This window comes from Papaver somniferum, chromosome 3 (assembly GCF_003573695.1).
Source record: "Papaver somniferum cultivar HN1 chromosome 3, ASM357369v1, whole genome shotgun sequence".
Lineage (NCBI taxonomy): Eukaryota > Viridiplantae > Streptophyta > Magnoliopsida > Ranunculales > Papaveraceae > Papaver > Papaver somniferum.
The window spans coordinates 44,964,123-45,036,211 of NC_039360.1; the positions used below are offsets into that span (position 1 = coordinate 44,964,123).

At 35.6% G+C, this 72,089-nt stretch overlaps 2 protein-coding genes across 3 annotated transcripts; both read left to right on the top strand.

Moving 5' to 3' along the window:
* The first annotated feature begins 25,991 nt into the window (after positions 1-25,991).
* On the top strand, positions 25,992-29,830 carry LOC113356034 (SUN domain-containing protein 1-like). Of its 2 annotated transcripts, none has more exons than XM_026599034.1 (2): positions 25,992-27,456; positions 27,817-29,830. In XM_026599034.1, the coding sequence occupies exon 1, from the start codon at positions 26,067-26,069 to the stop codon at positions 27,411-27,413; it is 1,347 nt and encodes a 448-aa protein (XP_026454819.1). In that variant the 5' UTR covers positions 25,992-26,066; the 3' UTR covers positions 27,414-27,456; positions 27,817-29,830. The 2 variants fall into 2 exon arrangements, with proteins under 2 accessions (XP_026454819.1, XP_026454818.1); XM_026599033.1 differs by lacking the exon at positions 27,817-29,830 and adding an exon at positions 27,651-27,706.
* A 278-nt stretch (positions 29,831-30,108) lies between these two features.
* LOC113356035 (ribulose bisphosphate carboxylase small chain 1, chloroplastic-like) lies at positions 30,109-30,876 on the top strand. The gene has a single exon (XM_026599035.1). It carries the CDS (start codon positions 30,147-30,149, stop codon positions 30,693-30,695), a length of 549 nt encoding a protein of 182 aa, XP_026454820.1. The 5' UTR covers positions 30,109-30,146; the 3' UTR covers positions 30,696-30,876.
* The last annotated feature ends 41,213 nt before the right edge of the window (positions 30,877-72,089 follow it).

Here is a 72,089-nt window from a genome sequence, read left to right on the forward strand (position 1 = left end):
CTTTATATGCATATATCTGAAGCCAGACTCTAAAAGGTAGTAAGCATATGATTCACTGTGAATTTAAGGGTTTTATCATAATGTTACTTGCTTTCTTAGCTCAATTGGTAGAGAACATGGTTTACAACCATGTAGATGTGAGTTCGATTCCCTCAGATGGCACAAAAATCATGTGATTAGACTTTTATATAGGCACGGTAATGAAGAATTTACGAGTTGTTTGGATCCTTTTATGCTATTATTGATATCTTATATCTTCATATTAAGAATTTTTAGGATAATATTTCTCATTTAGTTCTTGAATTCGAGTTTGGAAAGTTCTTAATGCAACTTGGATGTTTTTTTTTTTTTTTACATTTTTTGTACGTTTTGTATTATTGAGTCTTAAGCTCAGTAAAACGTCTTATTTTTATTCTACAAGCTTATGATTTGATTGCATTAAAATAAAACATGTATCGCGAAGTGAGTGAATAGAATGGAATCACACTCCAATTGCCAAATTCTGTTAGATATGGATTCTCATTGTTGGTTAATATTATGAGTTTTCATGCTTCCAAGAATTGATAATAATTTTAATAATAAAACCTCGCCATATATATGTTTACTTAGACCAACTTAGCTTGCTATCTAATGATGAATTGATAATAATTTTATATATCTACACATATCGATACCATGAATTATTTGCAGAAAACGTTTTGAGCTTGTTATCTAATGATGCTATATTATCTTGCAGATTTTGACACATTGGTGATGTATACTTGGAAAAGGCTGAGTTCAACTGGGAGCATTTGTATGCTAAGTTTTTTCTTCAATATTCTATCAGAAGGGTTGAACCAGGGATTTCTTTTCAGCTATTGCAGCTACGAGATGAGTTTTTATAGTTGCATCTCGTTAGTGGTGTAAGATATTTACCTCAATTTAGGTTTACGATTCCATCTTATTTAACACATCACCTTTTTCCCATTTGAATTATCCTTGGAATATTATTTCCTATGAGGCAGTTTGGGCTAGCTTCTATGGACTTCAACAATTTCCTGAATAATTACAAATTTCTAGGACGAGTTGCTAGCTGGCATGAGTTATCGTCGATGAAGCACGTTGTGCAAGGTATGCCTTCCTTCTGTTTGATGGATAACATGTTTGCGTGTGTTGATTTTGTATAGATCGATGAGTATTATTTTGTTTCGTCAAAGTAATCTTTGATGGTGATTTTCATTATGAGATTTCTTTTTTACCTCATGATGAGTGATTTTTTTTTTTGACTCACAAATTCAAGCAACAAAAATTAATACTTAATTTGTGTTTTGAATACTTTAGGATTCAGTGTTTTCGAGATTTTTTTTTTGGAAAGCTATGGCTTTCAATCTGTTTATTAGGATACTCATTGGCTTATTCAAGTTTAGGATTGTTAGGACCTGTTTATTAGAAATTTCTATTAAATGATTGTGATCATAATATATGTTCCTCGCTATTTCATCAGTTTTCAGTTTGTCATATATTCTTAAATTCTATTAATAATAATATAATAATACGCTGATTTGTATAGTAGGAATATGGATATAAAATAGTCATTAATGAATGATAAATGTGACTTTTTCTAGCTTAATGTTTCTCATATATGGATTGAGAGAGAAAGATCAAATTTGTCTTGCCTTTGATGTTTTTGTTTTTACAATACTAGAGTTTAACTCGTGCCGTTATCGCAAGGGTGTTATATAAAACTCTGGATAATTATGTTAGATTGTTTATCGAGAATAGTGTATTTCTAGTAAAATCCTCCTGAATTTTGAAAAGAATCCCGAAAAACGGAGCATTCTGACGCCTGAATCAATAATACTTAACCGAAACCAACTTTAAGCCATTTATGTTATGTCGAAAAAGTAACTCAACTCACCTATGAACTCCCATATTAGACCACAAAAATTTCACAGCATATAGTTGAAAGGTGGTACAAGTTGGTTGTGAAATCCACTTATAAAACCCTAATGACTTATAGACCCCTAATTAGAACGTCTAAACATGGTTCTAGAAGATAGTCCATTAAAATAGGAATTCAAAATGTAAGTGAATGCAATTCAAAATTCTAACATTTTATCATTATGCATACCATAACAGAAGATATCATGATTAATTAATGATTGATTAGTATTACATTCATATTACTATTTGTAAAATGCAATTCAAAAGTCTAAAATCTAATATGATAAAAGGATCAGTATGCGCACCTAGCCCAAGTAACATCTCTTTGACACAAATTGTTTAATTATAGAGTTTCTCATGTGGGAAAAATATTGGTTTTGGAAACTGAAATTCACAATTAGGGTTATTTTGTTTTTGGTACTCAGGTTTCGTCCAACTTTTGAGTTTGGTCTAACATTTGTCCAGCTTTGTGTTTGGTACTTGGAATTAACGTTGACTTATGTTGACTCAGTTATCTTTTGACTTCTGTTTAATAATTATTAAAAAATTAAATAAAATCTAATTATTAATCTAAGTTACTGTTATGCCCTTTCACTTTTACCAAACCAGTTATCTGAAACCCTAATTCATTTGCTACTTCATCTTATTACGCCTCCGCAAAAATCACGACGTCTGCATAATGCCGTGAACCATTTTCATATCCTGATTTCGTGTATCACCAGCTTCTTCTCTGAAATTCAAATTCTAGATGCAACCCATCTCCTCAAATCCTGTGCCTCTATCTTCTTCGGTTCCAGTCCTGTTAAAATCACCACTCACATAAAACCAAATTCTTGAGTATCTTCAAATTCTCTTATGTACTCAAATAATTTTCCATTACCAACAACATAAAGATATTATCTCGGCCCCAATCAGTTCCTGCATTAACATACCCTTGTCAACATCAATGGCAGCACACACACAACGAAATTCCTTTTACATTTTGAATCTCGGATACAATACTGTACATTCATCTTCTTCAAATATGATATGTGAACCATAATTTAAACAATGGAAAGGGAAAAAGACACCACAAGTACAAATTCTCGATTCACTTCCGTGCTGATTTTTGACAACAAAATTCCTAATTCTGTCGATTCCTGCCCTAATTCAGAAAAACCCTAATCTCCCATCATCTTCTTCTTATGAACCGATGATCTTCACAATACGAAATTTTAAACCTTCAAAAGTAACGATTTGGTTCAATTTCAAGATATTTACCCAATTATAAATCGTTCAATTACAAATCCAAATTTCAATCTCAAGTCAAATTCAAACAAGAGATAGAACCCACAAAATTGTTACTCCACAAATGAAATTAAAAACCCCAAAACCCAAAATCAAACCAATCATACGCTCCCGATGATGATGCATTTGATGCTCCTGATGATGAAATTATTGTTTTTAGATCCTTATCAACAACCAACAGTATGTTCAAGCATCTTAAGAGACAGTGCAAAACCATCCCATGTTTCTTTGATTTTGGGAGATCTATTTCGCGTCTAGAATCTCAAAATAAACATCAGCTTTTTTTCTTTTCTTTTTTTCTTCTGATTCTACATTCTTCTGTTAATCACAATGGCGTGGTGGAAGTGAAGAGGGTGAGCGGTACAGTGGTGTGGTGGAAGTGAAGAGGGTGAGCGTTACTAGAATAAGAATTGGTTATGATATTAAGGTGGTTTCTTTAGAAGGGTTAAATGAGTAAAAGACTCAATTATTAATAATAAAAGAGAAATAGAAAACAGAAAACTAAAAAATAATTAGGTCAAATAAAGTCAATCACAGTCAACATCAATTCCAAGTACCAACCGCAAAGTTGGACAAATGTTAGACCAAACTCAAAAGCTGGACAAAACCTAAGTACCAAAAACAAAATAACCCTGACAATTATATGTTCAAAAAATATTTTGGAAAGTTTTATGTGGAAGTAACTTCCTTACTATGGCCATCGGTTTTTACATTGCAAACAAATCTTTGTGATGGTACCACTGAATATAAAAATATTGGAGAACATAGTTGCTTCATCCCGATACTTTGCAAAGTACAAAATTGATTAAAAAAAATCAAAAGTATTTTACAATGGTTTTATGCTAAATCAAAATATCAGTACCTGCATATATTTCCTCCTTTTTAGTTGTTGTTACTGAATTACCGAATCAACGTGGTGCTCCCAGTTCTTATATCTCATAGACTTTTTTCCTTTATTCTTAAAAGTCGATTCCTAAACTGGCATATCCCTTTCACATTTCAGATATTTTTTCTCTCATCCAACATAAAATATATAGCATTACTGATTATGAAGTCATTCTACACCATGAAATCTTATTTAGAGGAGAGAAGTTCATGTTGTTATCTTTGCTTACTCATGGTTCCTGGATTAGAGTTATGCCCCTTTTTAAATTCATCTCTCCAACAATTAGTATGCTCGTACAATATAATAAGCTTCCAAAATGATTAAGATTATCTACTTCGATTTAATGTAGGAGAAATATATGTAAGAGATGTTGTGTTTCTTAATAATCATACAAAAACATCGAGTGACTGAAATATATATCTGAAAGGACTGTGTTGTATTTGTGTTAGAGATCAAGAAAGCTTTTAACGGTATTGATGGTAATTAATTGTGTCATACGCCAACTTTTTCTTTACTTTTCATTCTTGTTTTTTGTATTTTCCTATGTAGACATAATTCAAAAGTCATTTCAAAATTGTGGAAAGGCCTGTGTGACACATATTGATTTCCTAAACAAAAGGTAACAATAACCGGATGGGTCGACCCTGAAAAAATCATTAACTTATTAAGAAGACCAAGAAAATTGTTACCATCTAAAGCCACACTAAATCCATCCAAGTCTCCCGAATCCCCTGTAGAACCAATAAAATTGCTACAAGTGGAAGAGTCAATTTAGTTGTCCTTCTTGAAAACAATGTTGGAGCAGTGAATACTGAAATATAGCACATAAATATGCAAAAAGAGAATTCAATATTAAAAACAAATGCAGTGCTTAAAATGCTCAAGCAAGTAAATTGAAAAGTGAAAGAAAAAAAACACAGTGAAGTTTATCTACAATTATATTTTTTTCTCAACTAAGCAATAAAAGCAACTACGAAAAAGAAATATGCAACATCGTGGAACACCAACCTACTTTAATGTTAAGTCCAATTAAGCGATGTCGGATACCCTAGCTAGATATTTATATGTGTGTGTGCGTGATCATTTCATAAATACCAACCAATTGCCAAATTATAGTGTGTAACCAGAATAATCTTTTAAGTCTCCCTCTACGTCTATATCAAGATGAAACCAAAATGATATTTCCACTAAAGTTTAAGCATGATAGAAAGAAAAAATTGGTACTTAAGAAATTCTCACTTTTTTAGACCAGAAAATTCTTGAAAAGGCGAGGGTACCCAAATACACCAAAATCTGTTAAATATCAACTTATATGTCCAATACCAAGTGTGATCGTCTATGTGCAAAGTCGAGACAATACAAAAACTATGGTATACACTTTGTTTGATCGTCTATGGATACAATATCGAGGAAATACAACAACAAAGTATTCACTTGATAATAGATACGATATAAAACCGAAACACTATAGGATCAATATCAAGTGATTAGGATTTGAAAACACAGTGGGTAATAAAATACACCACCAACTTTTTCTTAGGAAATCTGTATGGACAAACTTAATTACAATTCCGAGAGTTCTACTTAATGAATCTTAATCAAGGAATAATATTTAGAGTTATATCTCTTTCTCTCATAATCAGAAAGTTTACTGAGACTAGTCTGTGAACCTGATTTACATGTGAGAGTACTTGGGTGATTCCAAAGATCAATTTCCAAGTAATCAATCAAGTCGTATCCAGTAAACAAGGATGTATGTATCCACTTGATTGAATTTACGTACAACCTATGATATTTCAATTATAAAGATAAAAAATATAATGCGGAAAAGAAATAACACAGACACCAGAAGTTTTGTTAATGAGGAAACCATAAATGCATAAAAACCATAGGACCTAGTCCAGATTGAACACCAAACTTTAATAAGCCGCTACAAACACTAGCCTACTACCAATTAACTTCAGACTGGAATGTTGTTCAGAACGAATTAAACCCTCACAACAATTCAGTTACAGTCACGCTCCTTACGCCTCTTAAATCCCAGCACAATTGATTCCCTTAGCTGACGTCCTTTATAGCCTAAGAGTTGCTTCAACTCAATTGAAGACTTTATACCTATTTGCCTCCCACAGATAAGCCTATATATGTGATTTCCTTTTTGATCGTAGATCAAGGTGAGACTGGTAGATAACAATAGACAAAGTCTATCTAACCTCAAAATCCGAACTTATGTTATCTAAATGCATCCTAAATTATTATTCACCTCACAAGTATTAAACTTGACGAAGAGAACTTTGACGATTTTTATCTATCTTGTTCAAGTGAGAAACTCAAAAATCGAACAAGATCATGATACTCGAGCTATCAGATAAACAATAGATGGCTTAACGAATCCCTATGAAGTCTTTGTAGTCGCTAAACCCTAGAAGGGTTTCTGGAGAGGATGACTCTAGTTTACAACTAGGACACACAAAAAATTAGTGTCGAGATTCAAAGATCCTAGTGGCTTGAGGTTCCCCTTTTATAGATATTCAAAGTGTACGTTGCTTTAAGTTTAAGCTAAGATATCTTTGGAACCAAGCATTCAATATCCACCGTTAGATGAATCTTTGAATCTGATTAACATAACAAGATATACACTCTGGTTAGGATGAACCATAACCGAACAGTGTACAAAGACCACGCTCACGAATGGTTAGTCGAAACTAGCCAACTGAACTATAAGCTTGAGTATTTTCATATAACACTTAAGACTTAACCCTAAGTCGCAATCATGTGATTAAATATGTCTATAATGTTTTTAGAGATCATTAAATGCTAATTATCTCCGAGAAATAATTTTATGTACATATGAATTTAATCTACATGGTAAGTAGGCGTGTTCGTGAACAAATATGTCATGGTACGTGTACCGATATGTATACCTTAAGACATAACCGAGTTCTGAAGTTCACAAAAAAAATCGGTATGCGTACTGGTACGGATACCATTAAAACATAACCGACTTCCGGAGTTCACATAACTTTTATGGTATGCTTACCGGTATGGATACCAAACTAGTTCTTGGACCAACAGTTCTTTTCTAGTATGCATACGGGTATGCGTACTGATCCGGGTTCATGAGTTCACATAATTTTTAAGGTGTGCATACTGGTATGCGTACTAAAAAGCTGTTGTCGACATATAGCTACTATGATACGTGTACAGAGTACATGTATTACGGCTTCAGACCTTAACAGTTTTCCAGTTTATAAGACTGGTATGTATACAGTCTTATATCCGAATTTATAGTAGGTCTATATTTCTCTCTAAATCAATTCGAAACATTCCCAAATAACATCAATGACACATATCATTGTTCCATGTTATTTTCAAATGATAATCTTGAATAACTAATTAGATTACGAACAATAAATTTTCCTTAACCGAAATTCATCAAGTATGAACAAATGTTCATTAAGCTTAGTCATATATTTGAAGACTAATTACAAGATAAACTTGACTCGAAATTCTTGATATGCTTACGATAGTCTAATTAGTTACGCGACAATGTCTCACAGATAGAAAGATGAATATAACTTGAGATACAGGTGGTTTAGTCTTCACTTACCTTTTGTTGAAGAAGCTCTCCAAAAGCTTCAGTTGATCTTCGCCTTCAAAAGGTAGAACACAATGATGACTCCGTGATGTCTGTTTCTCAACCACATCTCCTATCCTAATTTGAGACTTAACTAATTGTATACTATAAATCAAGATATAATTTTGACAACTAAATTTGACAAGAAGCTTGAGATAGAAACACTTGTGAGTTCGACCGAGCAATGCTCTAACAATCTTCCCCTTTTATCAATTTTAGTGACAAAACTATCAATACATATGGATAAAAAGTTAAAGCTTCAACAAAATCATTGAATCTATCATGCCTTGATTTCCTTTGTTTCTTCAACTCCTTGAACTATTCGTTATGCAATGATTCTGAACATGTTCAACTCAACATCGTTGTTGTTGAAGATCCATATCCATAATGATAACAACTTTTGAAAACAATATTCTCAATCGTCATTATACAAAAACATAATATTATTATCTTCTTCAAAGCTCAATTGTATCATAACTTTGAAGTAATACTACGGTGATACGTTTCTCCCCCTTAATCAATACTTATATCTTTTTCATAATATGTGAAACCTATAGATTATTGATTCAATCCCCCTTACATAATGATCCGTAAACCATATGTATTTAGTGCGAAACTACTAATTAATTCTCCCCATTTTTGTCAATAAAAATTGGCAAAGGTACGAAAATCATGGGATCGTAATGAATTCAACCAAAAGATATTTCAAGATTTAAGGGAGTTAGAGATAATATATAATAACATAGTTAATATGTAACTCCTCATATCAACTTTATTTAGATGTTAACGAGGAAACCGCAAATTCATAAAAACAACGAGACCTAGTCCAGTTTTGGATACCTTCAAAATTCATCCTCTATACAAAGACTACGTACTACCAACTTCGTATAGTTGAGACCAAGTAAACTACCCCTAATTACTTAGTTTCCTCAGTATCCCTACGCATACAACCAATATGACCAACACACGTGAATCCTAAGATAGAGTCCACTATCTTAAGTTGCTTCAGCCGCTGTGAAGACTTCAAGCACGTAACTCCTTTGGATCGTCTTCCAAACAATAAATGACTAGTCGGTTTGGTAACCACTCTTTTATCTCAAGAAGTAAATCAGAGATTATAGTTGAGTTAAACAAAGGCTCTTATATTTAATTCAATTGTTTGGGTAAGATCAATCGAGATGTAGTTACTGAAATACTCGGATATAGATTCACAAACTATCAGATCTGGATACCGGAGAATACTACTAAAATATATATTGTCGATCTAATATGACTAGCAATAAGATTTTTATTAAAGATAAAACAAAACCTATTCGGATCCCAACCGATCAAGTTTGTGCACAAAGTAAATCACAAAGATACAAAACCAATAAGAAATCTTTTGGCCTTCAAATCTTCAATATCTTCAAAGCACCTAAATAATAAAACTTGATTCCAACTATGATCGATCACGCACAAAATGAAGTCTGTTAATAATAGAAGATCACAAGTCAACGTCGGATCCAAAGACAGATCTGAACTATTGTTAATCCCTTCATTTATTTTGAGTTACCTTATGTCAGAAGAGAAGCCTCTCAAGAATAATCAAACCAGGTGCAATCAAGGTTTAACAACCGTTAGTCAATCAAATCATTAATCAAAAACTAAAATAACAATGCTGATTATAGTTTCCCACCAATAGTACTAGTAGACGCTTCTTGATCCCAAAGAAGTCTTTAAACTAGCAGACATAATATATTTTTCCTAACTAGGTTACTTTCCTCTCCAAGATAGTATTACGAGTAATACCATTAATTAGTCGGCTACAACAGTGACTACAAAATGAAGTGTCTGCTCCGGATAAGTTTGTAAGAAGAAGAAACTTCAGTATTTATATAGCAAGGTAGTTTGGACACCAAAGAATTTCCATGACCAAAAATATTCTCAAGATATGCAATAAACACCTAAATTCAATTTGTCTATATCCAACCAATATCCAACTGTAATACCGAAATCCCTCTTGGAAAACTCAATATTAGCTATCACTTAACTAATATATATTTTCATAGATATGTTTTGCTTGCTGGAAAAAAACAAAACATATATATTCGGAAAGCTTAAAAAAGATTCTCAAATATTTCGATTTGGGATCTCACCTTGAGTATCAAGAATTATCTTTGAACATAAAATATAAGATTTGCGCACATGTTCAAATTATTCACTATGTCGACATATTGAACTTTCCTATTTTGCAAATTCAAGTTCCAAAACCACACAAACCCTAAAGTGTATGTGACTATAGAAATCGATTCTACCATGACTCACCATGTAGGTAGGGATCGGTTCTACCTTGAATCCCGATATGGGTAAGAATTGGTATTACCATGGTTCTTAAAATAAGTAGGATCGTTTCTACCATGGTTCCCAACATAGGTAGGGATGGATCCTGCCTTAGATATTCAATGAAAACCGGACCATCAATCCTATTGATTTCGTTCAACCAAGAAACAAGTTCTCATGTAATTAAACATAGTTTTATAGGATGAAATCAATCCTAAGTTCATTACACAATCTAGTAACAAGTTACAAAGATTATATCTATGTCGCAATTACGAAGTTCAAAAGAAAAGTGTTATACTTTGTGATTCAATATTCCAAGATTGTAAAAACAACTTGTATATTCTTCCTTGACACTTTGAACATAATGAGATGACCAAGTCTCTAATACTAGAGTTTCATGTATGTACTTCGCATCTTATGTTTACAATCTAAACGACTTGAAAGTAACGATATAAAAATGGAGACAAGTCAAGTCTTGTATTAATAACCTCAAGTGGAAGGATGATGTCTTCGTTGATGTCGATACATCTTAGGATTTTTTAGGTCTTCAGAGTAATAATTGTATGTCTCAACATTTCTTGATTTCCTAGTCTAACCTAACAAAGTTGACTCTAGTAATCTAATCAAGCGACTTTTGAGTTTTGATACTAAAATATGACAACCAACCTTGACATAACAACGCTTGGCGGGTTTAAATCAAAATATGAACCGGATTTTGGTAGCCAAAGGTCCGACCATGACCGGCCATGGTGACGTGCCCGTGTTGCAATGTTATCCGTGAACCATTCCTGATAATTTTGATATTTTCTGATGGTCCATCGAGCATTAGTTTGTCTTTCCAGAAGATTTGAGTTTGACTGAAACTCTTAGCTTTGCTTGAAATACCATTATTTGGAAATATTAAAAAAATACAATTAAAATATTTTATGTGACAGAAAGTCATAATGGTAGCAGGACCGCTTGTTTTCCTAACCATATCGTCGATGGAGCAAGATTTGGGAAGATATGGAAATAAGGAGTTTTGATCAAAAGAGGAAGTCCTTAAAAGAGAAAACCCAAATAATAATAAAATAATAAGAAAAGGGGGATGAGAGACGGGCTAAAACCGGCAGCTGGCCGTATGGGCCCACCCGCGTGTTTCCTCTCCATGTTTTCCTTATTTTGGGTAGAAGTGCATCCCACTGAATTTCGTGTATGTTGGAACCATATGTCGCATTGAGCTTGGCCGACCAATTTTTTGTGTAGCTACATGATTTCGGTCGACTATTTAAGATTTTCTTGTAGTGACATGATCATTCAGAGACCATAGTAACAAGAGTAGTTATGTCTAAATTATAAATACGAATTTCATATATTCTTCTGAAGCTAGGTCAGAGATACACAAAACGATGACTTTTATGATTTAGCTTTCATCAAAAATCTACCATCAAAAAAGTTGTTTAGAGATCTTCCAACTCATTACAAGTTAATTTCCAAGTCTCACATTTGGTCTTTTTAAAACATAGCCAATTGTGTACCCTCTACTAGATCAAGTGGCTCACTTTTTATCCAACTAATATAAAATAGTTTTCCACTTCTCAAATGGAGTCGGCCATAACCTAAGCAACCACATGGCCACTGCTTATTTTCGAAGTGCCAAGTTTATGTCACGTCCATTGTTTCTCACACACTTGTAGTGGGCCAAAGTTTAGGCGATTGCGGTGTTAGTCAACGCCTATCACATGATAGCCTTGCCCGACACTATCTATGACTGCTAAATTTACCCAGTTGTATCCAAAATCAACTTTAGCCAATAATTTTGACCAGTTGGCTATTTGATGTTTTCTTGTAGTGAACGTAGATAAAAATTGAAACAAGTCAAGTCTTGTGTTACTAACCTCGAAAAAAAGGATGATGTGTTTGTTGATGCTGATACGTCTTCAGATTCCTCGGAGTAACACGAGTTTTTCTCAACATTTCTAGACTTCCTAGTCTAACATAACAAAGTTGAGTCTAGTGATCTAATCAAGCGACTTTAAGTTTTGGAACTGAAATATGACAACCAAACTTGAGATACCAACGCTTACTAGTTCAACCGAGCAATGTTGTAACATATAGATAATCAGGTGGTGTTGGGGCATGTTATAAGTATTATCATATAAAATTTTAATTTCCATATAATTGGTAGGGGTAAGACTTGGTCGGGTAAGGAATCTTAGCCATGCAAGACGAACCACGATGTATTTTGGATTCCTCGAGTTCCACGTTTTAACTCGTGGAAGTCTAACCGTGTATCAATAATAAAAATGATTAGTAATAAAAATTATATTAGACTAATATATCAACAAACTTTCATGTTTAAAACGTAATTAATATATTTTTTTGAAGCACAAATAGATATATTATATATGTATATTTTTTTTATTAAATATAAGAATTATAGTTAGCATCACTCTAAATAAATACGAATACCATACATAAAAGATAATTTATATAATTATGTTATAGTTCTTCGAGTTGGGCGGGTTAGTAAAATTCGTGCCCTTACCCGCCCTAATTAGCTTGGGCTGGTAAAATATTAGGACATGTCCGTCCAACCTTTTATATTACATTTTCCATGTCTGCCTAATGTTAGGGTTGGGAGGGTTGGCCCGACCAAGTCCCACCCCTAATAATTATCTATTTGTATGATTTATTGCTATAAAACAATGTATTTCTAATTTGATATGATATGGTGATCATAAATTTTCAATTTTATTCAACATCACTTCCTATTTTATTTTGGGAACTAGGGTATTGTTCTTGCTCTTAATTTTGCCAACTTATTATTACAAGAGCAATGCGATAATTGGTTATTTGTAATCAATACGACAACTCTTTTCCTAATCGTCTATACGTAAATATATACTTCTATTACCTTTGGCAATTTTTTTCATTTCATTATTCATGAAAGCTTTATTTGCACTTTTTTTAAATGATCCATTAGGTATCTGCACTTTTTTTAAACGATCCATTAGGTGTATCGTATATATATATAATGAAACGCCAACTCTATGTTGTATAAAATTAGATATGTCGTTAGACTAGCTCGTATCGTGGTCGTTGTTTGAAACCACCATAAGTTAAACAGATTCAACTCAATGCATTGTGCTTCAAAAGAAATACAACATGTTGTGAGCCTTGCTCACTTCACGTATTTTATTGGCAAATTTATTGCTCGCACGCTGCTCAAATATTTTGATCTAATGGTATCGCAACTAAATATTTTCATTAAAACGGTTGGTTGTACAGTTGAGATCATTGAAATTGATAGTTCCTAATTATTATTTTGGTTGTACAGTTGAGATCATTGAAATTGATGGTTCTTGATTATTATTTTGGTTGTACAATTGAGATCATTGAAATTGATAGTTCCTGATTATTATTTGGGAGGATTATTTAAATACCCACCAATTTTATTTCTTTTTAAAAATACACCTAAGGGGTATATTTTAAGTAGATAATGAAAATGAACTAGTATGTTCTTAACGCGTGAAAACATCCACCCAACTTCCTTCAGAGGTTGAATTGACAAAATAATTTTAGATGTGCCAAAAACTAGACCCCTTTAAAGGAAGGGTATTTATTCAATTTCCACTTATTAGTCTTATCCCCTGAACTTTAATTCTTGGTTTCGACGCCGAGCATATATGACTTTGTTCCACAGTGGATAAGATAAGGTATCGCTTTGTTTCTCTTTTATTAAAGCATATACATATATATATATATATATATATATTTGGAAATCCGATAGATAAAACAACAGACTAGCCAGTGGTAGAAGGGAACCATATAGCTTTAAGGTTTACAAACAAAGTGTTTTCTGGCATAAAAAATTCCCAATCCTCCACAACAGTTTGAGAATTAAGAATATTTCATGTCACCGTCACTAGATATGGCATTATAGGATGCCTTAGGAGATTACAATTTATAGTATAAAAGTGGTTTAAAAAATATGATGCTGAATTTAAAAGTGCAGTTCCTTGTCTTTGGTCTAGATTTTTGAGTTTCTTTTTGATTTGTTGGTGCACTTCCCTGTCTTCTACTTCCATATTGATCTTCTTGATTCCGTGTACCCTTGACAGTGAAAGAGCACCAATGAAGCCAATTGTTACTTCTTATTTGTAGCTGGAGTTGGAGCATCTGATTCATGTTGTACCTGTTATGGTTCCATATTCATTCATTAGACACAATGAGATTCCTATCATGTTGTTTTATTCCATTCTACAAGTGTAGCATCGGATAGTCCATCTTGGTTTTGTTACTGCATTTTATTTATCTGAGTGGGAGTTGGATTTCTCACAATCATATTCCTTGTCTGGTTTGTAGGCGAGATTCCTATATGGTGAGTTATCTTGGCTATGACTGTGGTCGGGTTCGGGGTTTTTCCATTAAAGGTTTTATCACAACGAGCCTTCAAAATAAACCAACAGACGGTTGCACCCAATTCCGTGGATTTCACATATTCTAGCCCACTTCCATTTTCAGTTTCAAACCAGGACCTAAACCAAACTTCTATTGTCGAATTTACCCCATTCACTCTTAAGTTCTCACATCATATCCTAAACCAAACAACGCTACTAAAACTGCATCTACATAGAATATTTTCTACAGATTCATCCTCCACTGTTCACAGAGCAGACATGGGAGATTGAGTAAATTCTCTCACTAAGAGTTTTAGCAACTGAAAGAATACTGTGGATAGATTTCCATAAAAACAGTTGAATCCTTGGAACCAGATTAAGTTTCCAAAGCCTCTGCCAAATCGGCTTTCTCATATTCTCAGTTTCCTCAATTTCATGATCATGGGTAAGGAAGTTATACACCTTTTTAACGGATAGGATACCATTGGCATTAGTGAGCCAGGATAGCAAATTCTTGGTGATGCCATTCTGTGGGATATCAATACACATTATGTTTTGGACCACAGAAGGTTGAAAAACTTGCTGAAGGTAATCTAAATTTCAGGTTTTGGTTGTTTGATCTATTAATTGATGGACGTGAGTGAGAGTGTTTTAGATGATGGGTTTTCTATCCTTTTTTTCTTATGTGGTTTGGGAAGTCCTTGGGGATCCAGTTCTGGTGCCAAATTTGGATCTCTCTTCAATCATCCTGAAAATGCGGGGGTCTAACAACCACACCCAACAATTCGTTTGGCAATCTGAGAGGACTTACTCCAATATACTTTCTAGAGAATCAACTAGACAGTCAGACTCAATCTAGAGTAAAGTATATCAAAGAGTTTAATATCTCTAACTCTTAATTCAATCCGCAATCAGCAAATAGAAATCTGCGAGCCCGATTGAATAACAGGAGTAACTTGAACGGTACCAAAGATCAATGTTCAATTGTCAATCAATGTAAATCAACAACCCAAGGTTGGATATTCTAATTGATTGATCTTAACGCACAACCTGTGATATTTCAATTATACAACAAAATATAATGTGGAAAAGAAATAAAACAAACACCAGAATTTTGTTAACGAGGAAACCGCAAATGCAGAAAAAACCCGAGACCTAGTCCAGATTGAACAACACACCGTATTAATCCGCTACAGACACTATCCTACTACCAATTAACTTCAGACTGGACTGTAGTTGAATCCTAATCAATCTCACACTGATTCAAGGTACAGTTGCGCTCCTTACGTCTCTGATCCCAGCAGGATACTACACACTTCATTCCCTTAATTGATCTCACCCACAACCAAGAGTTGCTACTGAAAAAGCGGGAGTAAAACAACCACACCCAATATTTCGATTAGCAATCTGTATGGACTAAATCCAATATACTTTCTAGAGAATCAACAAGACAGTCAGACTCAATCTAGAGAACAGTATATCGAGGAGTTAATATCTATCTCACTTGATTGATCTTTACTCGAGCAAATAGAAATCTGTGAGTCTTTATCAAATACAAGGATAATAACTTGGATGGTACCAAAGACCAATATCCAAGTGTCAATCAATTTAAATCAACAACCAAAGGTTGGATATTCTAGTTGATTGATCTTAATGCACAACCTGTGATATTTCAATTATATAACAAAATATAATGCGGAATAGAAAATAACACAGACACCAGAAATCTTGTTAACAAGGAAACCGCAAATGCAGAAAAACCCCGGGACCTATTCCAGATTGAACACCATACTGTATTAAGCCGCTACAGACACTAGCCTACTACAAACTAACTTCGGTCTGGACTGTAGTTGAACCCTAATCAATATCACACTGATTCAAGGTACAGTTGCGCTCCTTACGTCTCTGATACCAGCAGGATACTACGCACTTGATTCCCTTAGCTGATCTCACCCATAACCAAGAGTTGCTACGACCCAAAGTCGAAGACTTTAATAAACAAATCTGTATCACACAGAAAAGTCTACGATAATAGATAAATCTGTCTCCCACAGATAAACCTATGAGTTTTGTTCCGTCTTTTGATAAATCAAGGTAAACAGGAACTAATTGATAATCCGGACTTATATTCCCGAAGAACAACCTAGTATTATCAATCACCTTACAACAATCTTAATCGTATGGTAGCGAAACAAGATGTTGCGGAATCAAAAACGATGAGACGAAGATATTTGTGATTTCTTTTTATCTTGCCCTATCAGAGATATAATCTCAAGTCAATTATTCAATTGAACTCGTACGATATAAAATGGCAAGATCAGATCGCCCAACTACAAGAGAAGTAGTTTCGTCTGGCTTCACAATCCCAATGAAGTCTTTCAGTCGTTAACCTACAGGGTCTCGGGAAGAAACCTAAGGTTAAAGGAGAATCGACTCTAGAAAACTAACTAGTATCACACGGGAGATGTGGGGATTAGTTTTTCCAATGTCTAGATGTCTCCTTGATATAGTTTTCGAATCAGGGTTCGCAATCCAAGTTACCTTGGTAACAAAGCATTCAATATTCACCGTTAGATGAAAAATCTGATTTCTCCAAGCTAATATCTTTCAACCGTTAGATCGAAACTTAGATTGTCATACACAAATGAAATGTGTTTCATTTAGGTTTGAGTAACGTACCTAAACGTGTACACTTGGTTGGTTTACAAATAGTTAACCGAGGTTGGCCATATGAGTACTTTCATATCAACCATATTCATCTTTCTCATAACTAGTTCAAATGACTCATAAGAACTAGTTAATAGAGTTGTTCAATTGCTTAGGTCTTTATTCATAGACACAATTGAAACAAAATCGTTTGATTCACTTGAATCAATTCATGAACAATATAGCCATGGTTTGCAAGATTGCATTCCTTATTGATTTATTGTTTTAAGTTCATGATCTTACGATTTGAGAAATAACTAGCTTGGGTATGCGTACCTTAGCTACCGGACTTGAGTTTGGAAACTCAACATAAATTTTCGGTTCGAAAAATTCTGTGAGTACGCGTACGGGCACGCGTACCTAAGGTGACTGGTTTTCCAGTTTGTAAACTAAAAACTCCAGCAGAAGTTTTCGGTCGAAAACTTCCGCCAGTACGCGTACGGGTACGCATACCCAACCCGTCTCTTTTACCAATGTCGCATGCACAAGTGAACACAATTATTTTCTGGCACATGGATTTATACACTAATATGCGAACGCACTATATATGCTTATATCCATAGATGGTTACATAATCTCAACTCTACATTTCAATCATTGAAACATTCTTCTATAATGTTATAACAATCGTTATTTACGACTATCGTCATCAAAGCTATTTTCAATATTGAAACGTCATCATGACTTTCGTCACAGATAAAGATGAAAAGTGGTTAAAGTGAAAGCTCACCAACACGTATTTCGAGAAAAAGATAGGCGAGTAAACTCGGCTCTAAATAGCAAATGTGTATGTATGAAAACTATCATACTAATACGACTTTGTCTCAAGAGTAGGAGATAGAGAGATATACTTTTGAGTGATAGATAAGTTCAAGTCTCCACATACCTTTTAGTCGGATGAATTTCCACTAGTTCCTCAAGTAGTTCTTCGTCTTTGTAAGATGATCGCCATGGAGTCTGGAGCTCAACTACACTAATCTGTCCTAAACCGAGACTTAGCTATAAGTAGTCTAGAAATCAAGACATATAGTTTTGACACCTAAACTTGACAAACATGCTTGAGATAGCAACGCATTCGAGTTCGACCGAGCAGTGCTCTAACAGCTACGACCCAAAGTCGAAGACTTGATAGACAAATCTGTCTCACACAGAAAAGTCTATAGGATTGAATAAATCTGTCTCCGACGGAAATACCCGAGAGTTTTTTGTTCCGTCTTTTGATAAATCAAGGTGAACATGAACTAACTGATAACCCGGACTTATATTCACGAAGAACAACCTAGTATTATCAATCACCTCACAATAAATGTAATCGACTAGCGAAACAAGTTATTGTGGAATCACAAACGATGATACGAAGTTGTTTGTAATTACTTTTCTATCTTGCCTATCGGAGATATAAAATCTCGAGCCAATTATTTCAATTACACTCAACACGATAGAAACGGTAAGATCAGATCACGCAACTATAAAGATAATAGTTGGGTCTGGCTTCACAATCCCAATGAAGTCTTCAAGTCGTTAACCTACAGGGTCTCGAGAAGAAACCTAAGGTTAAAGGAGAGTCGACTCTAGTTATGCAACTAGTAACACATATGAGGTGTGGGGTTTAGGTTTCCCAGTTGCTAGAGTTCTCCTTTATATAGTTTTCAAATCATGGTTTGCAATCCAAGTTACCTTGGTAACAAAACATTCAATATTCACCGTTAGATGAAAAACCCGATTCAACCAATCTAATATCTTTCAACCGTTAGATTGAACTTAGCTTGTTACACACAAATGAAATGTACCCTCATTTAGGTTTATGTAACCGTACCTAAACGTGTACATCATGTTGGTTCACAAACAGTTAACCAAGGTTAGCCATATAATTACTCTCATATCAACCTTATTCATCTCAACCATAACTAGTTCAAATGACTCAAATGAAACTAGTTAAAGAGTTGTTCAATTGCTATAGAAACATAATTGAAACCAAATCGGTTTGATTCACTTGAATCAATCATGAACATTATAGCCACGGTTTGCAAAGATTGCATTCCTTATAATTTAAATGTTTAAGTCCATGAACTGACCGATTTGACAAAGTAACCAGCTTAAGTATGGTTACGGGTATGCGTACTTAACCCATCTCCTTTACCAAACTCAGGAGAAATTTTCGGTTTGAAAACTTCCGCCAGTATGCGTACGGGTACGCATACTTAACCTGTCTCCTTCACCAATTTCGTATACACACATATGCATACACTTGGCTCCCGGTTTATGGATTTATACACGAATGTGCGAACACACTATATATGCTTATATGCAAACATGGTTACATTCTCAACTCTTTATTTCAATCATTGAAACATTCTTCTATAATGACAATAGCCGTTTTCACACACTATTAGCATCAACGCAATTTTCAAGATATTGAAATAATCATTATCGAAACATTCCAAACCTACATCAAATGATTGTATCACACAAACCATAATGTTACTCAATAATTTTCTCATGATATTAGATGAACTTGGTCGAAGCGAAAGCTTACCAACACATATTTCGAGAAATATGTAAGCGAGATATACTCAGCTCGAAGTCTCAAATGTGTATAGAGAAAACTATATCGTAACACGACTTATGTCTCAATATAGGAGATAGTAGAAATAGACTTTCCAAGTGATAGATGAGTTCAAGTCTCCACATACCTTTTGTCGAAGAAGTTACACAAGCTCCCCTTAGTAGTTCTTCGTCTTCAAATGATGAAGTCTGTGAAATCTAAGCTCAACTACACTATCTATGTCCTAGTCTGAGACATCTATAAATAGGCTAGAAATCAAGACTTATAGTTTTGATCACTAACATTGACAAACATGCTTGAGATAGAAACGCATGCGAGTTCTACCGAGTAGTGATCTAACACATCCACCACTCATCTAGCATTTTCTTTCAGAATTTGCAAACCTTTCCCCAATCATTTCCAGAGCCAAGAGTTGTTGTGTGGTATTTTAGATTTTATAAGTGGAGATCTATCTCTGTAGTACTTTGTCTCTAAGGTTTTAGCCCACATAACATCCTTATTTTTCAATAATCTTCATCCAGCTTTTATGATCACAGCCAAGTTGAGTTGGGTGTATCTCTTAAAATCCAATCCCCTATTGAATCGGGTTCTACATATTGATTTTCATTTGAATAGACAAAGACCTCTGTTGCTATCTTTTTATTCCCTCACCAGAATGCTCTATTGAGGACATCCATTTTCTTAGTGATATTTTTAGGAATGACAAAACAAGTCATTTGGTATGTGCCCAGAGAGTCGACCACATGCTTAATTAGGACAAACTTTCCTGCAACATTGAGTAAGATACTCGTACACCCAGTTAGTATGCCTTTGAGTTTCCAAAGTAAGGAGGTCAAAACATTTTATTTTGGATTTGTGAGTAAATAGGGGTAGCCCCAAATACTTGTCTTCTAGTTTTATTCTCCTCACTCCCATGATTTCAACTATTTCTCTAGTTTCACCGTTACTGACACTTTTTCCAAAAAAAATATTCCAGACATAGCATAATTTATCAGCTGACCAGAACCCTTACTGAAGGATTCAAGAATCTGTAAAATATTTTTTCTTTCTTTTTTTATAGCTCTTGCGAAATTCAGGCAGTCGTCAGCGAAAAGGCGGTGAGTTATGGAGGGACCTGTAGGGATAACTTTTATCCCATGAATTAATCATTTTTCCTCGGCATCACGAATGACCCTCGACAGACCTTCCATACAAAGAATGAACAAGTATGGAGATATGGGGTCTCCCTGTCTCAACACTCGAGATGGCTGAAAGAAAGGAGTGTGTGTGTGGGGGGGGGGGGGGGTGGCATTTAAGAAGACATCAACATAAGTAGTTCTAATGCACTGGGCAATTAACTTACACCAACCCTCCGAGAAGCCAAGTCTTTTTAGAGATTGGAGAAGAAACTCCCATTCAATCGTGTCAAACGCCTTAGACATATCGATTTTAGTTCCCACATATATCCTATTTTCCTTTTCTTTTTTAGTCTCATTGTGTGGATCATATCGATTTTAGTTCCCACATATATCCTATTTTCCTTTTCTTTTTTAGTCTCATTGTGTGGATTATCTCATGGGATATGATAAAATTATCTGAAATTTATCTACCAGGGATAAAAGATGATTGGAACGGGGAAATGATCTTATCAAGCAACGGATTTATACGATTGGCAATCAGTTTCGAGATTATCTTGTAAATGGTGTTACACAGAGAGATTGGTCTGAAGGCCACGACAGAGGACGGGAATTTGACTTTTGGAATTAGAGTTATGAAAATTGCATTGAGCTCTTTAAGGAGACACTTAAATTCGAAGAACTCTATGATGGTGGCAACCAGGTCCTTTTTGAGAAGTTCATAGTTTTTTTGAAAAAATGTCTGGGAAGCCGTCCGGACCGGGAGATTTAGAGGGGGAATTCCTAAAAGGACAAATTTTAATCTCTTCTTCAGTTTGAGGAATGAGAAGCTGGTGATTCTCCTCTTGAGAGATACCATTTGGAGTCAAATCAAGAACATTGTGTGGGATTTCATTTCCGCTCGCTTTTTTCATTTCTGAGAAGTGATTAAAAAGTGAATTAGAGATATCTTTTCTACTTTCGCACCAGTCACCATCTTTATTTTTCAGTGCCTCAATCCTAAGTTTCTTGTAATTATGTTTTGTCGAGGTATGAAAGAAATCAGTATTTTTTATCTCCTAGTTTGATGAAGTTTTCAGTGGATTTTAACTTCCAGATACCCTCCTTAAAGTTACACAATTTTTCCAACTCAGAGTGGAGACTTATTATAGTTGAGGAGTTCTCTAGGAGATTCCTAACATTTTTAGCATGAAGAATATCTTGCGATGTTTTCTTGATGTGAAACTGGATATTACCAAAGTAATCCCTATTCCACATCTTTATCAATCTTTAGACATTTTTTAATTTTCAAGTAAAATAAAAAGCGGAGGACCCTTGGATTTCATGAGTCCAAGCTTCCTCAATCACATCAAAGCAAGAGGGATATTCAAAAAAGGAACCGAAGAATTTGAAAGGCTTTGCTCCATCTTTCCAGCAGGGATTGGTCTTGAGGAGGATATGGTTATGATCAGAAGCAATAAGTGGCAGATGATATAGATTTGCAAAGGATAAGAGTCAAACCAAGCAGCATTTACTAATGCCCTATCTAATCTTGCTTTTATAAAAATGATTTCCATTTCGCTTGTTTGACCAAATGAACGGGTATCCCACAAACCTTATCTCTATCAGTTTAGCAGAGTTCAACAAATTAGTGAAAAAGAAACTTTCATTTTTTTTTCTTCAAATCCTCTAAAACTACCCACGGTGTATCCACATCCCAGGCTAATTCTTGGAAGTATTTCCACGACACTTGTTTATGCTTTCTATTAGGATTCCCATAGATAAAGGATAACAACCATTGCTGAGAATTGGCTGCATCTAAAATTATGGCATCAATTTGGTTTTAATTGTTATGGGCTACCTCAATGTTGATATTGGCATTCCAAGCGAGAACCATCCCCCCTGCAGTGCCGATGACACCTGTTGGCTCTAAAATGAGTGAATTGAAGGTTTTTTTATGACTTTAGACACAACTCAAGCGTCTTGTTTAGTTTCAGAGAGGAAAAGAATGTCTGGTTTATACTCCCTGATAGTATCGATGAGATGAGTTTGAGTGAAAAGTTTCCCTAGCTAGCCCTTGAACATTCCAACAAAATATTGAGAGACATTATAACTCTAGCTTTTGCACTATTTGTAATATTGAGCAAAGAACTAGTAATTTTAGGTCTATTTCTTTCTTGGTTTATGCATGGAGAACAACTGCTTCTATTTCCATTAGTTACTGTCTTCACATTGAGATTCCAATACCACTTATGCCTTCTAATTATATTTTCACTCCATATGGATGCAACAAAATTCTCCTTCTTCATACTACTTATTCTTTTTCTAGTTCTTTCATTCTTGTTTAATTTGTACCATTTAATATTTAATTTGTACCATTTTCATAATCATCTTAATTTATTATCATGTTCAGTTTCTAACAAACATGTGATGCAAATGATGATAACATAAGGAATTTGAGATGTTTTATAAAGTTTTACTGGGTTGAGAGTTACCTGGTCCTCCCCTGCTGAGATATTTTCTCCATCTCCAGTAGTGGTCAATTCCAGTTGCTCAAAAGAAGCAGCAGCTTGATCTCGTGTCGATTCACCATTAATTTGCCATTTCCTGGGCATCAATCATGGGTAGCAAAATTCTCACAACTGATGGATGAGGGACTGAGAGGGGTGAGATATCACTCTGATGGGGTGGCCATGGCACAATACTAAAGGGGGCAGAAATGGAGATAGGTGGAACGAGGATGAATTTTTGAGTGGATGCTTCACCATGGAAACTTGAGATAAAACTATTGTTGCCGATTTTAGATGTGTGAAGGTGAAATTAGGGGCAGATTGTTGAGTTTCATCAGATTTAGCGAAATTGGAAACATGGAAATACAAATGTGGAGGTGCTAAAATATCTCTTCCTTCCATTTCATCTTGGATAAACTTGATTTGAATGGAGGGTTGAGAGTTGTGATTGAGCATCAAAGAGTCTAATCGATTCATTCTAGTTTTTGATATCTTTGATTTTCCTCTTGGTTTTTCTCTTTGGTTTCTTTTTTCCGTTTAATTTTCTCTATCTCCTCTTCTTGAATGATTAATTTCTGATTTGATGATGGCCTTTGGTGGATTTTTGAGTGAGGAGGGGTTACCGAATATTGGCATAAGATATTTTCTCAATGAATAAGACCCAGTAATTTATCCTTATTCAATTTGAGTTTAAACCCTTTTGTCTTAGGAAAATAATCTTTGCTGGATTTTCCCAGTTTCAGTTCCTCTTCTTTCTTCAATGATTTTTCTGGTCCCTTTTTCGACGATTTTGCTTCAACAAATTCTTCTTTAGCCGACATCATCACTTTCTCCTTTTAGTCTTTTCTGAATGCAGTTTTTCTTGTATTTCTCTAAAGGCCAGGAAGTTTGAAAACGTAGAGCTGAAAGGTACCCCTAAATTTGTTGAGGGCCCAAACCAATTTTCATTAGCTTGCCCCGCAAAATTTTTCCCACTGTTCATTAAGGTGTATGCTTGAGTTCACATCCGACTTGAATCAACAAGTGGTCCATGTATGTAGTTAAAAGACCCAACAGAGTCAGAGGCTTCAGGAAATTGTTGGTCCCATCTTTGGATTTTGTTAGTTACCTCATATGATGTCTCCATCCATATCCTTTTTGACGAGTTTGCGTTTGACATCAGCACGTCACTATCAGATGAACTGAAAAATGTTGTTGGAAGATCTGCATCCGATACTGACACGTTGAAACCTGGTGGTATTTTAGGAGTATAAAGATTTTTGATTGGGATAGGCGATGAGGGATCTCCCATAGGTATGCTGATCTGAAAAATTTCTTGAGTAGCATTTGGAGTTGGATATGAGGTTGTTGCAGCTATCGATATGTGATTTAGTTGTTCATTGACAAGTTCATACCATCTTCTTCTGCTTGACCTTTTTCATGGATGATTGGAGAGTAGAATTCAGGTGTTGTGACTCTGCATCTTGTTTTTAGGTGGTTGATGATCCTGCATACTTCGCAGAAAGACTTCGGGAGAGGTTCATTGTACAACATCACATCCAGATAGTCTGCTTCTAAGTAGAGACGGAAAGAAGCATCAAGCTCTTTCAAAAAAAACACCACTTAATTTTAATGCCAGATAGATAGTGACTAATGGCATTAGTTGGGGTAGCTGAATCAGGTTTCGAGAGGCTACAATATTTCATGAAGGCAAAAGGGACAAGGGGAGTTAAAAACGGGGGATAAAAGAATCTCTTCTTGGTAAGAGAAGAGAGAGTTGAAAATTTACAAGACAAGACCAAGGGGACAAAGTTCAGGAGAGGGGAGCAGAGGTCTTTTACTACACCGAAAACAGATAGAGAAAGAGGTAAAGAAAAGGACGAGGGCATCTGTGAGAGGAGGGGTGACCCAATTGATGCCTGAAAATAAACCAAGATAGAAATTTAGATTTAACAAGAAAATCAGCGAGCGAAAGATGTTTACCTGCCGGATAGAGAAGGTGACCACTACAGATACCGGAGTAAAAATGGAAGAACCAGAAAGAAGGTTTAGTTCATGATTTGATTAGGTGTCGATGAAGGTGTTTTAAAAGGGGTTGTTTGTTCTAGATTGAGAAATTTTTTTTTTAAATTTTTATAACTACGTCACAGTGACGGTTGCGGAGTCTCTTTCCCGTATACTCACGAGTTTTTATATTAAAATCCATCAAACATATAAAGAATTTTTAAAACACATATGAGTCGTGGGTAATAATATGCCTTCCAGTCACTTGGTGGCACCAGAGGTTTGAATTTTATCAGCTCGGCTCAAGGGCGGAGATTAAATACATTGAATCATTGCTTCCTCGATGCGAGTTTATCAATATCATCCTAATAAAATTTGTCCACCATATAAAAAAATTAAACTTGCTGAAAAAAGACTAATTCTTATCCTCTTATCCTACTATAAAAGATGATGAATGATCACCGCGACAGGCAAAAATATAAAAAAAAAATAAGAAAAGAAGAAGAAGATAGCATCTCTACTCTAGACTAGAGCTGTCAGCGAATGGTTTGGCACGAGTCCCTTGGCACGTCCCATCGAGTCAGTCACGAGTTATAAGCGTGCCAACAAACGTGCCGCTGTCTGGTAAAAGTAGATGAATTATTTTGCGATAAATAGATTTCAAAGACGAAGAAAACAAATCTTTTCAAAATCAAAACATTATCATAAATGCTTTATTTCCGCGCCCAAACCCCAAAAAATAAAAATCTAGGGTTTCAAGATTTTTCAAAACAATGAGAAGAACTGTTTCAACTGTTACGGAGAAGAAATCTTCCAACTTCGAAAGTGTTCAAGAAGGTGGTGGTGATGGTGGTGGTGTTGGAGTTTCTGAAAAGATCAGACACGACGGAGGTCGAGATCTAAGCCATACGATTAAAGGAGAAACTTCAGTTGATAGAGAAACAAATGTGAAGAAAACTACTCAGGTGATTTCTCCTCTTCCTCGGCGTAAAAAGATTGTTTCCAAATCATCTGACAAACCCTTATGGAAGCGAATCGTCAGTATTTTCATCAAGAATCTTGTACTTATTCTTGTAATTTTAGGGCTTTTCAAGATGGTTAGAAATTTAGCTGTGAAATCTGGTGTTGGTAGTGTTGTTTCTTCGGAGATTGAAGGTCGAATTGCAGAGGTGGAGTCGTTTTTGAAAACGACTACCAAGATGATGCAAGTTCAGGTTGAAATCATGGATAGGAAGATTGGGAGTGAAGTTGGGGGGTTGAGGAGAGAAATTGTGAAGAAGATTGATGAGAAAAGTTTTGAGTATGAGGCTGAGTTGAAGAAATTGAGAGGTAAGACTGATGCATTGGGAAAAACTTTTGGTGAATTGAAGGGTAGTGGGATTTTATCTAAGGAAGATCTTGATAAATTTTTGGATGAGTTTAAGAAGGGGACTAGTAATGGTGGTGTTGGAAGTGAAAATGAATGGAGTTTGGATGATATTAGGGGTTTCGCCAAGGAGATTGTTGACAGGGAGATTGAGAAACATGCATCAGATGGACTTGGAATGGTTGATTATGCATTAGCTTCTGGGGGAGGTTTGGTACTTGATCATTCTGAATGGTTTCAGGTTACTAAGGGTCGGAGCTGGCTTCCTTTCAAGAAACACTATGGAGTTCATCCAGATGCACAAAGAGTATTGGAACCAAGTTTTGGGGAGCCTGGTAAATGCTTTCCTCTCCAAGGATCTCAAGGGTATGTGGTAATTATGCTCAGGACAGCTATAATTCCAGAGGCTGTGACTGTTGAACATGTTTCTAAGAGTGTAGCATATGATAGATCGAGTGCTCCAAAGGACTTTCGGGTTTCTGGCTGGTATCAAAAGATTGAGACTATTACTGGTGCTGGTACTGGTGTATCTAGGTTGGGTGAGAAGAAGATGTTTAGGTTGGCTGAGTTTGTGTATGATCTTGACAGAAGTAATGCTCAAACCTTCAATGTGGAGTCAGGAGAAAAGCGGATTGTTAATATGGTTAGATTTGACTTTGCTTCTAACCATGGAGCCCCTCACACATGCATATATCGCCTGAGGGTTCACGGCCATGAACCTGACTCGATAGCTATTTCTGAATCTGAGTTATAACGCATGACTCTTCACTCATCCCCCACACTTGTGTATGACTTTGGTGGGTTCAGTTTTTTCTTTTATCCATCTGTTTCTTCTACTTTTGATCTGTTAGTAGTATGAAAATCATTGCAGCATCGTGCCCACATCTTTAGAACGTTGTTTTCCTTTTTTAACTGCTGTTCTTGTAAATCATTTACAACCTTTTGGTACTACCACAATTTGCATAATATTCATCTCTCGTGTTAAAAACAGTTAATATGGTGTGGAACTTTATTTCTTCCCGTAATGGCACATCAGTTTCTCCTTCGGTTAGTTGATCTGTCTATGACTCATTCTGCATATATATGAGTAATAACAATTGTTGAGTAATCTCTCCCTTTCTGGAGAAAGAAAGAAATAACAATGGCTTTTGCAGCAGCGTCAGGGATAGCAGTACTATTGTTGAGATCGGCAGGGATGACATACAACTTTGTAATTGTTTGAAAAAAATCTTACAATCTGAAGCCATTAGCCGTAAGAAAGCTCACTTCACTGTTTCCAAAAGGGCTGAAGGAAAAATACGAAATTCAAGTAATCTCTCTCCTCTTTAAGTTTTTGTTTTGCATCTAGGTTATTTGCTGGTATCTAGAATTGATTCATTCTTAGGGTCTTCAATGATGTCTGTTGAATTGGACGCGGTTTAATTTCTTTCCAATTTTCTACTGTTCGTTGCTGAATTAAACGGACTTTTCTTAGGAAAGATGATAATATGCATACTGTCCGATGATTGACAACTGACATAGTTGCACGTAGATCCGTGGAATTTAAAGTGATGCCACGTTGTATGGTAGATACTTCGGAAACGTTTAGTGTGAAATAGATGGAGAGATGTAGTAATGATGTCTGTATAAGTCATACGAGATGAATCCTTGATTGTACTGTGGATATTCGGCATTGCTTGGTGAGTATTAGCATCTGGTGATTTTGTAGGTGCTTTAAATCAGATAATAGTGTACATCAGAAAGACGGGTATTATGTTTACGTTTATTTGCATATATTATTAATTGGTTAGTGAGGTTTGGCGTCACACCTTGGTCGTTGTTTTGTCAGTGATTTACGATATACGAGTAATTCATAGATGGGTTGGTAAGTTAGTGTCGACACCTTGGCATGATCCCCTAAGTGGTCTCGGTGTCACATCTGAAGAGCATACAACCTTGATTTTGCTGCTTATTCTAATATGTCAGTATACTATTTGAGTGTTGATATTTGGTTTCTACTGAATTTGCAAGTTGTGCCATCAACTACGTTAGTAGGGAACACAGACGCGTGGCAATTGATTATCTGTAGGTAAAGCTCTTATGATATGCCTCTTTGGACTATTGTGAATTTCAAGTGACCAAGCAGCTAAAACATAGAGGTGGTTAAGGTTTTATGATGGTGTTAAGAGGAATAATAGGTCATCTGGTTGGAGAGTTAAACTATGGTTTGTTTTCTAGGGATCATAAAATGTTACTTCTGATAACTCCTTCAGGAATGAAAGCCGAAGGTGAAGACATACTGATTTTTGTGCTTATAAAAAGGAGTCCATCTGTTGGAGTCAGCTTCAGTCATATATGTTGGTCGCAGTGAGCTAATGAAATGATCTCATTTCACTGTTTGCTTCCTTCCAGTGAATTGTGTTATCTCTTAGACTTAGTATCCTACCTGCCATGTCATGGTGCATGTGCTGTTCTGACTGCACAATTAGATATATGATGCATACTTACTTACAACGACACTTCTGCTATGTGCATTTGTTATGAATTTGGTACTAGACTAGTACTAGTCCTCCATTTGGTTTTACTTTTGCAGAGATTTTTTTTTTGATTGGTTTTATCGGCAGAAAAAAGCCTTTTTCATTGTTTCTACAGTCACTTTTATTGGACCTGGTAACTTGTGTGGAGTGTGAACTCTAATGATGCCTAAGTGTTTGGCCCATTTCACGCTCTGTGATTGTTTTCTGAAATTTCACTTGCGATTTAAATGCGTTTACCGTGAGTGGGTTCTGTATTTTTCAAGTATTAGACTGTTTCTAAAGTATTGCAGTGTTGTATTTGTTCATTAATAAGTTAAATGAAGGCTGTGAAAGTAGCTTTTGTTCGTGAGAAGTCTGGTTATTAAGATCGAAATTACCAAGTTCTTATGGCTTTGGATATTGTATTAAACAAGTCAGTTAGATTTATTGCACTGCACGGTGATAATATTGCTGGCATGGTATTTTTGCGGTACTAGTACTTAGAATTGGATTAGAGGAGCTGGTAACTTGAGTAATGCTGAGTGTCTGAGAAGAAATCTCCCTTCTACTCTAATTCCAAACCTCTATTCCAAACCCTGACTCCATCTCTAGGTAACCTACCCTAGAATCCCAGACCACATTTAGATTATGATGCCATTTCAAATCCACAAAACAACCCAGCTATTTTCCTCCACAAGTTCGCGTGGAATTCAAAGATTATTTGAAAATAAATTTTCTTTGGACTGCCACATCGAATGAAATTTTATTGAGCGTTAGTGGTGAAAATACTAGTAAGTGGGTAAGTGTCACTTGTGAAGAAAAGTGTGGCATAACGAGTTTTCTTATCTTATCTCAACCCAAGGGGAAAATGTAGTTTGATTGAGTCCATTCATTACAGTTATAGTGGGATAAGGTTTTAGAGAGGAATGCCCTATTTAATCTTCAGAAGTACACGCACAGAAGCAAGAAAGAAGTAGAGTGAAAAGAAAAAAATGGCTTCTTCAATGATTTCTTCTGCTGCAGTCGCCTCCGTAAGGAGCTCCGCTCCCACTCAAGCTACCATGGTTGCACCATTCAGCGGTTTGAAATCCGTTTCTGCATTCCCCGTCACCCACAAATCAGCCGACATCACCTCCATCTCCAGCAACGGAGGAAGAGTTAACTGCATGCAGGTATGGCCACCAACTGGTTTGAAGAAGTTTGAGACCCTCTCATACCTTCCTCCATTGACCGTCGAGCAATTATCAAAGGAAGTCGACTACCTTCTCCGTAATGGTTGGGTTCCCTGTTTGGAATTCGACGCCAGAGGATTCGTGTACAGAGAACACGGTAACACCCCTGGATACTATGATGGCCGTTACTGGACAATGTGGAAGCTACCCATGTTCGGTTGTACCGACGCTTCCCAGGTTGTCAAGGAGCTAGAGGAGGCCAAGGCTGCATACCCAGACTCTTTCATCAGAATCATCGGGTTCGATAACGTGCGTCAAGTACAATGTGTTAGTTTCATCGCATACAAGCCCGAGAGTACCAGCTACTGAAAACCTTTGATGGATTAGTTCATTTCTGTGTTTTTTGTTTTGTTTTGTTTTGTTTTTCCTTAATTCAGTTTTGAATCATATGATTCGTATCTTTAATTGGATTTGAGTGTATGACAACGCTATCGTCTAATCATGTGTATGATAATAATCTGTTTGTTATAATGAAACTTATCCTAAATAATGTCTTCTTTTTTTGATCTACCGGAACTGCCGCAGGGCGCCTGAACAAGAGAAACATCTATCCTGGTCGAATTGTTTTTACCAACAAGATAAGAATTTTTTAATCAAAGTAAGAATTCACATAAGAAACTCCTCACCTCATATTTTAATTAAGTCCGCGAGTTATAACCCCAAAGATGTCACTATCCATCCACCAAAAACTCATCAAAACAAAAGTAACACAAAAAACCCAAACAATTTGATGAAACATCATAGAATTTTGATAAACCAATTTTGAAATTTGGGATTTTTGTATCAATTTTGTTTAAGATGGAGTTTTAATGGATCCCAACATTTGAATGGGGGTTTTTATACCACAAATTTGGTCACCTTGGATTTTTATGACTAGTTCTGTAAAAACAAAGGCGAGTGTCAAAAAGCAGACGAAACATAAGTGTCGAGTGATAATAATATTGGCTAATTAAACAAAATTCGTTTGCAAAATACAAAATACAAAAATATGTACCGGTAGCTTAGGCGAATTCACTTATAGCATCCACCAGGTTACTGTGAAAAAGTTCCAGATGGGTTTTATTTATCCACGGAATGGATTTATATGTATGGACATACAAGAGCATGGCAGGAGTCATATCAGTTGAATCACTTAAGGCGGTTGATAGTGATACTGATTCATTTACAGAAGTTGTTCGGATCGATAGAAGCAGTGATTCATGAAAACCACGTCCTAGTCTATGCCAAACACACTTGTTTGTTTACTTTTGGAATTGTGTTCAAGGATAGCTGTTAGCTCCTACTGGTACAACTTAGTTGTGATATAATTTGGATCATATGTCTCCCAAACTCAGGCATCTTGTTGCTGCTGATGCATGGAATGAATCTGAAAATACTTTATACCCCAGCTTTTGAACTCCAAAAAACTTCCTTCATGACATGTGGCTCCCCGCTGGTCCATGACAGTCAATCTAGGATCCATTATGGCCCCCAAAGAGTTCAATGCTTCCAGATCTAGAATTTTGATGTGGACACATCGGGCAAAAAGTGGGGTATGTAGCACGGTCAAAGTGAATCTTCTTAACATCATCTTCTAGTTTTGGAATGCTGTGATCATGTGTGTACGCGTTGTTAGAACTGTGATTGTATCGATTGAACAAAGTTAGAAAGAGAGTCAGGACTATGACTCAACAGAATACATGTGACTAAGTAAATGCAACTGAAAACAATAAATGAGAAATCCGTACAGCTAGCACATGCTGGCAAGATTCTCAGATAACTAAATCTGGACCACTAAATCATCTAGTATCCCCCCTCCAGCTGATATCCGTACATGCCACATCAGTTTGGCTTTCAATACACTGAACTGTGATTTGGAGAGGCCCTTAGTGAATAAGTCAGGAATTTGATGAGAGGTATGAACATAGGAAACCCGTAGAAAACCAAACCTGATCAGATCTCTAATCATGTGATAATCCACTTCAATGTGTTTACTACGAGCATGAAAGATTGGATTAGCAGTAAGACTTCCAGCACCTTGATTATCACAAAATAATTTGTAGGGCAGAGATAGGTTGACTGACAATTCTTCAAACAAATAAGAGAGCCATAAAATTTTTGCAGCTGCATTTGCTAAGCCACGATACTCATCCTCTGTGGAAGAACGAGAAATAGTTTGTTGTTTCTTGGAGGACCATGATACAAGATTTCCTCCAATAAAAACACAATACCCAGAAGTAGATTTACGAGTATCTGGACACCCATCCCAATAACTGTCACTGTAAGCTTGTAACTCAGAACAATTACCAGAGCTACGAGTAAGTCCCTAACCAAGAGAACCTTTGACATATCTTAAAATTCTCTTAGCTAGCTGAAGATGAATATTTGTAGGGCAGTGCAAAAACTGACTGACATAGTTAACTACAAAAGTAATGTCAGGTCTGGTAAGATTTTGATATTGAAGACCACACACTAAACTCCTATAAGATGCAATATCAGATAAAGATGTGTCATCACAGACTGAAGCTCTTTGACCTTGAGTAACTGGAGTTTTGCATGGTTTACATTCCAACATATCATGCTTCTTCAAGAGATCCATAAAATATTTGTTTTGAATTAATAATAACTTCTTAGCTGTAGAATCATAAGTAGCCTCAATACCCAAGAAATAATACAAAAGTCCTAAGTCCTTCATAGCAAACTCAGACTTAAGAGAAGTAATAAAGGAGTTAAGTAGATCATCTGAAGAACCCACTAAAATAATGTCATCAACATAAACTAGAAAGATCATCCTAGCAACCCCTTTTTGGTAGATAAACATGGAGGTATCACAAACAGAATTAGAGAAACCATAAGTAAGAAGATATTGACTAAACCTCTCATACCAGGCTCTAGGTGCTTGCTTGAGACCATAAAGATATTTTTAAAGCAAACAAAACATGATTAGGATGTTGAGGATCAACAAAACCAGGTGGTTGTTCCATATAGACAGTTTCAGACAAATTCCCATGTAGAAAAGCATTACTCACATCTAATTGTCTAATGGACCAGTTTTGAGATAAAGTAAAACTTAATACATATCTAATAGTAGTAGCTTTGACAACTGGACTAAAAGTTTCTTCAAAGTCTATGCCATCAACTTGATGATACCCCTTAGCTACCAATCTAGCTTTATGTCTCTCAACAGTACCATATGCATTGAGTTTGGTCTTGAATACCCATTTACACCCAAGAACATTCATAGAAGGATCATAAGGAACATGAAAAAAGGTATTATTATTATGTAAATCCTCATACTCATTATGCATTTCTTTAACCCAAACAAGTTTCTTGATTGCTTCTTTAAAAGTTTTGGGATTAGAAGAAGAAGCCTCTTTACTGAGAAGAGCAAAAGGAACTGGATGCTTAAGAGCAGAATTGGCTACAAAGTCTTTAGAAGAGGTTTAGGTAGATGAATACTTGACTTGGACCTTGTTTTCATTCCTGAAGTAAGAGAAGAAGTAGAGTCCTTTGAAGAAGTATCCTTTGGTAAATCAGGACATAACTCAGTTAATGAAGAAAGTGGTAATATAGCAGCTGTATCAAGAGAATTCTCAGTAGAAGCAGTGCCAGAAGTAATAGAATATGATGAAGAGGTTGTAGAAGGAGAAGTAATAATTCTAGAAGCAAAAGGAAAGTTGTTTTTATCAAAGACCACATGAGTAGTAACATAAATCCTTTGGGTTTGTAAATCCATACATCTGTAACTCTATGATGGATACTATAACCTAAAAACACACAAGCTGTGGATTTTGGGCTAAGTTTATCCTTTCTATAGGGCACTAGATTTGGATAACAAAGACACCCATACACTATTAGAATAGAGTAATCAGGTTGAGAATGATAAAGTGTCTCATAAGGATATTTGTAACCGAAAACTTTAGTGGTTAATCTATTAATGAGGAACACAGCAGTTAATAAGGAATCAAACCAATTTTTTTTTTGACATAGAAGCATTGAAGGATAAAGTATTTCCAACCTCTGTAATGTGCCTATGTTTCCTTTCTGCAGTACCATTTTGTTGATGAAGATAAGGGAAAGATATTCTCAAATCAATGACACATGAATCAATAAACTCTCTGAAGGTGCCTTTAGTCAACTCAAGTGCTCCGTTACACTGAAAGTGTTTGATTTTGACATCAAATAAATTCTCAACAAGAGACTTAAACACTTTGAAACATTGAGTGCAATCAGATTTATTTTTCATAGGATAAATCCACTGAATTTGGTACAATCATCTACAAAAAGTATATAATACCTAAATCCAAGATGAGATTGTACAGGTGCTGGTCCCCAGATATCACAGTGAACAAGTTCAAAAGAAGTGGTAGACACAGGACAGTGGACTGAAAAGGAAAACACTTATTTATGCCTAACTGATAAGAACCACAAACTGAAGTAACAGTTTTACTAGGTAATTTCATAGCAGCAGAAGCATCAAGTTTTTGAAGTATTTTTGGAGCAGGATGACCTAATCTTGAGTGCCACAATGTTGGAGAAGCCATAACTGAGGAGAGAGCAACATGTGAATTAGCAGTAGTTTTGATAGGGTGTAAGTCATCCTGTACTTTTCCTTTAGCCAGAATATGGTTTTTCTTCAAGGACGTTATTTCATAACCCAATGGAAAAAATATAAAAGCACAATGATTATCTTTTGTGAACTTAGCAACAAATCTCAAGTTGTGTTGAAGATGTGGAACATATAAAACTCTATTTAGAGTAAAGTCATTACTTGAAGTAGATAAAACAGAAGAACCTTGTAAATATATATGAAGAAGCTTACCATCTCCTACCATTACTTGATCCTGGTCAGAGTATGAAGAAGGATGATTCAACAAATATGAGTCATTTGTCATATGAGTAGATGCACCAGAATCTGGTATCCACACAGGACCAGATGTATTATCTCCCCAATAACCACCAGATTCAAAATTAGAAGGAAGTTGGACATTATAGTCAAATTCATTGTGAAACCAAGGAATATGATTTGTACTACTGCCTGCATTGAGATCAAGACCAAGAAAAGCCTTCTGTGGAGGAGGACCACTATTCTTGGAGTTCATATATGTGAATATGCATCTATTTACAAGATGACCAATCTTGAGACAAATTTGACAAGGAGTAGTAGTATCAACAACTTGTTTTTGAGTTGGATTGAACTTAGTATTCTTAAAACCAGTTTGTGAACAGAGAAGTAGAAGAAGAAGATGAGTTGTTGAAATAGTTAAAGCCAGGAGGTACACTAGGTTTACGAAAAGATGAATTATAAGATAAATTTTGCTTCTTGACATAAAAGGCTGAGTTTGTTGGATCGAAAACAAGAGAAGAGAAGGATTCTGTTTCTTGTTCCTTTAAGAATTACGCATGACTGATCAATCGAGACCTTAATTCAGAGAAAGGAAGAGGAGGTTCTCGATGTTGAACACTTACCACAAAGTGAATATATTCCCTTCCTAATCCTTTGAGAGCATACATGACTAGGTTTATATCTGGTACAGGTTCACCGATTTCTACAAGTGAATCAGAGATAGTCTTGAGTTGATGTAAAAACTCAGTTACCGTAGACGAATTTCTCTTGATAGAATGTAATTGAGATCGTAGTCCTTGCAAAGAATTGTTCAGTAAAGATATTTGCAATATGTAGCCATTTCTCCCTTGCAGATAGCTTTCCAAGAAGTTCCGATGATAAAGACTTATCCACATAAGCATTACTACATGATCCAACAAACTTATCGAACTGCAACCACTCAAGATAATTCAGATTCGGAACCTGAGTGTTGTTGATTATAACCATTGGTTGTTCTGAAGGATTGGATCCATCAACAAATCCATACAGATTGGTACAAATCAAGATACAAGTCATCTGATCTTTCCATACAAGATAATTCGAACTATTCATTTTCTCAGAAACGAAATTAGCAATATTAGGAACAAGAATGCTGAATTTGCTTTGAAACATAAAAGGATTGTACGTTGGTTTTTGAAATTGAAAAGGAGATTGTTGTTGTGGAGGTTGTTGTTGATGTGGTGATTGTTGATATGTAACATGATTAGGTATCAGTTGTTGTAAAGATCTGTATTGTTGAGATTTTTTTTAAAAAGTTGTAGTATAAGACGGATTTTGAATCGGCATATGTTGAAGAAAAGATGGAGATCTTTGTGAAACAGTAGGTGATACATGAGATGTGAGTGGTGAAGAAGGAAAATGAGATGAAGATGGTGGTGATGGTGGTTGAGAAGAGGTAGACGGTTGAGAAGAGATCACAAGCTGTGGTCTAGTTGGAGATTGTAAAGGTGGAAACAAATCAAGATTTTGCACCTGATGAGTAGATTGTTGATGTGATACAATGGAAGATGCTTGATGAGTCTGTGTAGTTCTTGTCATTGAAAAAAAAAGTTGCAGGTTTAATGGAGAATTGCAGGATCAGAGAGAGAGAAGTCAGAGTTCTCTTTTGGTGTCTGATACCATGTTAGAACTGTGATTGTATTGGTTGAATAAAGTTACAAAAAGAGTTACAGGACTTAGTCCTTTTATAGACAAGACTATGACTCAACAGAATACACGTGACTCTAATAAGTCAATGCAACTTAAAATAATAAATGAGAAATCCGTACAACTAGCACAAGTTGGCAAGATTCTCAGATAACTAAATATGGACCACTAGATCATCTAATACGCATTGCTTTATTTTTTTATTATAATTTTTTTTCATTCTTGTTTTGCTTATTGCCTCACTTTCTTAGTGAAAGCGGTGGACCCAGAAATCTCTTTGACTATTTAAACTAATTTTATATGGATCCTGTTAACTTGTATATCAAGATATATATTAAGGTAAAATAAAATAATATTATCGTGTATTGGATATTGTAATTCTTGTTGGATATCCAAATTTTTTTGTGAATCAGATTTTATTGTTCCTAGAAAGAGTGAATTCCACTTACACCCTTTTAAATCTATTCAATATGATCACAACTGTCTCCTTCTCATATACAGTCGTTTTCTATTTCAATTGCTTAATTGTTTCACATAACAAAAATACGCCATCAAGTTATAGGATGCATTAATTTGATCAAATCGGATCAATCAATAAAATAAATGTTGTCAATTTTTCAAATTGAGCTAATCAAGGCCATCTCAACTTCACATGCTTGTATAATACAAACTACGGCCATGATTTAGATAGAGTTGGATCAATAGATTCACAAAAGCAATGAAAAACACACATGAAATTTAAAGAATTTATTCCTTAAAATGTTGTGCAAATATATCAAGTTAATTAGGGAGTTATATTCATCAACCGTTTTATTATCTTCATCTTCAAAATAAATAATTCTGCATTGTTTAGCCTATTTTTCTTAGGTTTTTGCCTGGATTTTGAATATATATATCAAGATCCACGTAGAATAGTATTAGTATCTTAATATGTTTTAAGGAAAACGAATTGCAATTGTAGTATTTTTTAGGGTTTTGCTTATGTTTTTCTTTTTTTTTTCGGATCTACTACTGACATATTTGTATCATATAAGTTTATTTGATTATGTCTTTTTTGTGGTATATATATATATAATAGCCCTAAGATCGTTTGTAGATAGTGATTCATTATTGTTAAGCACATATTCGAAAAAACGATATACTTCAGCAAAGGAGATCGATCATAGAGATATCAATTTGCGCAAATTACTTCCTCTAAATGGAAACCTCTAACACATATGACGTTGATGATCAAGAAACAAAGATCAAGAAACAAAATGGTTTAATACCAATAGAAGGATGTCAATTTCTTTAATAGAGTGTAAAATTTTAGTACAATTTTTATTTTCGTTTTATTAAATCTCGAAATTTGTATATTTAATACTTGTTTTATAAATATAATTGATTATAATGTAAGCCAAATTTCATATTAATGAAATTTTGAGATATTGTCTCTTCCATAAAAAATAAATAAAACAATTCCAAAATAATAACTAAGAAGAAAACTTTGACATTTATCAAATAATATAAACTTCAATAATTCTAAATATTGTTTGTGCTAGAAAAAGGAAACCATCTGAACTAGGAAAAGGAAATTTCAAATTAAGAAACAAACTAGAATTTGGAGCTTATATTATTAAATTAGGACACAATCAGTTAGATGTCATACATCATGTTCTTAAACCATCTAGCTAATTTATACTTCGAATGGTGAGACCGTGCATACCTGATGCACATTCACGATGCCTACTCCAATAGTAAGTAATCCCAAAAATGACCACTGGTGAGAGGGCAAAGGATACGACCAACCAAATTTTGGATTTCTTCTATTAGATGTGATGACGAGGACCATCAACATGAGATGGTAGCCCTGGCCTTGGCGCCTCACCTGCGTAAAATTAGATTAGTATATTGACCATAAGACAACAAATTAATATGCATAAGAAAACACAAATCAATAAGATTAGACTCAGTGGACTCATAATAGTTACACACAATAAAATCTTCAACAATTAAAAAACCAAACCCCCTATTTCAAATTACCAAATATAATAATAATAATAAATCAATATTCTTAAATCAAATCATCAGAAGATTATATTTTCTTATCGTGGATTTAGGATTTCCTGGTGGCTACTTCTTGAATTTGTAATAAAACATGAGACTTCTTTTACCCTTTATCTCCTTTCACTTCATACACTTGATTCAAGTTTTAATGACAATATTATCTTGCAAAAATTTATATTTTTAAATATATAAAATTATCACATGAATCACATATGAAGAACATGAAATTGTAAAAGGTTTATATTGTATAAGATACTAGGGACATATAACAAAGGTTCTCTGCTTTTATTTTGGCTTCAGAAATATATATGAAAATCACCAAAATTCAAAGAAATTGTGAGTACAATAAATTACTTCAACACGTGGCAAGCGACTAAAATCCAAAACGAGATACAACACTATAATGACACATACAAGATCAATTTCAAGGAAGCTTACATATTAAGCTACGGGCATTAGAGTAATGGAAGTTTTCGACTTTCCATCTCTATAAGGAAAAGGATTAGGTTACGGAAATAGAGACAATGAACAAAAAAACAACTTCTTGTGAAAGAGAAGAAGTATGACAAACATATATAAGGAGTTTTGATCTTTGAGTTAATCCGTACAGTAAAGTGGGAGATGATGCACAGTAAAATAAATAGAAAAATAACATTTTCTAAGAGAAGAAATGGTTTGTTGAAAAATTCTTATGATTAGTTATTCGTGAAAATATTTTAATTCCGTAAAGATAAAATAGACGCAAGACACGAGAGAATAATTTGGAATCTCCAATCTCTGTGTATTACATTAATTTTTCAAATTATACGAGATAAGTTAAATAGGTACGATAAAACATAAGCCAATAGGGGAGGTGCAAATAATAAACAAAATAATATGCTTCAAAAAAAAAAGATAACAAACAAAAAAACATTATTGGAAATGAAAGTGGTTGAATTTACCCTAAAAAAAAAAGACTAACCTTCATTTTAAATCATTGCGGTGTAAACTGGAGTCGTATGGAAAAGATGATGAAAATTTGAAGTTTGAACAGAGAAAATAAGAAGAAAAAGAAGTTGAGATGATTTTGAAGTTAGAATCAGAATGTCTATGTTATTGACCGGCAGATGAAGTAGTAGCTGATACATTATTAAATTCTACTGATGCATAATACTATGTCTGAACCCAAAAATGCTAGATGTCTCCAATAATATCCCCCAAAAGTTCCTCCAAGTCGTGTCATATTTTTATTAGTCAATGGTGTTCAGATGTGGACCAATCATTTACCAAAAGAGTTTAGGGCTTCTTAAACCTAGGATTTTAAATGGTGGGTACACATACATCAAACCCTAGAATTATGCATCCTCAATTGACTAAAACAAAGTCTAGGTAACTTTTGGTAACACTGTTAATTACCAACCACAATAGAAATTTAGAGTAGTTGACTGATAGCTTTAGATATTCAATAAATGTGGTATTTTTTTAGTATATTGATGAACATTGCAATCTATGAGGAGTAGTTAAGTTCGTTCTTAGGCCGGTATGGGGTGTTCCTAACCCACTTATATGCCATGCTAGTTGGACTGCAAAATGGCATTCCACTATGAGAACATAGTTAAGAGACCGAGTCTTATCGTGCAATGTTGGTGCTCTATCGTGTATAAATAGCACCATTCTCTTCAGTTTTTATCCACAAATTTCTTCTTTTCTTCTCTACAAATAGCAAACCAGGGCGATCTTTTGCTTTTAGTTTCTTTAAAAATGAGTGCCAAAACAAATAGACTAAGAAAAGAAACATAAAAGTCAAAAGAAAATTGACTACCACAATATGTGATGACATCTGGTTTCAAGATAAAGAAAAAGAGTTCGCAAATATTAGGAAACTAGTTGGTCCTGGTGTATTACCTATGCATATCTATCCATCCCGAGCTATTTGGTTTACCTAAACTAAGAGGTGGGTGGTATGATATAACCGAAGTGTTTAGGCTTCTCCATGAAGCTATTCAACTTTCCATGCGAACATATCCTTGGAAGCGTCTATATTTTATGAAAGGCAAAAACCACATGACTCAAGTTGTGCGAGTTATGGTAGAACATTGGTGAAACACTGCAAATACGTTCTTTTTCAAGGATTTCGAGTGTCAATTCAGTTGTTAGTTTCATTAATGTTTGTGAAAAAGTGGGGGTACAACAACCACACCCAATATTTCGCTTAGCAATCTGTATGGACAAACTCCAATATACTTTCTAGAGAATTAACTAGACAGTCAGACTCAATCTAGACAAAAAGTATATCAAAGAGTTTATATCTCAATCTCTCGATTTGATATATACTCAAGCAAATAGAAATCTTCGAGTCTTTATCAAATACTAGAGAGATAACTTGGATGGTACCAAAGACCAATATCCAAGTGTCAATCAATTTAAATCAACAACCAAAAGGTCGGATATTTCAATTGATTGAACAACGCACAACCTGTGATATTTCAAATATATAATAAAATATAATGCATAAAAGAAATAACACAGACACCAGAATTTTGTTAAGGAGGAAACCGCAAATGCAGAAAAACCCTAATTGACGAAGAACAGGAACCAATTGATAAACCAGACTTATATTCCCGAAGAACAGCCTAGTATTATCAATCACCTCACAATAATCCTAATTGACGCAGCGAAAAAAAATATTGTGCAATCACAAACGATGAGACGAAGTGTTTGTGATTTCTTTTATATCTTGCCTATCGGAGATATCAATCTCAAGCCAATTATTACAATTGTACTCGTACGATAAAAACAGCAAGATCAGATCACACAACTACGAGAAAGTAGTATCGGTCTGTCTTCACAATCTCAATGAAGTCTTTAAGTCGTTAACTTGGTTTAGAAGAAGAAACCAAAGGTTAAAGGAAAATCGACTCTAGCTTAGCACAGCTAGTATCACACATAAGGTGTGGGGATTAGGTTTCCCAATTGCTAGAGTTCTTCCTTATATAGTCTCTCAAATCAGGGTTTTCAATCAATGTTAGCTTGGTAACAAAGCATTCAATATTCAACGTTAGATGAAAACCTGATTTAGATTTAAGCTAATATCTTTCAACCGTTAGATCTAAAATGAGCTTGTTACACACAAATGAAATGCACGTTTCTAGGCTTGTGTAGTTGTAAATTTGTTGGTTCAACAATAGTCAACCGAATGGTTAGCCGATCACTTCCATATCAACCATATTCTTATTCACCATAACTAGTTCAAGTGACTCAAATGAACTAGTTAGAGAGTTGTTCAATTGCAAGGAAATCTTATGTAACTACACAAGACACAATCGAAGCAAAAACGATTTGATTCACTCGAATTGGTTCATGAACTATATAGCCACGGTTTGCATTTGCATTCCTTAGTTTATATAAGAATAAGTTCACAAACGTCGTTTTTAGATATAACCTACTCAAGTTCGCGGACTGGGTTCGCGCACTTAAGTTCCCGGACAGAGTTCACAAACTCCAGCAGAAATTCTCGGGACAAGAAATTCCACCAGTTCGCGGACTTGGCTCACTCCACCATGTCGGTTCTCTTGATCAACAAAGTTCGCAAACTTCGGTTCAAGGAATAAGGACTTATACATATATGTGTTTCCACAACAATGCTTATATCCTCCAATGGTTATATAATCTAAGCTCTCATTTCAATCATTGGAACATTCTTAGAGGACGTCGATATTCTATAGTTGTTATTCACAAACTATTTTTCGTCAAAGTAGGCAATTTCCAAAGTGATTGAAACTTGTCATGACTTTCGTCACTAGGTAAAGATGAACTTGGTTAAAGCGAAAGCTTACCAACACATATTTCGAGAAATAAATAAGTGAAATAAACTCCGCTCAAAATATCAAATGTGTATAATCTAAGTCTATATAGCAAAACGACTTTTGTCTCAAGATAGGAGATAAATAGACTTTTGAGTGATAGATAAGTTCAAGTATCCACATACCTTTTAGTCGATGAAGATCCACCGGTTCCTTGAGCAGTCCTTCGTCTTGTATGATTATTGCTATGGAGTTCTTGAGCTCAACTACACTTTTTATCCTAGTCCGAGACCTTAGCTATAGTAGACTATAAATCAAGACTTATAGTTTTGATCATTAACATTGACAAACATGCTTGAGATAGCAACACATGCGAGTTCGACCGAGCAATGCTCTAACAATCTCCCCCCCTTGTCAATTTTAGTGACAAAACTATCAATACATATGGAATACAAAAAATAAATAAATTAACTTTTATAGATCCTATTCCATACGCCTAATCTTCAACATTACTTGAAATCTTCGTTACTTCCAAGTACTCCAATGATCCTAAAGGTTGTAAGTTCAGCATCATCGTTGTTGAAAATCCATAGCTATAACAACGAGAAAACAAGAGTTCTCAATAATTGTTATACAGTGTCATAATATCAGTACACTGCGTCAAAGTTCAATTGTATCACAACTTCAACAACAATACTATGGTGATATTATCACTCCCCCTTAGTCAATACTCTATCTCACATAACAAATTTCGAAAGAACAATAAGAGCGACTTTAATTTCGAAAGAAAAGTTTCTTTGGACATAACAAATCACATACAAGTATGAATTTGAATCCAAAAAGTTCAATTAAACTAACCACAAGAGGACCCATGATTAATTTAATCGAAAAATGCTCAAACATAAGTGAGCTCATGGAGACTCAAAAAAGTACAATTAGATTAATCACAAGAGAACCCATAATTAATCTAATAGAAATACACAATCAAACTAATCACAAAAGTAATCAATTTAATTGGTCATGCTCGACATAAGAAAACTTACGGAGAAACAACTAAATAACCAAACAAGATGATTAATTTAATTGAATATGCTCGACATAAAGTACCTCACGGAACAACAACGAAGCTAGTCATAAAAATAATCAACTTGGTCGTTCAATGCACAACATAAGACATTTTACGGAGCCTCACAGTAATACATAAAATATGGATCAGGGAAGATCAATACTGCAGAATACATAAGGATTCATTATATTTTCCATCACTATTCGCATAAAAACATTCAATAGACATAGTCCTTGCAAACAAAAGATTTTAACCTATCTTCCATCAATAATTGACATAATAGGCTTAACTTTTATATTTGTCAAAAGTCTATTCATTCTTTTATCAATACATGCATATCGACATACGAAAGACTGTACTTTTGACAAGGTATGAGATAATCATAGTTCACGGTCGTAAACACACATATCCCATAAAAAAATTGCAATATATAAAACAATAAAGATTAAAACTATAAAAATAATCTTCCAAACAAATTTAGAGTTTAAACCAATAAATCTAAAAACAAGAAGATGAAAACGTTGGACATAGCTATGTGTAATCACAATAATGGCTATTCCAAACACTAGTTATTCTTCTAACAAAAAGAAAATAAAAGATTTACTAGGCAAATAAAGGAGAAAATCAAAGTTCGTTGAGAACCTCATATCTTTCAATGAATCCATCAAAGAAGATATCACTGATTTCTTTTATTCTCTTGACTGTAGACACACCATGTTCATGAGTTAGAACACTAACTTTGCGATCAACAACCCGAGCAAGCTGTCTAGCCTTGATGCAGTCCATGATGAGTTTCTTTTGATTCCGTATCAGAATATTCTGATTAGCAAGGATTATGGCCTAACCATCCAAGAGTTGGTTTATTTGCAGTTGAAGATTTGCAAACTCGACCTTTGAATTGTTCCGAACACGAATCAAATCCTTGACAGAATCATCAATCCAGGAGTTGTGATCCTTTCTTTCAAGCATCTTCTTTAGAACCATCTCTTGAATTGACTCACGTCCTTGAGCGTCTTCCTCCATATCAAGATGCACAATCTCTTGAGATTTTGCAGAGTTCTCCATATAATTTTTGTTAGGGATGGATAGACACAATATAGAGTAATATATATGTGTATGTAAACAGGAGAAGGAAACTCTTGTTTTTGGAAACCCTAAGAACTCTCAAGAGGAGGACGCGGACGTTTGTGAACTGTTAGCACAAAAACTCGCACAAAAACCAAACTGAAATAATAAACAACATACTTGAGCATTTCTCAATAAATTTCCTTGCACCTCTCAAGTTAGAAACAAGGAAAAGAATACCTGGGGTCAGGTGATAGAGTGGAAATTAATCCCACTGTGATCATCGATAAAGGAGTTGTATATATCGTCTGACAGTTTGATCTTCGTGTTCTTCACCTTTCTTCGGTTGTCTTTCATCCCAGAAGAGTAAGACACGGTGTGTTTATCATCTCCGTCAGAAGGCTTTCTCTGAGGACTAAATCTAGGACCTCTTGTAACTGGTTCAAGAGGATCGGAATAGATAGGAATCCATTTTCTAGACTTAGATTTACCAGAAATAGTCTTATAAACACAGGGAATGCTTTTATTGGCAGCACAAGAATTTATACCACTAGAAAGCATTTGAACCTTGTGATGATTTCTAGGAAAGAGATCATATTTATAAGGCTTCTGGTTTTTTGTGGGCATGCGATTCACTGCAGTAGTCATCTGACTATTTTTTCTATTGACAGTGGAAAGAAGAAAATTATGAAGTTTAGAAATTTGTTTCCTCCTGGCAAAACAATGGATAGCATAGTGATTTTTTTTCCCACAGAATGTACAGGTTCGTGGAGAAGCAATAAACGACACCTGTTTTAACTTCATAGACATATGAGAAGATTGCAAGTTATGTAAACCTTTCTTGACACAACCTTGTTCTGGAAGATCCTTCATGTACTGCAATCCATGAGAATTAGTTTGTACAGAATAGTTTCTCCTTAAGACACAGTTTTCCTTTTCCAAGGATCTGCACTGTTCATTGGTTAGAGTAAGGGATGCTTCTAGTTTCTCTTTTTCGACACGAAGACTATAAAGCTCTGATGAATGCAACTCGATCAAACGTTTCTCTCTAATTGAGTCTTCCTTAACAATATCCTCAAGAACACTAATTTTTTCACGTTGTAGAGTAGTCTCTTGGAGAAGTTTATCAATATTTTTAGAGAATGACTCAATGATGCTATAGAGTTCATGTTCTCGATCAAGAGACTTTTCAAATTCATTAATAAGTTGATCATGATCCTGAAAATCAATAATCTCGGCAAAGTTTTTTGATATTCTGGTGAGCTTCATCTCAGCTTTGGCCAAAGTGCCCAATGTCTCATCAGAGAGAGATATGTCATCACGAGATGAACCAATCTTCTTACCTCGGGATTCGGAAGAATCAACTAAGGAGTAATCCTTTAAGGGATTCCCAAGACATTTGGCATAGTTAAAAGCTTTAGAAGAAATCTTGGTATGTGTATATGTCAGAGATTCTGTCCTCAGACTCAGATTGCCACAAACACAGACTTGTAAGGTCTTTTAAACGTGTTTGCCCGCTCTGATACCAATTGAAAAAGTGGGGGGTACAACAACCACACCCAATATTTCGCTTAGCAATCTGTATGGACAAACTCCAATATACTTTCTAGAGAATCAACTAGACAGTCAGACTCAATCTAGACAAAAAGCATATCAAAGAGTTTATATCTCAATATCTCGATTTGATATATACTCAAGCAAATAAAAATTTGCGAGTCTTTATCAAATACTAGAGAGATAACTTGGATGGTACCAAAGACCAATATCCAAGTGTCAATAAATTTAAATCAACAACCAAAAGGTCGGATATTCTAATTGATTGAACAACGCACAACCTGTGATATTTCAATTATATAACAAAATATAATGCAGAAAAGAAATAACACAGACACCAGAATTTTGTTAATAGGGAAACCGCAAATGCAGAAAACCCCCGGGACCTAGTCCAGATTGAACACCACACTGTATTAAGCCGCTACAGACACTAGCCTACTACAAACTAACTTCGGTCTGGACTGTAGTTGAACCCCAATCAATCTCACACTGATCCAAGGTACAGTTATGCTCATACGTCTCTGATCCCAGCAGGATACTACGTACTTGATTCCCTTAGCTGATCTTACCCACAACTAAGAGTTGCTACGACCCAAAGTCGAAGACTTTAATAAACAAATATATATCACACATAAAAGTCTACGGTAATAGATAAATCCGTCTCCCACAAATATACCTACGAGTTTTGTTCCGTCTTTTGATAAATCAAGGTGAACATGAACCAATTGATAAACCGGACTTATATTCCCGAAGAACAGCCTAGTATTATCAATCACCTCACAAAAATCCTAATTGACGCAGCGAAAAAAGATTTTGTGGAATCACAAACGATGAGACGAAGTGTTTGTGATTTCTTTTATATCTTGCCTATCGGAGATATCAATCTCAATCCAATTAGTACAATTGTACTCGTACGATGGAAACAACAAGATCAGATCACACAACTACGAGATACTAGTATTGGTCTGGCTTCACAATCCCAATGAAGTCTTTAAGTCGTTAACTTGGTTTAGAAGAAGAAACCAAAGGTTAAAGGAGAATCGACTCTAGCTTAGCACAACTAGTATCACACATAAGGTGTGGGGATTAGGTTTCCCAGTTTCTAGAGTTTTCCCTTATATAGTCTCTCAAATCAGGGTTTGCAATCAATGTTAGCTTGGTAACAAAGCATTCAATATTCACCGTTTAATGAAAACCTGATTTAGATTCACGCTAATATCTTTCAACCGTTAGATCGAAAAACTAGCTTGTTACAGACAAATGAAATGCACGTTTCTAGGCTTGTGTAACCGTACCCAAACTTGTATATTTGTTGGTTCAACAATAGTCAATCAAATGGTTAGCCATATGATCACTTTCATATCAACCATATTCTTCTTCATCATAACTAGTTCAAGTGACTCAAATGAACTAGTTAGAGAGTTGTTCAATTGCAAGGAAATATTATGTAACTACACAAGACACAATTGAAGCAAAAAAAATTTGATTCACTCGAATCGGTTCATGAACTATATAGCCACGGTTTGCATTTGCATTCCTTAGATTATATAAGAATGAGTTCACAAACATCGTTTTTAGATATATCCTACTCAAGTTCGCGGACTGGGTTCGCGGACTTAAGTTCCCGGACGGAGTTCACAAACTCCAGCAAAAATTCTCGGGACAAGAACTTCCGCCAGTTCGTGGACTGAGTTCGCGGACTTGGCTCACGCCACCATGCCGGTTCTCTTGATCAATAAAGTTCGCAAACTTCGGTTCAAGGAATAAGGACTTATACATATATGTGTTTCCAAAAAAATGCTTATATCCTCCAATGGTTATATAATCTAAACTCTCATTTCAATCATTGGAACATTCTTAGAGGACGTTGATATACTATAGTTGTTATTCACAAACTATTCTTCGTCAAAGTAAGCAATTTCCAAAGTGATTGAAACTTGTCATGACTTTCGTCACTAGGAAAAGATGAACTTGGTTAAAGTGAAAGCTTACCAACACATATTTCGATAAGTAGATAAGCGAGATAAACTCGGCTCGAAATATCAAATGTGTATAATCTAAGTCTATATAGAAAAACGACTTTTGTCTCAAGATATGAGATAAATAGACTTTTGAGTGATATATAAGTTCAAGTCTCCACATACCTTTTTGTTGATGAAGTTCCACGGTTCCTTGAGTAGATCTTCGTCGTTGTATGATGAATCGCCATGAAGTCCTTGAGCTCAACTACACTTTTCTATCCTAGTCCGAGACTTAGGTATGTAGTCTAGAAATCAAGACTTATAGTTTTGATCACTAACATTGACAAACATGCTTGAGATAGCAACGCATACGAGTTCGACCGAGCAATGCTCTAACAATCTCCCCCTTTGTCAATTTTAGTGACAAAACTATATACAAAAATAAATAAATTAACTTTTGTAGCTCCTATTCCATACGCCTAATCTTCAACATTACTTGAAATCTTCGTCACTTCCAAGTACTCCAATGATCCTAAAGGTTGTAAGTTCAGCATCATCGTTGTTGAAAATCCATAGATATAACAACGAGAAAACAAGAGTTCTCAATCATTGTTATACAATGTCATAGTATCATTACACTGCGTCAAATTTCAATTGTATCACAACTTCAACAACAGTACTATGGTGATATGTATCACTCCCCCTTAGTCAATACTCCATCTCACATAACAAATTTCGAAATAACAACAAGAGCGACCTTAATTTCGAAAGAAAAGATGGATTTCTTTGGACATAACAAATCACATACAAGTATGAATTTGAATCCAAAAAGTTCAATTAAAGTAACCACAAGAGGACCCATGATTAATTTAATCGAAAAATGCTCAAACATAAGTGAACTTATGGAGACTCAAAAAAGTACAATTAGATTAATCACAAGAGAACCCATAATTAATCTAATCGAAATACACAATCAAACTAATCACAAAAGTAATCAATTTAATTGGTCATGCTCGACATAAGAAAACTTACAAAGCAACAACTAAATAACCAAACAAGATGATTAATTTAATTGAATATGCTCGACATAAAACGGAACAACAACAAAGCTAATCATAAAAATAATCAAATTGGTCGTTTAATGCTCAACATAAGACACTTTACGAAGCCTCACAATAATACATAAAATATGGATCAGAGAAGATCAATACTGCGGAATACACAAGGATTCATTCTATTTTCCATCACTATTCGCATAACGACATTCAATAGACATAGTCCTTGCAAACAAAAGATTTTAACCTATCTTCCATCAATAATTGACATAATAGGCTTAACTTTTGTATTTGTCAAAAGTCTATTCATTCTTTTATCAAAACATGCATATCGACATACGAAAGACTTTACTTTTGACAAGGTATGGGACAATCATAGTTCACGGACGTAAACACGCATATCCCATAACAAATTTTCAATATATAGGAATCCATGGATAGCATAATGATTCTTTTTCCCACAGAATGTACAGGTTCGTGGAGAAGCAATAAACGACACCTGTTTTAACTTCATAACCATATGAGAAGATTGCAAGTTATGTAAACCTTTCTTGACATAACCTTCTTCTGGAAGATCCTTCATGTACTGCAATCCATGAGAATTAGTTTGTACAGAAGAGTTTCTCCTTAAGACAGAGTTTTCCTTTTCGAAGGATCTGCACTGTTCATTGGCTAGAGTAAGGGATGATTCTAGTTTCTCTTTTTCGACACGAAGACTATAAAACTCTGATGAATGCGTCTCGATCAAACTTTTCTCTCTAATTGAGTCTTCCTTAACAATATCCTCAAGAACACTAATTTTTTCACGCTGTAGAGTAGTCTCTTGGAGAAATTTATCAATATTCTTAGAGAAAGACTCAATGATGCTATAGAGTTCATGTTATCGATCAAGAGACTTTTCAAATTCATCAATAAGTTGATCATGATCCTGAAAATCAATAATCTCAGCAGAGTTTTTTGAGATTCTGGTGAGCTTCATCTCAGCTTTTTCCATAGTGCCTGTTAGAGCATAGCTCGGTCGACCTCGCATGTGTTGCTATCTCAAGCATGTTTGTCAATGTTAATGATCAAAACTATGAGTCTTGATTTCTAGCCTACATAGCTAAGTCTCGGACTAGGATAGAAAAGTGTAGTTGAGCTCAAGGACTTCATGGCGATTCATCATACAACGACGAAGATCTACTCAAGGAACCGTGAAACTTCATCAACAAAAAGGTATGTGGAGACTTGAACTTATCTATCACTCAAAAGTATATCTCTTCTATCTCCTACTTCTTATGAGACAAAAGTCTTATGCTATATAGACTGGATCATACACATTTGATATTTCGAGCCGAGTATATGTCGCCTATCTATATCTCGAAATCATGTGTTGGTAAAGCGTTTCACTTTGATCAATTTTATCTTCACCTAGTGACGAAAGTCAGGAAAAGTTTCAATTACTTTGAGAATTGCTCTGACGCGAAACGGTATGTGAATAACGGCTATATAACGTCCTCTGAGAATGTCTCAATGATTGGAATGAGAGTTTAGATTACATAACCATGTATTCCTTAATCCGAAGTTTTTGAACTTTGTTGGTTGAGAGAAACCGGAGGAATTGGCTTTGCCAAGTCCGCGAACTGACGGAAGTTCTTGTACCGATAATTACGGCTGGGATTTTCCAAAAAACTCGTTTGCATGTAAGTCCGCGAACTCAGTCTGCGAACCTAGTCTGCGAACTAGCGAAAGTCTCTTTGCCGAGATTTTCTGCTGAGTTTGGAAAACTCCACCGGTTGTCTTAAGTCCACGAACTTGTTTGTGAGCTTAAGAGGTTATGATCTAAAGATGTGCTCTGAATATGAAACATAAATTACTAAGGAATGCTTTATGAAAACCGTGGCTATAAAATTCATGAGCCGATTCAATTGAATCGAATCATCTTTGTTTCAATTGTGTCTTGTGTAGTTACATAAGATCTCATAGCAATTGAACAACTCTCTAACTAGTTCATTTGAGTCAATTGAACTAGTTATGGTGAAGAAGAACAAGGTTAATATGAAATGCTCATATGGTCAACCTTTTGGGTAACTATGTTGAACCAACATACACGTACACGTTTGGGCATGGTTTTCACAAACCCAGTAAATGCTACCCAAGTGTGTGTGACAAGCTAAGTTTTCGATCTAACGGTTGAGAAATATTAGCTTGAATCTAAATCAGGTTTTCATCTAACGGTGAATATTGATTGCTTTGTAACTAAGGAAAAATCCTGATTTGAAGACTATATAAAGGAGACATCTAGCATTGTGCAAAACTGATCCCCACACGTCTGTGTGATACTAGTGCACTCTCTAGAGTCGATTCTCCTTTAACCTTTGGTTTTTTCTCTAAAACCAGGTTAACGACTTAAAGACTTCACTGGGATTGTGAAGCCAGACCGATACTACTTTTATCGTAGTTGTGTGATCTGATCTTGCATCTTCTATCGTACGAGTACAATTTTTGATTGGCTTGAGATCGTGAGAGTTCTCTGATAGGCAAGATAAAGAAGTCACAGACATTGTCGTCTCAGTGTTTGTGATTCCTCGACAAACCGCATGTGTAGTCAGGAAGGATTGTATAGAGGTGATTGATTAATCTAGGTTGTTCTTCGGGAATATAAGACCGAATTATCAATTGGTTCCTGTTCACCTTGATTTCATATCTTAAGACGGAACAAAACCTAGGGTTTTTTTGTGGGAAACAGATTTATCCTTTGATAGACTTTTCTGTGTGAGACAGGTTTGTTTATTATCAAGTCTGCAATTTTGGGTTGCAACAACTCTTGGTTGTGAGTGAGATCATCTAAGGGAATCAAGTGCGCATATCCTGCTGGGATCAAAGGCGTAGGAGTACAATTGTAGCTTGGATCGGTGGGAGACTAATTGGGGTTCAACTATAGTCCAGTACAAAGTTAGCTTGGAGTAGGCTAGTGTCTGTAGCGGCTTAATACAATGTGTATTCAATCTGGACTAGGTCCCGGGGTTTTTCTACATTTGCGGTTTCCTCGTAAACAAAACTTCTGGTGTCTGTGTTATTTCTTTTCCGCATTATATTTTATATAATTGAAATAATACAGGTGCGTTCGTGATCATCAATTGTAAATCCAACCTTTGGTTGTTGATTGATATTGATTGATCCTTGGACATTGGTCTTTGGTACCGTCCAAGTTATTCCTTGTATTTGACAAAGACTCGCTATTGATTTTGGCTTGAGTAAAAATCAAATCAAGAGAGAGATATTAACTCCTTGAGATACTTTTATCTAGATTGAGTCTGACTGTCTAGTTGATTCTCTAGCCAAGTATTTCGGAGTTAGTCCATACAGATTGCTAAGCTAAATATTGGGTGGTGTTGTTAGACCCCCGCTTTTTCAATTTGTATCAGAGCAGGCAAACACGCTAAGACCTCATTATTCTGTGATTGTAGCGATCTGACTCTATGGACAGAAGTGCTATCTCTGTAAACGTACCACCAGTCTTCGATGGTTCAAACTACCTATGGTGGAAAGTTTCTATGTGCATATTTCTTCAATCGCGTGACTTCCAATCATGGATCTATGTTGTGAATGGCTATAAAACTCCCGTTGTTATGGAAAGAGATGCATTTGTACCTAAAGAATTTTTTATGTATGATGCTACCGAGTTGATTGCTGCAAGGCGAAACTCCGACGAGCTGAACGCCATCTTGCATGATATTACCCAAAATCTTCGACATCATGTGGCCTAATGCACCACATTTAAAGAAGCTTGGGATGCTTTGGAAAGCGTATTTGAAGGTAACCCCAGTGAAAAAGGAAGCTAGGCTTCAAAACCTTAATTCCGAATGGGAAGACTTTTATATGGCAGAAGAAGAATCGTTTGACAATTTTTATCACAAACTGTCTGAAATTGTTAATGCATCATGTGCATTGGGTAAGACCATTCTTGAAAAGGAAATTGTGATGAAAATCCTCCGATCGCTGCCATCCAGATACGAATCCAAAATACATGCCATCGTTGAGGGAAATAACCTTAATACTCTTTCGCGAAACACACTTGTCGGAAAACTTGGATTTTCAATCGCGAATTCATGTCAAGAGATGACCATCAATTGTATAACACTCATGTCACTTCTCCTGATTGTAAGACCTGTCTTCCTAAATTGACAAACGAGAAAAGTGAGAATTGCTTTATTTCTACGTTGTCTCTGTTTATACAGAAACTTAAGAAAATACTCAGACGTAGCAAAAGAAAGCCTCAAAAAGAAACTCCGTTAGTCAATGTAAAGGATAAGAATATTCAGAAAATCCGTACTAAGGAAACTGGTCTTACGTGTTATAAAAGTGTTCAAGTCACTTCGAAAGATCCAGAAACTGAGGTAAGAGAGATAACTAAAGCATGGATGAATACTCTTGATTATTGTCCTGAGGAAATCTATGATTGCTCTCACAGTCTTTTTGCTGAAAATCATGATTCCTTTATGACATGTCCGTCTGTGTCTCATGAGTTGGGTCAACAAACCTCTCCTGATTTGTGTTGAACTCCAGGAGTTTCTCGGAAAAGGATCTAACAAATCTCTCTGTTCATTTGAGTTTATCAAAGGATCATCTTGGCACGATAAATCAAAAACAGTCATGCCTGTCTAATCTTTGTATACTGAAAAAGAAAAGGAAGTCTACCTTTCATCAAAAGGTGTTTTCAAAAACGGTGAAGGATTTGCAAAGATCTGCAGTTAAGCTACTTAAAACTGTGATTACGATGGATAGGAAAGTTCTTCATAACTCTCCTTTTCAAATGAATAAGCATAAACCTAGTGGAATGGATGGTTTCTCTCTTTGCAAAGATTATTCCAGTCCAACCTTGGATTGGAGGCCTCATGCTCAGTAATCTTGTTGAAAAATGATTCTTGTGTTCTCTTCCTCTTATACAAGAATCATGATATACAAGAGGACTGTAATATAATCTTGTTATTTCCTATTTGTGCTTTTACCAGGTCTTGTTCGTGAACGGTTTCAGCTTTTTGGATAACCAACTTCTGTTAGGGTTTGGTAAAAAGGGTGTTTCTGGGAATTCTACACATGTATTCCTTTTTAAATCTCTACCTCTTCAGCACTCTCATTTCATCTTCTCTATCATGTCCTCTTCTAGTCTTTCAAGTACATAAAGTGATGTATGGACGATTCTATTTCCTTCGAAGAAGATTCGTTTCGATTCTTCTGACAATGAGATGTGCTATGACAAACATGTCTCTTCTTCTGATGAGAAACCTACTGTTTCTCAGTTTGATAAGCTCTCTTCAACCATGAATCTCGTCTTGGAACAAGTTAGTGCTCTGAAAAATGAACTTGAAGTTTCTTCCAAAAGACTTGAGGAGAAAATGGATAGTCTTGAATCAAGGATTGACCTAATTGAAGATGAGCTTGAAGAATATAGGGAATACGAGAAGAATATTCAAGGTAAGTGAAATGATTTTTTTTAAAAGGTGTAGATACCTAGTAAATCTTCTTTTGATTTAGTTGGAAGAATAACTAGTGTTTTCAATAGCGATGATTGTGACTACACATAGCAATTTTTGTTTTCATCTTCTTACGATTATTTTTTAGGTTTATTGGGTTTTAAATTCTAAAAATATTTGGAGGATGATGTTATTGCAGTATTGATCGTTATGATTTTGTGAATGGCTATAAAAATCATGTTCTATTGGTTAATGTAGTCGTATATTCCGTAAGGTTTTTCCTTATGTTGAGTATGTGAACGATTAAGTTACTCGTCTCCGTATGATTACCTTAGTCGTAGCTCCGTAAGTTTACTTATGTTGAGCACCTTCAATTAAATTGATCATTTTTGTGGTTTGATTTAGTTGCGTATTCCAATTAAATTAATCATGGGTTTTCTTGTGATTAATTTGGTTGAGTTTTGGATATAGAAAATCATTTCTATGGTTTTTGGTGTCCAATTTAAAAATCCTTCTTTTCTTTCGAAATTAAGGTCGCTCTTATTGTTCTTCCGGGAATGACATCAAATGGGGGAGAGTTCTTCTGAACTTGTGCTTAATGGTAATATCTTGTTGGGTGATAGACGCATTTATGTGTCTATCTTGGTCTCGATTTTCTGTATTGTTAGTGCTCGATTTTATACTTATTTGATTAATTTATGTCCCTGTAGGTAATTTTGGAGAAATAAGCTTTTGCGGCGAAATTGGCTAAAAAACTGGTTTTTGCGCTCGTGGGAGAAAATTACTATTCGGACTCTCAGTTTGGATAAGGGGAACTTCAATTACTAAGGGGCACCCAGATCACTATTCACCACCAACTACTATTTTCACCCCCATTTCTGTTAGGGGGACTTCACCTTCTTTACGTGAGAATTGAAATTGGCGGGAAATGTCGCGTTCAAAATAGCTGCTCATCTGCGTATTGCCTGTGTTGGATTTTGGTCGACAATCTCGTTGATATCTTCATCGTAATGAATTGGTATGATCCTGTTATGACAAAACAGGCGAGGTAATGGGTGTAGAATCGGAAATCAACGGTTATAAACAACACAGAGAGAAGAGGGTTTATCGGGTATTTTGTTGGCTTTTATTTCGGGAAGTTGCGTGCAACAAAGATGACATATGGTCGGAATTTCTCTAGGGAATGATTTGATTAATTCAAAACAAGATTAGCTACGTGTGTTTAGTCGAAAATATTCAAGTTTCCATACTCGTCTCATCAAAACAGGGAAGACATATTCGGAAATATTCTATCTTAATTATGGAAGATACGTGACCGACATGAAGGAAAATATCTCTTTGCAGATTTACTATATCAATGAGAGAGATATCTACAACAACAGACGGACGGACAGCAAGGTAAGAAGTTATCCCAGAGAGTTATTTTCCGTGGAAAAGAAGAAAAATATCCCGTGGATTGTGGGTGAAGAAAACGGAGATTAACTCGTGTGATTTGGGGAACTGTTGAGTATATAAGGAGTTGGGATAGGTCAGAGAAGGATATAGGGAGTTTGGGGAAGTTTCTGTGTCGCTGCAGAGCCGAAACTCAAGCTGCAGGAGGAGTTGCAGCAGCAGAAGGAAGAAAACGAAGCTGAAGAACATACAGCTATGCAGGACAGTCGTTCATAAGGTCTTAAATTTCAAATCCTGTAACAGTCCATTAGTAACAATTATGTTCAGTTTGCAACAATTCCTTGTAACACTCGATCTGTAACAATTATAACTGTTACGATTAAGCTACTTTCATTCTTTTCTCACATACCTTCAATAAAAACACCTTTTGAGCCATGAGATATTATTTTGAGCGTGTTTTCACCATGAAGAGCTAAACCCCAACACTGGGATGACGGAGGAAGCCATTCTCTACGCGTGTGGTAAATCTATTTAATTCCTTTATGACTTTTGCACTATTTTAAATTGATTCATGATTTTTCTTAATTGATTGTGATTTTGTTTGATGGTGTATGCTTGGTCTTAGTATTTTTGATACATCATGCTTGTGATTTACAGTCAATCTTTTATAAAATCTACCTTGACAAAGAATAAAGAGTCAATATTTATTATGTTATGAGCTATAATTGTCTGGAATCGATAGTTGAACCACATGAATATGAGAATTGGTGGAATCTTGACTCTCAGTACCTCTCGATATCTGTGACATATTTTGTGTATATTTTTTAGTATTAAGTCTGAAATCAAATCTTTACAAGTCTTTGAACGAACTTTATTTACCGCTTGAAAAACTACATCAATTTTTGGCGCCGCCGACGCGGATTTGTATTAGGTTTTAGATTTATTTTATTTCTTTTTTAGAATTTTTGTTCTCTTTTACGTCTTTGGTATTTTTCGATTCTTTTTAGATTGGAGCGAAGATACAAGGAAAGAAAAAGTACTATAAAAGGAAAGCATCGCCAAAGAAGGAAAGAAGAGAGGAATCCAAAAGGAGTGAAGAAGAAGATTTTGTATATAGTTATTTTGTTTTATTTTTAGAAACTTTAAATAGGGTATTATCTTTTGTAATTTTTCTTTTTATTTTTGGACACTTTTTCGACTTTATTTTTGGACTGGGACATTATTATTTTTAAACCCTACAGAAGGGTTGGTTTAAATAAAAACTGTGTGCAGAGAAGGACGGTGATTACGATATCGCCTCGGCCCCTCGGGTTCGTACATGACATAGGAGTCGTGGCCCGAGTCGACTTCAACGGTTCTTCGCCCGTCTGGTACGGGAGGTAAGACTCTATCCACCCACGAATCCCCTGTCAGTGGGTTTTATTTTGTGTGACAACTCACACCCCTGCAATAGAATGTCGAACTGGTATTACAATAGCCAATACAACGAATATCAGACTGAGTTTGAAAATGGACGTTACTACTTTGACCATAGTGTGAATAATGGTTGGGAACATCAGCCTTTTGAAGGTTATGGTCCATACCATGGTGATCCCAATTACTATCCACACGTCAACCGGTCATACGAGCAAAATTTCTCTCTACTAGAGTCAACACGTAAGTTAGCTGAGTCGACACGTAAGTTAGGAGAAATGAATAACTTAGTTATGGACGAAAGCAATGCAACGAGTGAACTTTCTTTCCTAGATTCAATCAGGGAGTCATGTGAGTCGACTCAAAATATTTTGTTAGAGGCCCAAAACATAACTGCTCTTAATTTCCAATATAGTGTTTCCAATAGTACCTTTGACAATGAAGATAGTTATTCACATAATCAAGATGACGAGGATAAAATTGGTAACACTACTTGTTTATATGAGTTTCAACCATTTTCATGTTATTATAATGATGATTATGATGAGGATAGTGTTGATGAAGAATTTGAAATAAGTAGGCATAGTGATCAGGAATTTGTTACTCCAATTGAGCTTAATAATGATAATGTTTCTAGTTCAAATCCAAATAATTTTAATAATTATTCACCTATTAAAAAGGACGAGGATTTGACTAGAGATACCCCCGTTTTAGACGATGTAGTATTTCCTTTTGATTACGAAGCTAATAATGGTTTAGAGGAACGAGTTTTTTCTGAGAATATTGTTTTAGAGTCTAGCGATTTAGAAACATTAGTCTTAGACAAAGAAAGTGAACTCGTAGATATGAGTGAGGATGAACCATACTTAGAAGAATCAATTGACCATTTTCAGGAATCTAATGACCTTGAAATTAGGGAAGTTGTGACTAGTCTTTCTAGAGACACTGAAAACTCTAAGTTTGGGGGTGATTATCATTCTCCATGTGCTTTAACTATTATAAAGGTCCCTCACTTGGGACTTGACATATGTGCCTCAACCATTTTACAAGATTATCTTCATACACGTTTTCCTGAACCTGGTGATGTCCATAAGGAAGTTCAGTTGTTAGAAACCCATCCTCTGGTTGATGTGGTTTACCCAGGCTATGATATCCAGATTGACTTTGTTTTCCCACCAAATATTTTTCAACCGATTGTGGGAATGTGTAAGTTTCAGATGTGTCAGTTATTAAGTTTTGAGACTAAACCTAATTACTTTAGGAGATTAGGGTCGATGCATTTGTTTAAGGAAGACCACCACTCTTATTGTGGTCAGCTGTGTGAGTCAAAACTGATTGACTTTAAGGATCCACAATTATTCAGGTTATTATTATGTGCTTATAAGTTTTTACTTGAGTTTTTCCAGACTCTAATACCTGTACCGGACCTTAGCTTTGAGGAATTCCAGCGCATGAAAATATTTTATCTAGAACCTTTTTTAGAGCCTGAACCTAAACCACAGCTAGATGTAGTTGTCTTAAACAGGAAACTAGACAAGGGTGCGCTTTATTTGTTAATTTTCTTGGCATGTTGCAGATTCCTTTTACTTGTGATAGCTCTATTTGGTTTTGATGACCCACAGACATTTCGGCTATTACTTTATGATACGAGGTGATTAATCCTTTCTTATGTCTGGCTGAAGACGTTAAACTTAGCACTTCTTGGGAGGTAACCCAATCTCATGCAACACGGTAATATCTTTCCTTATCTCTTTTGCTTCAAATGGTAACAGTTTCTCCTTGTTCATGCTTTTAATTTTATCTTTAGAACATTTACGACAATGTTAGATTTAAGTTTGGGGGTATGGGAGAAACTTTTTAGTTGCAATAAATAAACTCCAGAGCCTAGAAATTTATGCCTATTAAGGATGGCACTAACCAATCTAAGTGGATGGAAGGATTTTGGTTGTGGGAGTTGAGGAACCAATCTGATTAGATGGAAACATCTAAAGAGTCTATTCATAAAAGCACAGAGCTCAGGTGTTAGAAATAACATGTTAGTTTCGCCATATCTCGTTGAGTCCTTTTCACTTCTGTTTTTATTTTTCTTTTTAAATATGTTTCTAAGTGATTTGGTGGGGCTCACGATTCAAGTTGTTACCAATGCTAGGGTGAATTAGAGTGATTGAGATACCATGAAAAAAAAAGGTTGGAAAAAAAAGGTTGAAAAAAAGGAAAGAAATTGAGACAGACCATTTGACCAAAAGGAATAAATTCAATAAAGTCGACCACTGGTACCCTTGTATATGCCAGTTGTGTTGACCTAGAGTTAGGTTATCGACCACTGGTTCCCTTGTATATGCCAGTGTGTTGATATTAGTCAGACTAGTATCTCAATCCATTAGGATAGGTTCATTTTGGCGGAGGCCTTCAGACAAATATGGGAAACGCCGTTCACTTAGTAAACATCAAAACCATCTATGTTTTTCTCTATATCCATCTTCTTGATCTATCCATGTGATTAGTTTTGACTCCGGATATTGATGTCCATAGTGCGACTATCTGAGTAGAGCTCTGTCACTTATATATGAATTTTAGTATGCTTGAGTGCAAACTCGTGTACATCAATTGGAATTTCGCATCAGGGTATTTTCTCTTATAGTCAATAAGTATGCCAACCAAGGAGATTCTTTAGTGCCTTCCAAGGTTCTGCGTAGATAGTTAGGGTTTGGAGTAAAGGTTTTGTGGGTATACCTCTTATAAGCCCTCCCGAGACTATAACTCGGCCACTAGGGCCACCTAGGGGTTTAAAGGCATGTTGCATACGCTAAATGCAACCGACGATGCCTGCGACCGTGAGTTAGGATTTTATTTTCTAGATTTGATTTGCTCGAGGACTAGCAAATAATAAGTTTGGGGGTATTTGATAGACGCATTTATGTGTCTATTTTGGTCTCGATTTTCTGTATTGTTAGTGCTCGATTTTATACTTATTTGATTATTTTATGTCCCTGTAGGTATTTTTGGAGAAATAAGCTTTTGCGGCGAAATTGGCTAAAAAAAAGTGGTTTTTGCGCTCGTGGGAGAAAATTATTATTCAGACTCTCAGTTTGGATAAGGGGCACTTGGCACTTAAACTACTAAGGGGCACCCATATCACTATTCACCACCAACTGCTATTTTCACCCCCATTTCTGTTAGGGGGACTTCACCTTCTTTACGTGAGAATTGAAATTGGCGGGAAATGTCACGTTCAAAAGAGATGCTCATCTGAGTATTGCCTGTGTTGGATTTTGGTCGACAATCTCGTTGATATCTTCATCGTAATGAATTGGTATGATCCTGTTATGACAAAACAGGCGAGGTAATGGGTGTAGAATCGGAAATCAACGGTTATAAACAACACAGAGAGAAGAGGGTTTATCGGGTATTTTGTTGGCTTTTATTTCGGGAAGTTGCGTGCAACAAAGAGGAGATATGGTCGGACTTTCTCTAGGGAATGATTTGATTAATTCAAAACAAGATTAGCTACGTGTGTTTAGTCGAAAATATTCAAGTTTCCATACTCGTCTCATCAAAACAGGGAAGACATATTCAGAAATATTCTATCTTAATTATGGAAGATACGTGACCGACATGAAGGAAAATATCTCTTTGCAGATTTACTATATCAATGAGAGAGATATCTACAACAACAGACGGACGGACAGCAAGGTAAGAAGTTATCCCAGAGAGTTATTTTCCGTGGAAAAGAAGAAAAATATCCCGTGGATTGTGGGTGAATAAAACGGAGATTAACTCGTGTGATTTGGGGAACTGTTGAGTATATAAGGAGTTGGGATAGGTCGGAGGAGGATATAGGGAGTTTGGGGAAGTTTTTGTATCGCTGCAGAGCCGAAACTCAAGCTGCAGGAGGAGTTGCAGCAGCAGCAGGAAGAAAACGAAGCTGAAGAACATACAGCTGTGCAGGACAGTCGTTCATAGGGTCTTAAATTTGAAATCCTGTAACAGACCATTAGTAACAATTATGTTCAGTTTGCAACAATTCCTTGTAACACTCGATCTATAACAATTATAACTGTTACGATTAAGCTACTTTCATTCTTTTCTCACATACCTTCAATAAAAACACCTTTTGAGCCATGAGATATTATTTTGAGCGTGTTTTCACCATGAAGAGCTAAACCCCAACACTGGGATGACGGAGGAAGCCATTCTCTACGCGTGTGGTAAATCTATTTAATTCCTTTATGACTTTTGCACTATTTTAAATTGATTCATGATTTTTCTTAATTGATTGTGATTTTGATTGATGGCGTATGCTTGGTCTTAGTATTTTTTATACGTCATGCTTGTGATTTACAGTCAATATTTTATAAAATCTACCTTGGCAAAGAATAAAGAGTCAATATTTATTATGTTATGAGCTATAATTGTCTGGAATCGATAGTTGAACCACATGAATATGAGAATTGGTGGAATCTTGACTCTCAGTACCTCTCGATATTTGTGACATCTATTGTATATATTTTTTAGTATTAAGTCTGAAATCAAATCTTTACAAGTCTTTGAACGAACTTTATTTACCACTTGAAAAACTACATCATTGGGTGTGCGGCTGTGGAATTTTATATGGGTTATCTTGTATCTTAAAACTCCTTGATGAATGCATTTAGCTTCGACTTTATGATTGCATATAAATTAAGTTGGTATGTATTCTTCTTTTAGTCTATGAAATGTTTCTTGTGGAAATTTCATTATGATCATGTTCTTGTACCTTACATATCACCATAGTATTATTGTTAAATTCGTGATACAATTGGACTTTGATGTTGCATAATAATACTATGACACTGTATAATAATGATCAAGAATCTCGATTTCTCTCATTATTATAGCTACGGATCTTCAACAACGGTGATGCTAAACTTACAACCTTTGGGATCATTGGAGTACTTGGAAGGACGAAGATTTCAGGGAACGTTGAAGATTAGACTATGGAATAGGAGCCACTAAAGTTTATCTTTTTTGTATTACATATGTATTAATAGTTTTGTCACTAAAATTGACAAAGGGGGAGATTGTTAGAGCATAGCTCGGTCGACCTCGCATGCGTTGCTATCTCAAGCATGTCTGTCAATGTTAGTGATCAAAACTATGAGTCTTGATTTCTAGCCTACATAGCTAAGTCTCGGACTAGGATAGAAAAGTGTAGGTTATCTCAAGGACTTCATGGAGATTCATCATACAACGACGAAGATCTACTCAAGGAACCGTGGAACTTCATCAACAAAAAGGTATGTGGAGACTTGAACTTATCTATCACTCAAAAGTCTATCTCTTCTACTCCTACTTATTATGAGACAAAAGTCGTATGCTATATAGACTGGATCATACACATTTGATATTTAGAGCCGAGTATATCTCGCCTATCTATATCTCGAAATCATGTGTTGGTAAAGCGTTTCTCTTTGATCAAGTTTATCTTCACCTAGTGACGAAAGTCATGAAAAGTTTCAATTACTTTGAGAATTGCTCTGACGCGAAACAGTCTGTGAATAACGGTTATATAACGTCCTCTGAGAATGTCTCAATGATTGGAATGAGAGTTTAGATTACATAACCATGTATTCCTTAATCCGAAGTTTTTGAATTTTGTTGATAGAGAGAAACCGGAGGAATTGTCTTTGCCAAGTCCGCGAACTGAAGGAAGTTCTTGTACCGAGAATTTCTGCTGGGATTTTCCAAAAAACTCGTTTGCGTGTAAATCCGCGAACCTAGTCCGCGAACTGGCGAAAGTCTCTTTGCCGAGATTTTCTGTTGAGTTTGGAAAAACTCCACCGGTTGTCTTAAGTCCGCGAACTTGTTTGTGAGCTTAAGAGGTTATGATCTAAATATGTGCTCTGAACATGAAACATAAATTACTAAGGAATGCTTTATGCAAACCGTGGGTATAAAGTTCATGAGCCGATTCAATCGAATAGAATCATCTTTGTTTCGGTTGTGTCTTGTGTAGTTACATAAGATCTCATAGCAATTGAACAACTCTCTAACTAGTTCATTTGAGTCAATTGAACTAGTTATGGTGAAGAAGAACAAGGTTAATATGAAATGCTCATATGGTCAACCTTTTGGGTTACTATGTTGAACCAACATACACGTACACGTTTGGGCATGGTTTTCACAAACCCAGTAAACGTCTACCCAAGTGTGTGTGACAAGCTAAGTTTTCGATCTAACGGTTGAGGAATATTAGCTTGAATCTAAATCAGGTTTTGATCTAACGGTGAATATTGATTGCTTTGTAACTATATAAAGGAAACATCTTGCATTGTGCAAAACTATTCCCCACACGTCCGTGTGATACTAGTGCGCTCGCTAGAGTCGATTCTCTTTTAACCTTTGGTTTTCTTCTCTAAAACCAGGTTAACGACTTAAAGACTTCATTGGGATTGTGAAGCCAGACCGATACTACTTTTATCCTAGTTGTGTAATCTGATCTTGCATCTTCTGTCGTACGAGTACAATATTTGATTGGCTTGAGATCGTGAGAGTTCTCCGATAGGAAAGATAAAGAAGTCACAAACATCTTCCTCTCACTGTTTGTGATTCCTCGACAAACCTCCTGTGTAGTCAGGGTGGATTGTAGGGAGGTGATTGATTAATCTAGGCTGTTCTTTGGGAATATAAGACCGGATATCAATTGGTTCCTGTCACCTTGATTTCATATCTTAATACGGAATAAAACCTAGGGTTTTTCTGTGGGAGACAAATTTATCCTTTGTAGACTTTTCTGTGTGAGACAAATTTGTTTATTATCAAGTCTGCGATTTTGGGTTGTAACAACTCTTGGTTGTGGGTGAAATCAAGTGCGCAGTATCCTGCTGGGAACAGAGGCGTAGGAGTACAACTGTACCTTGGATCAGTGGGAGACTAATTGGGGTTCAACTATAGTCCAGTCCGAAGTTAGCTTGGATTAGGCTAGTGTCTGTAGCGGCTTAATACAGTGTGTATTCAATCTGGACTAGGTCCCGGGGTTTTTCTGCATTTGCGGTTTCCTCGTTAACAAAACTTCTGGTGTCTGTGTTATTTCTTTTCCGCATTATATTTTATATAATTGAAATAATACAGGTTGTGCGTTCGTGATCATCAATTGGAAATCCAACCTTTGGTTGTTGATTGATATTGATTGATCCTTGGACATTGGTCTTTAGTACCGTCCAAGTTATTCCTTGTATTTGATAAAGACTCTCTATTGATTTTAGCTTGAGTAAAACTCAAATCAAGAGAGAGATATTAACTCCTTGAGATACTTTTATCTAGATTGAGTCTGACTGTCTAGTTGATTCTCTAGCAAAGTATTTCGGAGTTATTCCATACAGATTGCTAAGCGAAATATTGGATGGTATTGTTAGACCCGCGCTTTTTCAGTGCCCAATGTCTCATCAGAGAGAGATATGTCATCACGAGATGAACCAATCTTCTTACCTCGGGATTCGGAAGAATCAGCTAAGGAGTAATCCTTTAAGGTATTCCCAAGACATTTGGCATAGTTAAAAGCTTTAGAATACATCTTGGTATGCGTATATGTCAGAGATTCTGTCCTCAGACTCAGATTGACACAAACACAGACTTGTAAGGTCTTTTAAACGTGTTTGCCCGCTCTGATACCAATTGAAAAAGTGGGGGTACAACAACCACACCCAATATTTCGCTTAGAAATATGTATGGACAAACTCCAATATACTTTCTAGAGAATCAACTAGACAGTCAGACTCAATCTAGACAAAAAGTATATCAAAGAGTTTATATCTCAATCTCTCGATTTGATATATACTCAAGCAAATAGAAAACTGCGAGTCTTTATCAAATACTAGAGAGATAACTTGGATGGTACCAAAGACCAATATCCAAGTGTCAATCAATTTAAATCAACAACCAAAAAGCCGGATATTCTAATTGATTGAACAACGCACAACCTGTGATATTTCAATTATATAACAAAATATAATGCAGAAAATAAATAACACAGATACCAGAATTTTGTTAACGAGGAAACCGCAAATGCAGAAAAACCCCGGGACCTAGTCCAGATTGAACACACACTGTATTAAGCCGCTACAGACACTAGCCTACTCTAAATTAACTTCGGTCTGGACTGTATTTGAAAACCAATCAATCTCACACTCATCCAAGGTACAGTAATGCTCATACGTTTCTGATCCCAGCAGGATACTACGTACTTGATTCCCTTAGCTGATCTCACCCACAACTAAGAGTTTCTACGACCCAAAGTCGAAGAATTTAATAAAAAAATCTATATCACACAGAAAAGTCTATGGTAATAGATAAATTCGTCTCCCACGAATATACCTACGAGTTTTGTTTCGTCTTTTGATTAATCAAGGTGAACAGGAACCAATTGATAAACCAGACTTATATTCCCGAAGAACAGCCTAGTATTATCAATCACCTCATAATAATCTTAATCGACGCAACGAAAAAGATATTGTGGAATCACAAACGATGAGACGAAGTGTTTGTGATTTCTTTTACATCTTGCCTATTGGAGATATCAATCTCAAGCCAATTATTACAATTGTACTCGTATGATAGAAACAACAATATCATATCACACAACTACGAGAAAGTAGTATCGGTCTGGCTTCACAATCCCAATGAAGTCTTTAAGTCGTTAACTTGGTTTAGGAAACTTCGCAAACTTCGGTTCAAGGAATAAGGACTTATACATATATGTGTTTCCACAACAATGCTTATATCCTCCAATGGTTATATAACCTAAGCTCTCATTTCAATCATTGGAACATTCTTAGAGGACGTCGATATTCTATAGTTGTTATTCACAAACTATTTTTCGTCAAAGTAAGCAATTTCCAAAGTGATTGAAACTTGTCATGACTTTCGTCACTAGGAAAAGATGAACTTGGTTAAAGTGAAAGCTTACCAACACATATTTCGATAAGTAGATAAGCGAGATAAACTCGGCTCGAAATAGCAAATGTGTATTATCTAAGTCTATATAGAAATACGACTTTTGTCTCAAGATAGGAGATAAATTGACTTTTGAGTGATAGATAAGTTCAAGTCTCCACATACTTTTTAGTCGATGAAGATCCACCGGTTCCTTGAGTAGTCCTTCGTCTTGTATGATGATTTCCATGGAGTTCTTGAGCTCAACTACACTTTCTATCCTATTCTGAAACCTTAGTTATAGTAGATTAGAAATCAAGACTTATAGTTTTGATCACCAACATTGACAAACATGCTTGAGGTAGCAACGCATGCGAGTTCGATCGAGCAATGCTCTAACAGTTTGAAAGACGAGGGTACCCAAATACACCACAATCTTTAAATTATCCACCTATAAGTCCTGTTACCGAAAGTGATTGTCTATGGACAAAGTCGAGACAATACGACAAATCAGTATTCACACTTCGTGTGATCGTCTATGGATACGAGATCGAGACAATACAATAATCAAAGTCTGTTTACTTGATTATAGGTTCGTACTTAACCAAACTCTATAGGATCACTATCAAGTAATACGGAGTTAACGTTTGTGTATTTTACTTTTTACTTTCAATTATAATAAACAATTATAATTGCGGAAATAGAAAAGTAAAAGACACAACAAGATTTTGTTAACGAGGAAATCGCAAATGCAGAAAAACCCCAGGACCAAGTCCAGAATTGAATACTCTCAGAATTAATCCGCTATGCAAAATCTAAACCAACTTCGTATAGTTGAGACCAAACAACTAACCCTAGTTCACTTAGTTTCTTCAGTATCCATGCGCTTCCGACATTTAATAAGTGCACGCACTAAAACAATTCCTTTGGATCGTATTCCAAACAGTAAAGGAACAAAAAATATGTTTGGTAACAACTCTATTGGTTCTTTCCAGATAAAGATATCTCAAGTCATATGCAAAGGCTCTTCTGTTTAAACTACTAAACTCCTTTGCCTAGTTAGATCAATCAATGCAACAACTACCGAAGTAGTAGAGTTTAGATTTTCAATCAATCAATATAGAATCCAACAATAAAGTATAAAGCGATGCCGATCTCATGCAACTAAACAATCGAATAAATCCGATTCTAGTTCGATCCCAGCCGATCAAGGTTTGTGCTACACAAAGATATGAGATACCAATAAGAAATCTTCTTCTTCTTCATATCTTCTTTAATCTTCAATTAAACCTGCACAATACCACTTGAATCTCTTGTGATCAATCACGCACAGAACGGAGTCTGTTAACAATGGATTATCACAAGATGTCTTTAGATCTACAAACAGTTCTAAAGATCTCGTCGACACTTCGATCTAGTTTGAGTGAATCTTATATCAGAAGAGAAGATTCTCAAGAATAAACAAACTAGGTGCAATCAAAGTTCAACAACCTTTAGTCAATCAAATCAATCGAAAACTAATAAACTGCAATTATCTAGTTTCCCACCAACGGTACTCGTAGAGCTTCTTGATCCCACAGAAGTATTTAAACGAGCGGTCGTAAGAGATTTCGCCTAATTAGGGTACTTTGCTCTCCGGATAGACGGCTCCACCAGAAACAACAAAAAGATGAAGTTTGCCTGGCTCTTAGGATAGTTTGCTAGAAATGCAAACTTAGGTATTTATAGACCAAGGATGTTTGGACACCAAGGAATTTCCAAAACCGAAAGTAATCTAAGATATGCAATAAATGCCCAAATCGGTTTTCATAATTTCTGGAAATGCTCTTTCCAATATTTTTCGAAGTCTCTCAATAAAAAAACCTCCAATTAGTAAATGCAAATTACTAATTTTTATTCTCTAGAGATATGCATTTAATTGCTGGTAATTAAAGCATATAAAACTAATAGCCTTAATTAAAAGATTCTTAATTTATTTCGTACCGGGATCTCCCTGAGTAATTAAGGAATTGTTGATGGTGGTTTTAATTTCAGGGATAAATGAAAAAGCGGGAGTCTAACAACACCACCCAATATTTCGCTTAGCAATTTGTATGGAAAAATTCGAATATACTTTTAAGAGAATCAACAAGACTCAATCAATTAAAAGTATATCAACGAGTTTGTATCTCTCTCTTGATTTGATTTCCTCAAACAGAAACTGCGAGTACTAATCAAATACAAGGAATAACTTGGATGGTACCAAAGACCAATATCCAAGTGTCAATCAATATCAATCAACAACCTTTAGGTCGGATTATCCAATTGATTGATCTAACACACAACCTGTATTATTTCAATTATAAAGATAAAATAATATAATGCGGAAATTGAAATAACATAGACACCAGAAATTTTGTTAACGAGGAACCGCAAATGCAGAAAAACCCCGGGACCTAGTCCAGATTGAACACACACTGTATTAAGCCGCTACAGACACTAGCCTACTCCAAGCTAACTTCAGACTGGACTGTAGTTGAACCCTAATCAGTCTCCACTGATCCAAGGTACAGTTGTACTCCCTACGCCTCTGATCCCAGCTGGATACTGCGCATTTGATTCCCTTAGATGATCTCACCCACAACTAAGAGTTGCTACGACCCAAAATCATAGGCTTTGACAATAAACAAATCTGTCTCACACAGACAAGTCTATCAAAGGATCAATTCTGTCTCCCATAGAAAAAACCCTAAAGTTTTTTGTTCCGGCTTTTGATAATAATCAAGGTGAACATGAACCAATTGATAATCCGGTCTTATATTCCCGAAGAACAACCTAGATTAATCAATCACCTCACAAAAATCTTAATCGTATGGTAGCGAAACAAGATGTTGTGGAATCACAAACAATAAGACGAAGATGTTTGTGATTACTTTTTATATCTTGCCTATCGGAGATATCAAATCTCAAGCCAATCAATCTGATTGTACTCGTACGATAGAATATGCAAGATCAGATCATATAACTACGATAAAAGTAGTATCGGTCTGGCTTCACAATCCCAATGAAGTCTTTAAGTCTTTAACCTGGTTTTAGAAGAAGAAAACCAAAGGTTAAAGGAGAACCGACTCTATTATGCAAACTAGTATCAGACGTAAGGTGTGGGGATTGGTTTTGCACAATACTAGATGTCTCCTTTATATAGACTTTCAAATCAGGGTTTTGCCTTGGTAACAAAGCAATCAATATTCACCGTTAGATGAAAAACTGATTTAGATTCAAGCTAATATTTCTCAAATGTTATATCGAAAACATAGCTTGTTATACACAAATGAACTGCACGCTTCTAGGTTTGTTAACCGTACCCAAATGTGTACATTGTTGGTTCAACAATAGTTAACCAAAAGGTTCACCATATGAGCATTTCATATCAACCATGTTCTTTTTCACCATAACTAGTTCAATTGACTCAAATGAACTAGTTAGAGAGTTGTTCAATTGCAAGGAAATTTTATGTAACTACACAAGACACAATTGAAGAAAAGATGATTTGATTCACTTGAATCGGTTCATGATCTTTTATAGCCACGGTTTGCAAACTGCATTCCTTAGTCTTCAATTTTAAGTTCAGAAATTCATCTTCAGATATATAACCTTCTTAAGTTCGCACACTAGGTTCGCGTACTTAAGCAACCGGCAGAGTTTACAAACTCCAGCAGAAAATCTCGGCAAGAGACCTTCAACCGGTTCGCGGACGGGGTTCGCGGACTGGTACTCACGCAACTAGTTTGTCAACTCCAACAGAATTTCTCAGGATGAGAAGTTCGGCAGTTCGCGGACTTGGCAACGAGCCATTCTTCCGGTTTCTCTTGATTAACAAAGTTCGCAAACTTTGGTTCAAGGAATAAGACTTATACATAACTGTGTTTCCACAACAATGCTTATGTCCACCATTGGTTATGTAATCTAAACTCTCATTTCAATCATTGAAACATTCTTAGAGGACGTTACATAGTTGTTACACCATTTCTCGTCAAAGCAATTTTCAAAGTGATTAAAACATATCATGACTTTCGTCACTAGGTAAAGATAAACTTGGTCGAAGCGAAAAGCTTACCAACACATATTTCGAGATATAGATAGGCGAGTATACTCGACTCGAAATACCAAATGTGTATAATCTAAGTCTATATATATATAGGATACGACTTTTTTTCTCAAGAAGTAGGAGATAAAGTAGATAGACTTTTGAGTGACAGATAAGTTCAAGTCTTCACATACCTTTTTGTCGAGAAGTTCCACCGGTTCCTTGAGTAGTTCTTCTACTTGTATAATGAATCGCCATGAAGTCCTTGAGCTCCACTACACTTTCTATCCTAGTCCGAGACTTAGCTATAATAGACTAGAAATCAAGAATTATAGTTTTAATCACTAACATTGACAAACATGCTTGAGATAGCAACGCGTGCGAGTTCGACCGAGCAATGCTCTAACACTAAAATCGTGAAACCCTTTTTTTTAATGCGATGTCATCTTGCAAAGGAACGAAAGCCATCCGAAAGTAATGAGTGCATAAACCTCTCACAAATGTATTGAGCAATTCAATATATTTGGATATATATGGATCCATATAAAATTCACTCAGAATGTTGCATATAGAAATGATCCCAAATATTCTATGAATTTTATTCTCCACCGGCATTATTCACTAATGCATGACCTTCTTAGTATTTTCCTATGTTATGTTCCCAGTCGAACTCTCAATATTGGCATGACATGGCGATTAATGTTCACTCTCAGCGGAGTAGCATGAATCTCCCGAAATATCAGTATTGAGACCTGCATGAAAACACTCACATAGGCTACACCACTCTCTGATAAAGAGATCGGCGTGTTGATACACCCTATTAATAAAAGTTAGCACGATCGACGCGTTTAAATTCCTTAAGGAAAATCTAGATTGTCCATGTCAGTCTTAAAAAACGATCATGGCCACACGATTTGGCCATGCAATTCAACAAGCCTAGCCTGCTCCTAGAGGAACTAGGCGATCATCATGATGACCACTGGCGGGCCTACTAACGTCCCAACCGGTCGGAATCCATGTAGTTCACCTGCAGCACCCTCAAACGTTAGACAGAACGTGGGTGATCGCGCTGTTAAAAAGATCTCAAACGAGCCAAGACCGACCGTAACGGTCTCAAATTCATCACACCCGTCCAACTTAGCTAGCCTAGTTGGACAACCTATATCTTCCCTCGAATGATCAAAAGGGTACTGGCGTGTTCACCGGAGACCCAACTACATTCTTGGTCAATCGACTTTCCCGCATCAAACCAGAAACGCGTTGAATCGCTCTCCCAAAGAAGGGTGATCGCGAGATTTTTAAACCCTAAATTAGGTCAGTTGCGTTGTGCAACTGCCGCAAATTGGTCGTGTCCGTCCATCATCGCCAGCTTGGTCGAACAGCTTAGATCGGGTTCTAGACGGAAAACAACGTAGCACTATGATCA

Coding starts and splice junctions, on each gene's coding strand:
- LOC113356035 (XM_026599035.1), top strand. CDS start 30,147: ATGGCTTCTTCAATGATTTCTTCTGCTGCAGTCGCCTCCGTAAGGAGC.
- LOC113356034 (XM_026599034.1), top strand. CDS start 26,067: ATGAGAAGAACTGTTTCAACTGTTACGGAGAAGAAATCTTCCAACTTC.